This window comes from Lampris incognitus, chromosome 12 (genome assembly GCF_029633865.1).
Source record: "Lampris incognitus isolate fLamInc1 chromosome 12, fLamInc1.hap2, whole genome shotgun sequence".
Lineage (NCBI taxonomy): Eukaryota > Metazoa > Chordata > Actinopteri > Lampriformes > Lampridae > Lampris > Lampris incognitus.
Genome location: NC_079222.1, coordinates 11691103 through 11763191, shown reverse-complemented (window position 1 = coordinate 11763191; position 72089 = coordinate 11691103). Strand labels below are relative to the sequence as shown.

The window sequence follows — 72089 nt, the reverse complement described above, 5'->3', positions numbered from 1 at the left end:
ATGCCACACTGAGTGTTTTAAATGTGTGAATTTGTCGGCCCTGTGATGGTCTGGCGGCCTGTCCAGGGTGTCTCCCTGCCTGCCGCCCAATGACTGCTGAGACAGGCTCCAGCATCCCCGTGACCATGAGTAAGGATAAGCGGTATGGATAATGAATGAATGAATGTAAACAAAGTGAATGATTAACAATGACAATCGCAAAAAATCAACAAATAAAAACCCAAATTAAAAATGTTTACGAAACAAAGGACGGTTGTTTTTGGGTGGCAGCCAGAAACATACTCTGTTTTAATCCTTCCTTCTTTGATTTGCTTCATTTGTCCCTCACTTCATCTCTAAATTCTGCTGTAAAACTTCGTAGCTAATTAAGTGAAATGTAAATGCTGCACTAAGAAGGGAGATACCCTGCATCAGAGGTGAGCATCATATGTTACGGCCACACAACACATACACTTTTGGCAGCCTTGCGACCAGAAACATATAAAGAGGGGACGCCTCACCGAGTTGGGAAAATTAATTTATTTACAAAAAAGAAACAATACATTACCAAACTATGGGAGACTGGAGGCCCGGCTAAACAGAACAAAAGGGTGGGGAAGCCTGAGCCAACCACACACTGGGCCGCCGGACCCAGAGCTTCCCCCTAAACTACCAAAACCGGTATATAACTAAACTAACCAAATAAAGCCGCGAAAACTGGACTACCTGACCTCCAGCCCCAAAAGAAGTAACAAAAAATAAAAGGAAATGGATTTAAAGTAGCTAGGAGTGGCTGGGCGGCACGGTGGCCCAGTGATTAGCACTGTCGCCTCACAGCAAGAAGGTCCTGGGTTCGAACCTCGGGGTTGTCCAACCTTGGGGGTCATCCAGGGTCGTCCTCTGTGTGGAGTTTGCATGTTCTCCCCATGTCTGTGGTGGGTTTTCTCCGGGTGCTACGGTTTCCCCCACCGTCAGAAAGACATGCATGTTAGGGTTAGTACTCCTGTCTGTGCCCCTGACCCGAGGCATGGCAGGACGAACTGGAGTTGGTCCCCAGGCGCTGCACAGCGGCTGCCCACTGCTCCTAGCTACACAGCTAGGATGGGTTAAATGCAGAGAAAGAATTGCCCCACGGGGATTAATAGTGTAAAAAAAAAAAAAAAAAAAGGGGGGGAAGCTGCCTTGTTTGAGGAGAGCCACCATCACCCGCTCTTGCAGCCTCTATTATAAGCAGCGGAGCCACCCACTAATCAGCAGCAGATTCGGAACACCTGAGAGAGGAGAGAGAGGGGAGAGAGAAGAGAGAGAGAGAACACAACAGAGGGGAGGGTGTTAACAGTAATACAATATCAAAGCAAGACTAGTTTTCAAATCATACACTCTCAGATATTTCAGATTGCATTTTGTGAGAAATTGTACGTAACAGATTCTCTCCACCCGATATTAGAATTATGTCCTGGAACATTGTAAGGGAAAAACTGATGATTCTTAAGAAAGAATAATAATTTTCCCTTTGAGCTAGGGTCAAGCCTAGATCGGCTACACTGGCACATCTCCATAAGGTTTTGGTGTTTTTGGAATTACTAACTTTTCTCATACAAGTAATGATTCCAGCTAAATTGCTGATGCTTAACACTTCAGAGTTCACACATTTCCACTTATTCTTGAACTTGTTATTTCTTTGCTTTATCCAAATGATGTGAACTTTCTTTGGACACTGCTGTGAAACTTATTTATAACCTTTTTTTTAAATTAGTACTGGCACAACACCGTCTGTTTCAAGTGGCTGCAATGTCTTCCCAGAACAAGAAAAATAAACGTGAAATTAATACTTGTTCAAGAATAACATGTCAGAATAATGAACTTCAACAAAAATAAACTGCAGCTATTGCATGTAACAGCACAGTCATCTCATTTTATTTTTTTGCACAATTTTCAACTTCCCTGAAATCCCTGAAAGTATTTTGTCATAACTTAAACTGTGTGTGTTTAATTGGGATTGAGCTCCAGGTTTTACATTATTTTTTTGGTTTGTTTTCTCTTTGTAAATAGACAAATGAGGATGCTCATTTAAAAAACAATATTGCAGCTATTTACTTTAGCTAATTTATTTTTCAACTGAGGACATCGCCAGCAGCCATACCAACATACCTGGTTCTGCTGAATGACAGAAGCTAAGCAGGTGTGGGCTGGGCAGGAACTTGGATGGGAGACCTGCAAGGAATACCGAGTTGCGGCTGGAAGTGGTGAAGCTCAAAAAAGAAAACACTGCCCTCAAACAGGAACTGTTACAGTTAGGATCCCAGGTGAGTTGTCAAAAGAGAGACATAGAGCAGCTGAAGTTGAAACTTCCTGGAGTTGGAAGTGGTACTGGTGGGCCAGTAGGGGGCAGTCTCCCCTTGGGTCCTAATAAAACAACAAAGAAAAGACCTGCAGCAGTTTTCAAGACTGAAAAAGATTTTGTTTGTTTGTGATCAGGGAAGTCGCCGGTAGCAATAGTCAGCAGGAATAGGAGGATTTCATTAACAATTTGAAAAGTGCCCAGTGTAAATACAGTGTTTTAATGTGATAAGCTTACTTGAGTCCTTCCTTGTTTTCAATGCCTTCCTGTTAAGACTGATGTCACCAGTTGCGACATCGGGGGGCATCGTTATGTTGTTGTCGGTTCTGGCCATTGTGTAAATAAAAGAGCACTCCTTTGCAAGAATGAGATTTAGTGTTTTAATTCTGTTGTTATTGTTGTTTTTTTTCCCGTCTTGGTTGTGTTGACAGTGCAGTACTGATGCCATGTATGTGATACGCTTAACTGAGTCACTCCTTGTTTTCAATGCTTTCCTGTTTAGACTGATGTCACCAGTTGCGACATTGGGGGCAGATTTAGTGTTTAAGTGTATTGTGGTTGTTTTGTTTCTGTCTTGGTTGTGTTGACAGTGCAGAACTGATGCCATGTATATGTAACCCTGTTAGTATAGAGCAGGGGTCTCCAACACGTCGCTCGTGAGCTACCGGTAGCTCGTGGCCCCTTTTCAAGTAGCTCGCCAAAGGGTTAATGAATCTTTCATAAATTTGAAAACTTTTTTTTAAAATTTATTTATGATTTTCCTCTTTTTCTCCCAATTTAGTGGCCAATCGCTCCCTATTTTAGTTCCAACACCCACCCTCGTACTGCAGACGTTCGCCAACTGCATCTCTCCGGCCGGCAGTCTTGAAGGAGACGCCTCGCCACTTCCGTGACAGGGCGAATCCAGGCCGAACCACTGCTTTTTCCCACACACAGAGACGCTCTCATATGACGATCACAAGCCGACTCCGCCTCCCTCCCGAAGAGACCGCTGTCAATTATTGCTGCTTCATCGAGTCCGGCCATAGTCGGATCTGACGAGACCGAGGCGCGAACCCCGGTCCCCAGTGGGCAACTGCATCGACACAAAGCCGACGCTTAGACCGCTACACCACCGCGGACTATACATTTGAAAACTTGATGAGTCAAATTTGTTTGGTCACTTGGAAAACCTGCTTACATTTATATCCAATCAAATTCACACGAAATGATTATTTGCCAATTAGTTGTCAATCAAACAGTTGCGCTGCTGTCAAGCTTGATGAGTCAGTGGTGATGTGAGACGAACAGCAACCATGACCGCGACAGCTGCCCATACCAATAAGAGGCTAAAGACATACTATTTTCACGAAGAGCGGGAAACAGTTTTGCTAGCGTTTCAGTAGATAAAAGATGTAACATGGAGCGCCATTTCACCAAAGTCCACAGCAATTCTTCACGGGACTTTCCTGCAGGTAGCAGTGTACGAAAAGAGAAGATAAAGGAGCTGAAAACTACGCTTCAAAGACAACAGTCTCTGTTCACAAGACCAACGAAGAAGGCCAATGCAGCAACAGAGGCTTCGTTTAAAGTGGCGCACATCTTAACGAAGCACAAAAAGACCTTCACCGATGGCGAGATTGTAAAGGAGGCTATGACTGCGGTGGCTGAAACGTTATTCAGGGACCATAAAAGTAAGACAGAAATTTTGTCTTCTATTGCCGATGTACGACTTGGTGCTAATACTGTGGCAAGGAGAGTGTCTGCGCTGTCTGTGGATGCAGTTAAACAACTGGACTCGGACATGAACAGGTGCAAATGGTTTTCAATTCAGTATGATGAGTCTGGCGACTCCAGCGATACAGCCCAGCTAGCTGTTTTCATTCGGATGGTGTTTGATGACTTTTCCACCAAAGAAGAGTTTTTGACCTTACTTCCACTGAAAACCACAACCAGGGGAGTTCATATTTACAATGCAGTGAAGGACTACTTTGTAGAACAAAAGATCCCTATTGAAAAGCTGGAGTCTGTAACAACTGACGGAGCCCCTGCTATGACAGGTTGTCACTCAGGATTTATTGCGCACTGCAAAGCGGACCCGGACTTTCCGAAGTTACTGAACTATCACTGCATCATTCACCAACAGGCTATATGTGCAAAAGTTATGGAATTTGACCATGTAATGGCGCCTGTTGTTAAGATCATCAACTCCATTCGAGCAAAGGCTAAGCAACACCGGAGCTTCTAGCTGTTGCTGGAGGAATGCTCTGAGGAGTATGGGGATCTCCTCCTCTACACCAAAGTCAGGTGGCTAAGTCGGGTAAGATACTACAGCGCTTTCTTCCTTGCTGGGTGAAATCAAGGCATTTATGGAAATGAGGGAGGAGGATACCACCCTATATCTGATGCAGAGTGGCTACTTGATCTTGCTTTCCTGACAGATGTAACTGAGAAAATGAATGACCTGAACCTACATTTACAAGGCAAAGATAAAAACATATCTGATATGATCAGTGCTGTCAATGCGTTCAGTGCAAAACTGTCATTGTACATTCAGCAAGTGAAAAACAAAAGGTTTCAGCACTTCCCCTGTGTCTCAAAGATGTTGGAAAGTCACACAGGTGTAGCCAGCGTTTTAAAGGTTTCCAAGTATTGTGACCTCTTGTCAAGGCTTGGACAGGAGTTTGCAGACAGATTCAGTGAGAAACTTGAGCCCTGTGTGACATTTATGGCCAACCCTTTCATGGATGTGGACATAATTGAAATTTCAGGACAGATTGCTGAACTTTTCTGTGTTGATCCTGTAGAAATGGAAATTGAGGTAATAAACCTTCAAAATAATGTGCAGTTAAAGGCTCAACAGCATTCTCAGCATTTCTGGAGCTTAGTAGAGCCAGATAACTATAAGAATCTTCACCAAGCAGCTCTGAAAATGTCTGCTTTGTTTGGGTCTACATACCTCTGTGAGTCGGCCTTTTCTGACAGGAACGTCATGAAATCAAAATTCAGAACAAGACTGACAGATGAAAATTTAAATGACTCCATAAGAGTGAACCTGAGTGGATACACTCCAGCATACATACGCCCATAGGCCGCGGAACCGGTATGGCCAGTAGGGCCATGGCCATACCTACTTTGGCGTGCCTCAAACATAAACGTGTAAAAATTCAAATCGCAAATACGTTACATTCTTAATGTATTGCACTTTTGTGCGCTTCCCGGGCTAATTCCACTAGCTGTAAGCCTACGTACAGTACGTAGCCTATCACAAGCAACAAACTCTGTTTCCTAATGATTGATTGGTTATTTGAGTCACGTGAGCTTAGCGTCACACGGACGTGAATTTCACAGAACAAAATACCAGCGCTCTATGTAAGTAGACTAACTGCTAGTGTGTTCGCTAAACTTTAAGCAATAGTAACGTTAAAATGAACGATGAAGCGTCGAAAAATAACTGATTTCTTCGGGTCGAAGTTAGCCAAGGTAGCTGAGACAACCACCGTCACTCCAGCCCACAATGAGCCCTCTGAGGAACCAGAAGTAGAATTTCTAACTGCCGCTGCTCCAGCTAGCCCCTCTGCCGTTACCCTCAACGTTATGAGCCTACTGCCAGATGTACACAGGCTGTTGAAATTGTTTTATACAATTCCCGTGTCAACTGCCAGTGCTGAGAGGTCTTTCTCAACCCTTTGTCATATGAAGACTTATCCAAGGTCATCAATGACTCAAAGGAGACTCAATGAATTATGTGCAGCCACACACACAGGGATGCTTTGGCCAATGTGGATGGTCTCGCCATTGCCAGTGACTTCATCCAGCACAACGAGAGACGGAGGAACTTCTCTGGGAACGTTTAAGACGGGGTAGCGAGCGTTGACATTTTTTAATCCTATGCAACTGGACTTGACGTGTCAAATGACTTACGCTTTCTAATCATACTGATTATACTATTTGATTGTGACTCAAGTGTAGGCTATAATCAGGACAAATAAAAACGGCAATAATAAATAATAATAAATAAAGTTATGCGTTACGAGTGTGGCTTGGGGGGGGGGGCGTCACGTCATTCGTGGCCCTACCCATTCGAAATGCGTTCCGCGGCCCATGCATACGCCTCTCTTGTTGACTCCATGCAGTGCCAGTCATCTCACTAACTACAAAAGACTGAATACACATCACACATACAACTGTACATGTGAATACTCTTGTGAAGTGATACAGTGACATGTGGACAGATATAACAAAATGACAAATAAGTAAGTAATAATATCTGTGTATTTGTAATTGCATTTTGTTTTGACAGCATTCATATTCTAATTTAATAGTGTGAGACAGACTAGAAAGAAGTGCACGCAGAAATACAAAACGCACGTGCAGGTGAATTAAATACTTTTTGTGATTTTTTAATACAAAATGTGAGTTGTGGAAACCGAACATTTTGTGAATGTTCAGGCAAAACAAGCTTATTCATTTTGTTTGGGTTGAAATAAGCTATGAGAATAAATGTTACAAAACACGAGTAGCTCTCGGCCATTTTCATTTTGTAAAAGTAGCTCTCAGAGGAAAAACGGTTGGAGACCCCTGGTATAGAGGAATACTGAGGGTGCCTATCTATTCAGAATGCTGCAGAAAAGAAATCTATCTATTATTACGTGTCTGAAAGGAATTAATGTGATGTTGATAAAATTAACAGACGGGTGAATATTATTCTGAAAATCCCTGAAGTGAAAGACGCGTGAGCTCCGGCCCCTTGTGTCAGCTGTGAAGTGCGGAGATGAGATAGGAGAAAAGAAGGGGGGGGGGGACAAAACCTTTGACCCCCCAAGCCAGGAAGAGTGGATGCCTTCCTTCATTAGAATTCAGTTAAAAAAACAAACAAACAAACAAACAAACTTGCTAACAAGTCAAATGAACATTGTTCTGTTGAGATACTTTTGGATTTACTGGGACTCTTCTCGGTGAGTTGAACTGTTTCTGGAGAGAAATTGTTAAGCTAAGCTCACTACAGTGACATGCGCCTATGACTAAACAAGTGTTAAATGTTGCAGCTAGAAAAGTGCTGTAGAAATGCAATCCATCCATCGATCCATCAGACACGCTGACCATTGTAAACACATCCGCCAGGAAAACACAACAAGGTAAATCACTGGACAATGAAGATTTTGCTTCCTGAACACTTTTGGGTATATTTTATGGATTTTGTGCAGCTGATCACAAAAATCCCCTTGAAATGTTCCCATCACATTCCGTTTTGTAGCTATAACCTATCTTTTTGATTTTCCATCATATTTTAAGTCTACTAGTATATTGCCCACAAAGCAAGCTGTCTTGGTCAGTCCAGGCATGCTTGGGCATGCACTCAGTGTTCGGTGCTATGCAAATGTTGTCTTAGGCATGCCTGGGCATGCTTAGCCAGGTTAGATGCTGGCAGACAGGCTATAAAAGCTGCTCACATTTACAGATGCTGTTTGGATGCATGTTGATGCACATGTTCTTGAGGCAGTAGCATAGTGAGTATACTTAATAGGATTTATTGTCTTCAGGAAGATTTAATACAGCAGAAATGTCTCGTCAATGTTGCAACAGCTGTGATACATTCTGTTACATCTGTGGCGAGTATATGCTTAAGGCTCCAAGACGCACCATGACTGCACTTATTAAGAATGCCTATGAGCTCTACTTCGGATGTAACATTTTTGACCAAGAGAAACCCTGGGCTCCTCGCATTTGTTGTGCAACACGTGCAGTCAACCTGAGAGCTTGGCTCAGAGGTACTCGGGAGTCAACGCCATTTGTAGTCCCAATGATATGGCGAGAACAGAAGGATCACCTAACGGAATGTTACTTCTGTCTGACCAATGTATCTGTCTTTACTAAAACTAAGAAATCTACTGAATGCCCTAATCTGCCTTCAGCCATGAGACCAGTGCCACATGATGACAATTTGCCAGTACCGACGCCACCAGAGACATGGAGCCTAGATGAGGCAGAGGAAGATGCCACAGCGCACGAACCAGATGTGGAAAACGACACTGATCCAGATGTTGACCCCTTTATGCCTGGTTATCCTTGTCTGATAACACAGCCAGAATTAAATAACCTGGCCAGGGATATAGATTTGTCAAAAGCTAAAGCAGAACTACGTGGTTCAAGGTGCAAGGATGGGGTTTGCTGTCACCAGGTACAAAAATTTCTATCTTTCGGAACAGCTGGCTCTGAGCCTTCTGGAGGCTCTTGCTAGCTTGGTGACCCTTGACAGAAGATTTCATCTGCAGGCTCTTGGGTGTAATCCTGCTCTGTCTGCACTTGAGGCTGAATCTCAGGTGGTTCCTGTAGTCCAGGGATGGGCAACATCATCCTGAAAGGGCCGGTGTGGGTGCAGGTCTTTGTTCCAACCAAGCAGTTACACACCTGATTCAATTAGTCAACCAGTAGTCTTGTTGCAACCAAGCAGTTACACACCTGATTCTATTAGTCAACCAATAGTCTTTGCTAAAGACCTTGATTTGTAGACTCAGGTGTGTGTAACTGCATGGAACAAAGACCCATTGGTTATGCAGTACATATGAAAGAAACCTACAATAACATGGAACTGTTGTTGAAGCACATATAGTACAACAATTATGACAGGAACATCTGTGGTGATCTAAAAGTATTGGCACTGCTACTGGGAATGCAGCTCGGCTATACAGTACTGTTGTCTGCTTTGTGAATGGGACAGCTGTGCTAAAGAGTCACATTACATTAAACAGAGCTGGCCGCTCCGTAAGCATTTCGTGCCAGGGCAGAAAAGTGTGGCATATGAACCACTTGTCGACCCAACAACAATATGTCTGCCTCCTCTTCATATAAAACTCGGATTGCTGAAATATTTTGTGAAAGCAATGAACAAAGAATGTGATGGATTTCACTATTTGAGACAGATGTTTCCAAGAATAGCTGATGCCAAGATTAAGGGAGGGCTTTTTGTTGGTCCAAAAATCAATGACAGGGAGTTAGAAGATCTGCTAGTAGGGCTAGACAAAAAAGCATGGAAGGCATTTAAGAATGTTGTTGAGAATTTTCTTAGCAACGACAGAGCACCAAACTACATTGAGTTGCTTGACAACATGCTTTAAGCATACAAAACCATGAAGTGCAACATGTCATTGAAAATTTATTTTCTGCATTCACACTTGGATTTCTTCCCTGCTGATCTTGGTGCAGTCAGAGACGAACATGGTGAAAGGTTTTACCATGACACTGCAACCATGGAAAAGAGGTATCAGGGCACCTGGAATCAATCAATGCTCGCCAGCTATTGTTGGACACTGACAAGAGAGGCACCAAATGCTGAGTACAAACGAAAATCAGCTGTAAAACATTTAAGCTCAGATGAACTAACACAATGTGTCAGCATCATTATGTGATTAAACATGTTTAATTCAATAAGTTATTTTAATTTTTTTCCAAGTTCCTATGTGATACAGCAAATCTGAAATTATTTTTGCGTTCAGCTTGACATTGTTTGTCATAATCTCAAAAAAAATGTTCAGGCAGCAAAATGTATGAAAAAATGTGCTGTCCAGTGAATTATCACTGAATTATCAAGCTTGTGTCAGAAAGATTCAAACTAGATATTAAGTATAAGTGTGATTTTTGTGGACTAACCCAGCCACTGAGGATGCACAAGCCAGTGCATCCTTAGTGCCGGTCCCAAGCCCGGACAAATGGGGAGGGTTGCGTCAGGAAGGGCATCCGGCGTAAAATCTTTGCCAAATCAAATATGCGGATCATAAATAAGACTTACATACCGGATCGGTCGAGGCCCGGGTTACCAACGACCGCCACCGGTACTGTTAACCAGCAGGGTGTCGGTGGAAACTATGCTACTGTTGGGCGAAGGAGTCGGATGATCCGCTGTGGCGACCCCTAACGGGAGCAGCCGAAAGTAGTAGTAGTAGTGATTTTTGTGGACTAGAAAAACAGAATATTACAAATATATTCTTCCAGTGTATATATACAAGACTGTTCTGGATTGATGTAGCCAACTTTCTAAAAAAAGAACTTAACATGAATATTGAAATAGATTTCTGATGTAATGCTATATTTTAGTAAAGATAAGATTGGAAATAGTGAGACTTTCGGTATGGCGACTGAGTGAAGCAGGCGTACAGAGAGCAGCTCCCGAGCGATTTCGTAAATCCTTACTATTCACATCAACAGTAAATCTCGAATTTATTCAGTGTTGCAGGAACGGGCTACAAGACCAGCGCCCAGAGAGGAAAAACTACGACCACAGGCCCTAACATACCTCCAGAGCCTAAGCTAACAACAGCTACCGCAGAAGTAGCTACCTCCGACCTGATAGTTGAACTGGAGAAGAATAGAGCAGCGATGTCTGCCGAAATACAAGCCTCACTGTCTCCTATTCAAGCGACCTTAAATGCGGTTCGAATCAAGGTGGAAGATCTGGGCCCTCGTATGAGTACAATGGATACTGCCCTTTCCGACCATAGCGGCAGGCTAACCAGCATTGAAACACAGCTGAAACAACTCCAAACTGAAAACCTTCATCTTAAACACAAGACAGAAGACCTCGAAAATCGCTCTCGTTGGAACAACGTCAGAGTAGTTGGACTACCCAAAAGTTACGAGGGACGCTTGGCCACAGATTTTATGTCTACATTTTTCGTTGACATATTGCAAGACGAGTCGTTCACCTCACCACCAGAGCTTGGAATGGCACACCGCACGTTGAGAGCGAAACCAGGGGAAGGAGAACGGCCCCAACCCATGATCATTCGCTTTCTACGCTACAAACAGAGGGACCAGGTACTCGCCCTAGCGAGAAAACGAGGGCAACTTGTATATTAGGGTCAAAGGGTCTTTATTTTTCCAGACATGAGCAGCGAGCTGGCCAAGAAGTGCGCCACATTGGACTCATTTGGTTAAATGACAGCGATACAGCCACCCTGCACACATTACGGTATTTTTGTGGAGGATGCAGAACTGACTGTTTTTTTTACACCAGCTTAACCGAGGGTCATTCCTATCCATCCCTCATCGAGGTTCTTGACAGCTGTCCTAAAGACATATTTCCCAACATGAACAGTCTCCTTCGAGCCATCATCACTCTGCCCATTACGAGCTGCACAGTAGAACATCTTTTCTCGACTGTCAATCGGATCAAAACAAGCAACAGGGCGTCAATGCTCACAGGCTGCCTGAACAATCTGTCACTGCTCTCATTCGAAAGACAACTGACCAAATCATTGTTGTTATTATTGTTATCAATCATTGTTATCTTTTTGTCCTACACTACTATATATATGCCTATTAGAGAAACTTAATTTGCCCACCTAGTTTCATGTACGCCCACCCACCAGCAAATTTCTGCCTATGCTACTGCCTAAGATGTATAATTTTCTTGTCAGTCCAAAGGATTATGCTGTTGTGTTTGATGCAATCCCTTCTGGAGCCAAAATGTTATCTGCGCCCAAAGGAGAAGTTTGTGTGATTCCTTCCTTAGACCCTGTTAACATTTATATTGATGCTGAATGTCCTTTACCAAGTGTCAAAGCTACTAACCAGCGCGTAAGGAACATTATTCTTAGGGAAAGTTACTACTCCCTCTGGTGTTTTCTTTTGGAATAACATATTTGACAACATTCAGTTGAAATGGTCACAGCTTCTCTCAAAAAAATACTTGTTAACTACCAAAGTTAAGGAAGTGTCATTCAAAATAATGCAATGTTGCTACCCGGTTAAGACCGCCTTTCTAGATATAGGATTGATAACTGATGTTAGCTGTAGCTTTTGTAGAAATGAGGATGAATCCTTTTTCTGGGAATGTACATATAGCGGTGCCTTCTGGACTGATGTTAATAACTTTATACATAGGAAAATCAGTAACTTCAATGTGAAAATGGAGCATGTATTATTCGGAGTAACTAAAGGTGACCTTGATAATGTCCAATTTTTACGTATGATTAATCTTTTAATTTTTGGTAAAAATAATTTTTGACCAATATTTAGATACTCTGAAATTAAGTAAACACAGTAAAGCCATCAAACTAGAAACATTTGTGAAACTATTTTGTCTTCCTGAAATTACTGTACTACTATTCCACTTTATACAACCTTTGCTTTTTTCTTTTGGAGTATGCTTTGTTTTCTTTGTATCCTGCTGTTCATTGTATTATTGTACATCTGTTCATTGTACATTGTATTATTTGAATTGTACTTATTTTGATTAATAAAAAGTGGGGGAAAAAAGCCACCCATTGCGTTCTCTGCGTGCGGAGGCGGAGCATATAAAAACATCTAGAAGTATCTAGAAAGCTAGATCAGTTGTCATATTTTTTATTACACTGTACTGAAGATAATTTTATAAGAGAGGTCTTTTAAATTAGAAGTATAACCCTGAACCACATGACTTGGTTGGCCAAGGAGCTGCTACTTCGTACTTAGGACTTTGAACATTTGATATTTCGGTAAGTAAAAGTAAGTTGCCACTTGCAAGTAGTTTAAAAAAAAAAAAGGAAGAAAAAATGACGAGAAAAAAACCCCTTTAACGCTGAACCATGGGGTATAGTACTGTGACTACTTCTATCTGGGTAGAGCTAATAGTGTGTCTGGGTTCTTATCTGGTGTTTTCATGAATGAAGGGAGCTAGTCAGGCGCCTTCTGTGGACAGATCCTACGATAGGCCACACCGCTTCCACGACCACTCGTCTCACTGGGCTGGGCTCGCCGTCACTGAATCCTCCTGATTCTATCTGGTAGTTCAAAAAAAACAAAACAACAAACAACCGACACAGACAGTGCAGAGTAATAAATCTTTCTATTCTCTCTCTGTTTCGAATATGAGACATCACCGACTTTACTTCATTTAAAATATAATGTACAACCAAAACGGAAGCCACCAAGAGCAATGGCGGACTGCTTTTTTTTATTGAACAAAACATATAAGAAAATATTACATCACAATAGGACAAAAAGTAGTTACAAAAATATAAATTATTTCAAAATTAAAATTTACATATCCATAAAAAAAGAAAAGAAAAGACAAAATAAAAAAGCTCGAGATACAGGATTTAAGTTAAATTATATTCTTCACATAGTCTTCTGGTTTTGCTGGCTTTAGGATTCATACATTCTTTTAAAGATTCTAAATAGGATGAAAGAAGTGCTTTGAATACACTAATGTTTGGACGCTGGTGTGCAAATTTGGTACAATGAATATGAAATTTAGCAAATATTAATAGAAGGTTGATAATATACATTTTTTCTGAACTTATTTCCTCATTTTGTGACAGACCAAATGAGATTATTTAGATCAATCCAAAAAACATGAGAGTAGGTACAATCCCAAAATAAATGACATATGGTTTCATCCACATTGCCACAAAAGGAACAGAGTGTGTCAATATTAATCTTGTATTTTACAAGAAGGGACTTGACTGGATAACATCTGTGAAGCAGTTTAAATGTAACTTCTCGTACCGTATATAACCATTTTAAACATCTTTTTAAATATGTTCCACCTTTATGCATCATTTTTAATATGTTACACCTTAACATGAATTGAATTATTACTACTTACGCCGTGATGGCTTGGCGGCCTGTCCAGGGTGTCTCCCCGCCTGCCGCCCAATGACGGCATCCCGCGACCCTGAGAGCAGGATGATGGAATGGATATTACTAATTACATGAAACTTTAATTACCAGCATTAGACAACATTCTCATAACCCCGATTGGTTTTTATAGTATCTAGACTTGAACGACAATTGAGAGTATATTCTCTCCTCCAAATGGCTAACATTAGCTAACAGCACTAGCTAAGTAACATGCGCTTTCACTCACCGGAGTTTCAGAAACAAACAGCTCGACAGAAACCGTCCCCTTCACATTTGCGGGTCCCGTTCACGGCTGGGACCCCGATAAAAGAACAGCTTACTGGCGTCGATACGTGGGGAAACTCCGGACTGTTCTGTGGCGTTTCATGCCAGACATCTCTCGTCGGTTTTCAACACGTCTGGGGGCGAGCCAAGATGGCGACGTGAACGCACACGTTTCGTTTCCTACAGGAAGGGGCTTCCGGTGAAAGGAAGCGACGACACGTAACGCTCTCCGTTCTATGCACCGCATATGTGCGCCCTCTCCTGGCAATAATATGCAATTACATCACTGAACGACAGACTGGTAGTAGCACTATCGGGCAACCGATTTGCGTGCTCCGCAAGTCGTAGTGAGTCGGTATCTGCTGCTGCCTGCTGACAGTGACAACAGCGGCAGCATGGGTAGTTGGGTTAACGACGTCAGGCAGTGGCCCCCAGTTACTGAAGGTACCTTATATTGATAGCGATCTTAACATTATTCAAATTTTACATTAATTAGATGTTGGTTTCAACAATAGGCAGAAATAGAGAATAGAGAGAGAACTAATGGACCACTTGACCCTCCGCCACATTTCAACTACATTATACATTTATGACTGCATTTATAATTATACATTTATAATACATTTAAAATGTATAATTATACATATATAATTTATTATACATTTATTATACATTTATAATGTATAACTACATTATACATTTCATAAACACATTTCAACTACATCATACATTAATAACTACATTTCAGCTCCAGTATATATACATACTGTAGAGACAGGGGAAGATGGTCGATGGACCAATGACGGCTATGCGCTGGGGAAGCGCATGTCACTACTGAACCACAGGCTTGGACTCAAAACGCTGACTCAGTCTCAGGTCACAAAAATCAGTGGTTTTAATAAAAATCAGGTCGGTACACAGGTGATCAGATAACAAGGCAACAGTGTCCAAATCGGGAACACTAAGACTATATACTCTGGAGGAGGGGAGACAATGAGACACAGGTGCAACACATTAGGGCAGGGCAGGTAATCACACAGGAGGGAGACACGTGAGGGCAGGAAGTAAAGGACCTGAAACGAGACAAGAGGTGAGTAACAAAATAAAACAGGAAGTACAAGACAAAGAACACTGGGAGAAACAAAAGATAACTTAACTATCCAGACGGGGCGTGACAGCACAAGGGATTGTGGGACTGTTACGTTCATGTTCAGGTCATTGTTTTCTCAGGATATGTTAAAATAGTCATGTTTATTAATATGCCTGTGTCTCCTAATCAAGTTCCTCAGCAAAGACTCTCTCTGCTTGTTGATTAGTGGGATCAGGTGTGTAACAGCCTTAGCGATAGGGTGAGGAGCTCGGACATCTGGAGGGAGCTTGGAAGTAGAGCCGCTGCTCCTTCACGTTGAAAGGAGCCAGTTGAGGTGGTTTGGGCATCTGATTAGGATGCCTCATGGGTGCCTTTCTTTGGAGGTTTACCGGGCACGGCCAACTGGGAGGAGACCCCGGGGTAGACCCAGAACTCGCTGGAGGGACTACATGTCCAATCTGGCCTGGGAAGGCCTTGGGATCCCCCAGGAGGAGCTGGAGGGCGTTGCTGGGGAGAGGGACGTCTGGAGTGCCCTACTTGGCTTGCTGCCAGTGCGACCCGACCACAGAGAAGGGGCTGGTGAATGAATGAAGGTGTGTAACTGCTTTTGGGACAAAAACCTTCACCCACACTGGCCCTTTCTGGATAAGACTGCCCACCCCTGTTCTAAAGTTTCGATAACAGAATCACAAAACATACATTTGTTTTTATCGATGTTAAATCTTTGTCTGAGAAACTCATTACAAGGATACATACCATTTAGCATTTTAAAATGAGTTACGAGGGAACCAGAAGTGCAAAAATGCTAACTCATTTCTGGGTTTTAGGACTCTATTCCTGCAGCACTCTACGTATATATCTCTCACACAGAACTCCCCCCCCACACACACACACACTTGCTTTGCTTGATCAAGTCCGATGATGACATCCCTCCTTTAACGGTGTGTTCTTTGATGACTGTAGAGTCCATTTCTTGGTTCACAAGTTTTATTGCACGTTGGGCATATGAAGTCTGAGTTAGTGGGGGCAGACATGCTTGTGTATCTCTTCAGTTTTTTCTGTTGTTGTGTTTTTTTTTCACATTTCTGTCCATTTCCAGCTGTTTGTTCTATACCTCTGGGGCAGATCTCCCGCCAGTTTATTAATGCCAGGCCATGGTTGACGGCAGCTTGCTCCGGTCTCAAGTGGTCGATACAACACCGCTTCAGCGACGTTTTTAGCTGGTCTTTGTATCGCTTCTTCTGACCATCTGCGGCCCGGCGGCCCAGATGAAGTTGTCCATACAGGACTTGATGTGGCAGGCGTTCTTGAGGCATCCTGATTACATGCCCAAGCCAGCGCAGTTGGTGTCCAGTGACTGTGGCTTCTGTGCTCTTGCAGTTTGTCCTAGCAAGAATCTCAGCATGGGGAACATGGTCACGCTACGTGATCCCCGTGATTCGCTGCAGACACCCTGTGTGGAGCCGCTGCAGTAACCTTAGGTGGCGGCTGTATGTGACCCAGGCTTCGCAGCTGTGTAGGAGAGTTGTGATGCCGACGGCTTTGTAAATGGCAATTTTGGTGTGCAGGTGGAGGTGTTTGTTTTGGAAGACCTTACGTCGGGATTTTGTCGAAGGCTACAGAGGCTTGTTTGATTCTATTGTGAGTTTCGTGTTGTGTTGCAGTCCTCAGAAAGGATGCTGCCCAGGTATTTGAAAGATGGACAAACTGAGAGTGGTTGGTGTTCTATAGTGAAGACAGACATAGTGGGTGGGGGGCTGGACCTCCATGGGCATAACACCTCAGTCTTGGTGGTGTTGACTGATAGACCCAGCCTGCTGTAGGCATTCACACCTGCGGCAAGGATGGTTTGCAGGTCTGTTTTATTTACTGTGCAACAACACAGCTTACCTGTATCCTAATGTCTCTCTAGCCTGAGACAACAGTTTGTGAACGACCCTGAATCCATCCATCCATTATCCAAACTGCTTATCCTGCTGTCAGGGTCGCGGGGATGCTGGAGCCTCCAGGAGTCATTGGGCAGCAGGTGGGGGTCACCCTAGACAGGCCGCCAGTCCATCACAGGGCAGGACCCTGAATGTTAGTTATAATTCAAAATACAGACATGTTCAATATATCATCTCATCATCAGCCGCTTCTCCGGGGTCGGGTCGCACTGGCAGCAAGCTAACCAGGGCACTCCAGACGTCCCTCTCCCCAGCAACGCCCTCCAGCTCCTCCTGGGGGATCCCAAGGTGTTCCCAGGCCAGATTGAAAATGTAGTCCCTCCATCGAGTTCTGGGTCTACCACGGGGTCTCCTCCCAGTTGGCCGTGCCTGGAAAACCTCCAAAAGAAGGAGTGCAGGAGGCATCCTAATCAGATGCCCGAACCACCTCAACTGGCTCCTTTCGATGTGAAGGAGCAGCAGCTCTACTCCGAACTCCCTCCGGATGTCCAAGCTCCTCACCCTATCTCTAAGGCTGAGCCCAGACACCCTATGGAGGAAATCCACTTCAACCACTTCATAAGCGAGTTTCCTCATTATTCATGTTATAAAATCATATCAATATATCCTGTTGTAGGAAACATCTATATATTCTCCACTTTTAGTCTTCCAACAGAGTCCGCTTGAACCATTTCAGAGGTAATGAATTTGGTAAATGTGTAATATGTTGACAAATTCAATCTAGTCTGTTTACAGTTTAGCACACTGAACTATCCTTGCTGGTCCAAATTATACTTGAGATTGTCATAATGAAAATTATTACCAAATCAGATAATATATTTTGGGTACTGCCAATGTGCAATACAAAATGCAAGAGGAAGCAAAGCGTAAGTTGAAGACTGTACTTATAATGCTATTGTGGAGATAGCCAGTAAATACAATGTCAGAGCTGCCATCTAGTGGACAAAGTTATACTGGCCTTGCAGTTATAACTTGGAGGTTATGTTATACCCTCATTTGTGTGTTTGCCTTTCTGTTCGCAAGATATCTCAAAAACAGATAGATGGAGTCTCATGAAAGCAGGAGGGCCTTGGGTAGAGGGAGAATTGGGGGGCGGATTCGGTATACTTTTTAACTTTTGGGTGAAAAAAAATGAATGGGGTCATGAAAGGACTAGTAATATCACAAATCAGTTCACAATTTAAACCACTCTATTCCCAACAGTATATTCCTATCTGTCCATGTACATATGTATATGCATGTATGCATTTAGCTGAAAAAAAAATCTGAACATACAATTTCATCTAAAATTCAGAAAATCCATGTCCACAGACCATTATTGGCCAGATCTGATCTTGAGAAAATGTCATCAATTCAGATTCAAGGGTATTACGTAAATCTCCATCCATCCATTATCTGAACCGCTTATCCTGCTCTCAGGATCGCGGGGATGCTGGAGCCTATTCCAGCAGTGATTGAGCGGCAGTCAGGGAGACACCCTGGACAAGCCGCCAGGCCATCACAGGCCCCCCCCCCCAAGGACAATTTAGTATGGCCAATTCACCTGACCTTTCTAAAGGGTGGATAATGGAAACCAAAATGGAGATCAACAACACATCATGCTATAATTTTAGTATCCTGTAAAAAGTATTAATATTTCTTCTTATAAATATGTGCTGTCACTATTTAGAAATAATGCTATTTTCATTGAGACAACATTCATGCTCATGTACACTACCGTTCAAAAGTTTGGGATCACCCAAACAATTTCGTGTTTTCCATGAAAAGTCACACTTATTCACCACCATATGTTGTGAAATGAATAGAAAATAGAGTCAAGACATTGACAAGGTTAGAAATAATGATTTGTATTTGAAATAAGATTTTTTTTACATCAAACTTTGCTTTCGTCAAAGAATCCTCCATTTGCAGCAATTACAGCATTGCAGACCTTTGGCATTCTAGCTGTTAATTTGTTGAGGTAATCTGGAGAAATTGCACCCCACGCTTCCAGAAGCAGCTCCCACAAGTTGGATTGGTTGGATGGGCACTTCTTTGAGCAGATTGAGTTTCTGGAGCATCACATTTGTGGGGTCAATTAAACGCTCAAAATGGCCAGAAAAAGAGAACTTTCATCTGAAACTCGACAGTCTATTCTTGTTCTTAGAAATGAAGGCTATTCCATGCGAGAAATTGCTAAGAAATTGAAGATTTCCTTCACCGGTGTGTACTACTCCCTTCAGAGGACAGCACAAACAGGCTCTAACAGGTACTATTTAATGAAGATGCCAGTTGGGGACCTGTGAGGCGTCTGTTTCTCAAACTAGAGACTCTAATGTACTTATCTTCTTGCTCAGTTGTGCAACGCGGCCTCCCACTTCTTTTTCTACTCTGGTTAGAGCCTGTTTGTGCTGTCCTCTGAAAGGAGTAGTACACACCGGTGTAGGAAATCTTCAATTTCTTAGCAATTTCTCGCATGGAATAGCCTTCATTTCTAAGAACAAGAATAGACTGTCGAGTTTCAGATGAAAGTTCTCTTTTTCTGGCCATTTTGAGCGTTTAATTGACCCCACAAATGTGATGCTCCAGAAACTCAATCTGCTCAAAGAAGTGCCCATCCAACCAATCCAACTTGTGGGAGCTGCTTCTGGAAGCGTGGGGTGCAATTTCTCCACATTACCTCAACAAATTAACAGCTAGAATGCCAAAGGTCTGCAATGCTGTAATTGCTGCAAATGGAGGATTCTTTGACGAAAGCAAAGTTTGATGTAAAAAAAATCTTATTTCAAATACAAATCATTATTTCTAACCTTGTCAATGTCTTGACTCTATTTTCTATTCATTTCACAACATATGGTGGTGAATAAGTGTGACTTTTCATGGAAAACACAAAATTGTTTGGGTGATCCCAAACTTTTGAACGGTAGTGTATGTTTTCCACATTTTCCTGGATTCAAGTGTCCACGGACTTCACAGAAAGCTTCTTATATCTGCAATAAATGCTATCATTAACACAACATGTAACACACAAAAAAAAGAGACAAAGATTTTTCTCTCTCTTTTTAATTCTTTTAATTCCATGTTTTTTGCTTTTTTTTCTTCCTTTTTTTTTTGAACATCACCATCCATGGGATTTGACACTTTCCATGGAGAGCAAGCATCCCGGGAACCCCACAGCCACCAAGACAAATACCATCACAGTTTCACTTTCACAATTGGAGAGGCTTACAGAGGGAGCAATACGTTCAGGGGCGAAATGTTCCTCAGCATTAAGCGGCCTAGGAACTGGAGCTCCTCATCACTTTGCGTACACATCACACATTAGCATGGCATAGAAAAAAACTTCCGAACTGAAGGGGTGAGAAGGACTGGGGGCTTGTCTGTGTAAATAGAGGAGACATGGAAGAAATGGCTGCAATGCAAGTACTGACAACTGGTTTACAATATCCAAGTCAAAGCTTTAGGTACGGCTGCTTCACTACAACAAGGACTGTATGGTAGAACTGTGGTGTGTGTGTGTGTGTGTGTGTACTCACAATGTTTTATCTACCAGCACCAGGGTCAGGCGGGGTTGCTAATGATAACTTCCCATCTGGCAACGTGGTTGCCATGACAAACAAAAGGCAGAACTCGGTTGTGAGTGTAAGGCTCTGTAGTCATGGCAACCTCCAGAAACAACACAAGCACGACTGAGAGAGTGATACACAGATACCGAGTTAAGTAAATAGGAAGGAATGACATGGAAAATACAAGGTGCATACTTTTAACTCTCCGGAGAGCTCTCCTTGCTGCCAAATCGTATTTGTGCTTGAGGGGCACCCTTCCTTGCCTAAAGTTGGGATATACTTAAGTTTTGTCAATGAGAATAGATAGATGAAACTTTAAAACCCGACATCCCCTTCTGTTCCAGAAGTATGCATTCAAATATTGAGCAAGCAAACAGGGGACTCATGCTGAAGAGATGCTTCACGGACAAAAGGCTTTTCCCTTTTCTGAATAACTTCTATGTCAAAGAGGCTAACATCATTAACAGTATACTCATGATGATAGTCAAAAGTTATGATGGAATCAGTGTCTCTGGAGAAGAAATGGTGTACAAAACAAGGGGGGAAGGTAGACCAAAATGAGTCTGTGGTATGGTGTGACTTTTTAAGGTGAACTATTATTTCCAGTCCTGACTTAAGCATAGCCTGACCCCTTGTGGTGTGAATGTTCCCTTGGAGATATTTCCATTTCCCACAACTATCATCATCTGATCTTTGAACACCGCAGAGACGTGCATTAGTTCACTCCCCTGCTTTGAATTCCTTAAATACATATACCATTAGTAACGGTGACAAAGACTTTTTAACTTCTATAGACCACCAAAGAGAACAGAATGAAGTCTGGCAATCATGGGATGCAAACCACAATTATGGAGTTGAAGGCACATTCAGACTCCACGTCGCACGTGTTAATAACAGGAAGAAAAGGCAAAGACTGCCCAAGAACGGTGACCTGTGGCCAAGAAATCGTTGACATAAGAGTGAGGAAAGGAAACCAGTTGGAGGACCGCTTGAATTAATAAAAACCAGACCATGCAGAGAGGAACGGGAGTGAACAACCATTCGGCATCGCTGGAAGCCATTTCTGAGACAGAACGAGTGCTGCACGAGAACCTGCCGTGTCTCCCATCGTCCACGCATCAACACCTCACACTAGTCAGAAGTACATTAGTTCATGTCTACTTTCAAGCATAAATTAAAAGTGCACAGCCCTTAGGCACCTAGTTACAGAATGACACTAAAAAGCAGATTGACCACAGTTATAAACTCTAAACCATAACATTTCAAGATAAAACTTTTTTTTTTGTCTTTACAGGGGCACTACCGACAGAATAGGCCCTACAAAAGCACAAAATCTGGCACCTTTGAATCGGTTAATCATGGCTATTGTACATTTTTTATCTTACATCCCTCTTACCTCAATAATAAAGCAAAATCAAACTATTATTACATCTTCTGTGGGTTCAGGCACGTAAAGAGTGGGAAGGAAGGAAAGATTTGATGAGTATAAAAGAATCGCCTTGAATATGATAAACATTCACTACTCTATTTGTAAATGCACTGGGTGGTGATGGACAGCATGTGGCATTTTAGGGCAACAGAAGAGCCATCGACCGAATACATGGACTCTCACACTAAGACACATCCGTTATTATCCAAACCGCTTATCCGAATTCAGGTCGCGGGATGCTGCAGCCTATCCCAGCCTAGGGACAATCTAGCATGGCCGATTCACCTGACCTACATGTCCGCGGACCGCGGGAGGAAACCGGAGCACTCGGAGGAAACCCTCCGGAAAGGCGGGTAAGGCGGGAAAAGGCAGGTGGGGAGACACCCTGGACAGGCCGCCAGTCCATCACAGGGCTGACACTAAGAGACAGAGGAATGCAAATGAAATGACAAGTAGCCGCTTAGTGGATGGGGAGTTGCAAAATATGGCAACATCCCAATGCCATAAATGACTTGTAAGATGTCTACTAGGACAATGTTACGGCAAGGAGAGGCTGTGCGAGACATGATGACTAAACTTCTCTCTCCTACCCAGATCCTTTCTTTTAGTCACCTTTTGTCCACTGAACGTTGGCCTGGCCCTCAGGGATGGATCACAGAGCTCCGTTTAGCACCTGCCAAGGTTTCTCCCACTGTCCCTGACTTTCCTGCTAACGCTCAAGCTCCACAGCATCTGCCTAATATTGAGCATGGTTTTTCACTTAGGTGCTTTAAAAAGTCACACGTAGGGAGATAACATAAGAAGGCAGGGGCAAGAAAAGTACAACCTCAAACTTTAATGTCTTTGCGTATGCTCAACAATCCAGTTAGGGAATGAACAGAGTCAACATTCTGTGAATTGCAATACTGTTTTAATAGCCATGCTTCACCCTACATCCTAAATAAAAAAAGGGCGGGTAGAAAAATGTGTGGTTCTATACTGGATTTTCCGCTCAGTTTAACCTCACTTGACTCCTCTAACAAAACATGAAAATAAATCAACAGAAGATACATGGTATAAAGTACAGTAGAAAACACTATACAAAAATACAATCAAAGTGCTCAAATAAAGAGTGTTGACGGTTTTTTTTTCTACATACAAGGCAGATTATTTTTGTTTTTAATCTTTTGGGTGTCTCCTCTTGGGTTTGGGTGCTACGGATAGGGACAGAGTGGGAATGAGACATAGTAAAGGAGGAGGTGAGAGGTTGAGGCCGAGGGGTGGCGTGGTTAGGCACTGTGGAGGGTTTGGATGTCGGTGTGGTTTATTGGCTCCTCAGGTCCTGATGGCCCTCCCTCCCCTGAAGCCCTCAGTTCCCCCATTGACCAGTAGTAGAGATCTAACCCAGTTTGATGTTGGAGCTGCCACCTGGTGGTGCGGCAATGCGCTGGACGCTTCGGCGAGGAATGTCGTCATCAATCTGAGCCCCTGGTTGTTGAAGACAGAGTTGGGATTTTATACATGTTATTCAAACTATGGTATAACTGGACTATGATGCTCGCGGATGACATTGTGATCTGTAGCGAGAGTAGGGTGCAGGTTAAGGAGAGCCTGGAAAACTGGAGGTATGCACTGGAGAGAAGGGGAATGAAAGTCAGTAGGATCAAGACGGATTACATATGCGTGAATGAGAGGGAGGACAGAAGAATGGTGAGAATGCAAGGAGTAGAGGTGACGAAGGCGTATGAGTTTAAATACTTGGGGTCAACTGCCCAAAGTGGACCAATGAGTCAAAACTGGAGCTCCAGGCCTGCCTTGACTACACTGACTGGAGTGTTTTTGAGGCTGCATCCACAGACCTGGACGAACTTACTGACACTGTGACATCTTACATCAGCTTTTGTGAGGACATGTGTGTGCCCACCAAAACTTTCTGTACCTTTAACAACAGTAAGCCCTGGTTCTCAGCTAAACTCAGGCAGCATTGTCAGGCCAAAGAGGAAGCCTACAGGAGTGATGCTAGGATCCGGTACAACAAAGTCAGAAATACACTCACAAAAGAGATCAGAGTGGCAAAAAGGTGCTACTCTGGAGTGGTTTGAAAGACATTACCAACTACAGGAGACCACCCCCCACACTGCAGGGAACCATCAACTGGCTGACGACCTAAATGGGTTTTACTGCAGGTTTGAAAAGCAAACTTTCACACCCCTCACCCTCTCCAACCACAATACACAACCAACTGCACTCCCTGCCAGCCACTCTCCCCTCCCCACCGAACCCCCATCTGCACTCAGGATCTGTGCTGAGGGCATGCGCCAGCTCTTTCAGAGACAGAGGACCAGGAAGGCACTGTGCCCGGATGATGTATCACCCTTCTGTCTTAAAATGTGTGCTGACCAGCTGGCCCCCATTTTCGCACTGATCTTCAACAGATCACTGGAGCTGTGTGAAGTTCCCTCCTGCTTCAAGAGCTCTACTATCATCCCGGGCCCCAAGAAACCCCGCATCACAGGATTAAATGACTACAGGCCCATTGCCCTAACGTCTGTGGTCATGAAATCATTCGAGAGACTGGTGTTCGCCCACCTGAAGGAAATCACAGGCCCCCTGCTCGACCCCCTGCAGGTTGCCTACCGAGCAAACAGCTCAGTGGATGAAGCAGTCAACATGGGATTGCATTACATCTTCCAACACCTCGACTCCCCAGGGACATACGCAAGGGTCCTGTTTGTGGAATTCAGCTCAGCATTCAACACCATCATCCCAGACATCCTTCACTCTAAACTCACTTGGCTCACTGTACCAGCCCCTATCTGCCAGTGGATTAAAATCTTTCCGACAGACAGGAGGCAGCTGGTGAGGCTGGGGAAAATCACATCCAGCACCCGGACAATCAGCACTGGCGCCCCCCAGGGTTGCGCTCTCCCCGCCACTCTTCTTCCTCTACACAAATGATTGCACCTCAGGTGATCCATCGGTTAAACTCCTGAAGTTTGCAGACAACACAACAATCACTGGCCTTATTTGGGATGGTGACAAGTCTGCATAGAGATGGGAGGTTGATCAGCTGGATCACTGGTGTGACCATAACAACCTGAAGCTGAACACACTGAAAAAGGTGGAGATAACAGTGGACTTCAAGAGGAGCCCCCCCAATACTGCCCCCGCCCCACCATACTCAACAACATGGTGTCTATGGTGAAAACCTACAGATTTCTGGGTTCCACAATCTCCCAGCACCTAGGGTGGGCAACAAACATAGACACAATCATCAAAAAGGCCAAGCAGAGAATGTACTTTCTCCACCAGCTCAAGAAATTCAACCTGCCTCAGGAACTGCTGATTCAGTTCTACACTGCAATAATCCAATATGTCCTCTGCACATCCATCACGGTTTGGTTTGGTTGGGCCACCACACAGGACAGGGACAGACTACAATGGACAGTTAGGACTGCAGAGAAAATCATTGGTGCCAATCTGCCTCCATTCAGGATTTATACACCTCCAGACACAGGAAACGGGCAGGCAATATCACTACAGACAAATCACACCTTGGTCATAACCTGTTCCAACCACAGAATAGAGATCCTACAGAAGTACCAATGAGCTGTTCTACGTCACAAAAGACGTAAAGACGCAAGCGCGCCCGCCATTGTTGTTTACCTGGAGCGGCTCGGTGATCATGCGCTGTCAGTAATCTAATGGCGCCATGACGAAGATTGTCTCGTTTCAATCAATTGATTCAAATCTGTGTTCATTTATCACAAATGTAAAGCTTCGGAGAGTTAATCCGGCCTAATCAACAATAAAGAGTATTAAATATCACACATTATTAGTGGCGAAATAGGCACTGTTGTTCCCGAAACATCAGCACAGAAGCAATCTCAGCGGGATCTTACCATTTCTTCTTAGCCCCTTTGTTTACAAATATTATTATGGGCAAACTGTAGAAATATCACGAAAATCAAGAGAATATTTTGTACTGTGATGCAATAAAAAGACACAAAATTCCCTGTCTGAACGCCATCGGACCTCACTCAGAGTGAGACTTGAACTGAACTGTTGACATTGAACTGAACTGAAAAGAAAGGGATACCCTGTTAAGTGTAATATTGCATTTATTAATGTTAAATTGTTAATGTTACTGACTGTATATTGATGTTTTGAGTTGAATGGTGAATTTGAAAGGTTTTTCCTGCAAGGTTTAATCTCAAAGGGTCAACTTACCTGAAAGAGGGATTTTAGAGTGTAGACTTACCTGATTTACCTGAAACTCAAAAGGAGTAAACTCAGAGGATAAAATTACTGACACAAAATAGGTCTAGCTTGATAAAATGGACTATTATCCTAGGAAAAATATAGACCGGTCTCATCTTAATTTGAAAACATAAAATAGATAATTGACTAAACTAATTAGAAACCTGAACCTAAAACAACCTAATTGCAATTAAAAAGGGATTCAAACCAGGGATTTCAGTATATCTAAATGTATGAATGTGTGACACATAGCTGTGAATAGTTTTTACGTTCAAGTGAATTTACACTATTTTGTCATTAAATTGACAGCTTTTTCATTTTGTTACCCCAGTCTCTGGTCTGCTATTTTGTTGCCCAACCACTCCTTAAAAGCCTAGATCTGGTCCAGTGTGAGATAGTGATACAAGTGTTACATAAATTTCGAGAGAATATTTTGTACTGTGATGCAATAAAAAAAAGAATTATGTAACACTGGTGTCACTATCTCACACTGGACCAGATCTAGGCTTTTAAGGAGTGGTTGGGCAACAAAATAGCAGACCAGAGACTGGGGTAACAAAATGAAAAAGCTATCAATTTAATGACAAAATAGTGTAAATTCACTTGAAACATGAAAACTATTCTCAGCTATGTGTCACACATTCATACATTTAGATATACTGAAATCCCTGGTTTGAATCCCTTTTTAATTGCAATTAGGTTGTTTTAGGTTCAGGTTTCTAATTAGTTTAGTCAATTATCTATTTTATGTTTTCAAATTAAGATGAGACCGGTCTATATTTTTCCTAGGATAATAGTCCATTTTATCAAGCTAGACCTATTTTGTGTCATTAATTTTATCCTTTGAGTTTACTCCTTTTGAGTTTCAGGTAAATCAGGTAAGTCTACACTCTAAAATCCCTCTTTCAGGTAAGTTGACCCTTTGAGATTAAACCTTGCAAGAAAAACCATTCAAATTCACCATTCAACTCAAAACATCAATATACAGTCAGTAACATTAACATCGACAGAATATTTTGTACTGTGACGCAATAAAAAGACGCAAAATTCACCGATGGAATCGGACGATTCTACCTGTCCTCGGCTCGATGGTGTCTTTGCTGTTACTACTGCAGTGGATGCCATGGCAGTAATTAGCCCCTTTACGAACGACAACAGCATTTTTGCAACTCACTATGACCAACAATCCATGAAAACACGCAAAATTCGCAATATTTTGATTTTAGCTCCAGTCGAACAGTAATGTTGGCGGTCCAGTGACGTCACATTACGTCTTACACGTCGTGAACGTCATTGGTACTTCTGTAAGATCTCTATTCTGTCGTTCCAACTCCTCCCCTCTGGCAGGCGCTACAGAGCATTGTACCCCAAAACAACCAGATATAAAAAGTTTCTGGCCGCTCTGATGGCCGAGCGGAATACACCGCCATTCTTGCAATCCGCTCATCATGTGGATGGGAGGTTCATATTCCAGACTCGCCGTAACCGGTCACGGCCAGAGCGTCCACAGGGTAAGGCGTTCATTAGGCCACCCTTACCCGAGGGATAGTGGATGTAGATCAGTGTAGTGTTCGGGGACTCGTCGTTCTCCAGCGACCCCTCTGGCCCATCCTGGTGCCTGCAGCCAAGCAACCGAAAGCATTCTCCCTACGTCTCCTTCACGGCCTGAAGGTAATGCAAGCCATGCGAGGCTTCAGGGTGTAAAATAGTGAGAGCAGTGACACGAGTTTGAAGGAAGCTGGTGTTACGACTATCTCCTTCCTGTGGAAACGTGAGCCAGGGGAGTTATTCGACAAGAGTTTCGGCCATATGCCATTGGGTTAATCGGGTGGGATAAGGGGAAAAACTAGAAATAAATGTATTTAAACAAAAAAACAAACAAACAAACAAACCCCCCCCCCAAAAAAAACAACAACACAGTTTCTTTCCACAGGCTCTCATTCAAATTAACGCTTAACACTGTCAATAAATCCAACCATTTTGTATATTCTGTACTTTACATTGTAGGTATACTGGTACTCTCTGTCATGTCCATCTGCCTCAGGCATGTATGTAAGAAACCATCTAACACCTATTTCAGCATCTCTGATATATTCTCTCCACCACTGCACCTTATCACCTCTTATTTCACCTGTATATAGCCAAGCCTTGTGTATACACTACCGTTCAAAAGTTTGGGATCACCCAAGCAATTTTGTGTTTTCCATGAAAAGTCACACTTATTCACCACCATATGTTGTGAAATGAATAGAAAATAGAGTCAAGACATTGACAAGGTTAGAAATAATGATTTGTATTTGAAATAAGATTTTTTTACATCAAACTTTGCTTTCGTCAAAGAATCCTCCATTTGCAGCAATTACAGCATTGCAGACCTTTGGCATTCTAGCTGTTAATTTGTTGAGGTAATCTGGAGAAATTGCACCCCACGCTTCCAGAAGCAGCTCCCACAAGTTGGATTGGTTGGATGGGCATTTCTTTGAGCAGATTGAGTTTCTGGAGCATCACATTTGTGGGGTCAATTAAACGCTCAAAATGGCCAGAAAAAGAGAACTTTCATCTGAAACTCGACAGTCTATTCTTGTTCTTAGAAATGAAGGCTATTCCATGCGAGAAATTGCTAAGAAATTGAAGATTTCCTACACCGGTGTGTACTACTCCCTTCAGAGGACAGCACAAACAGGCTCTAACCAGAGTAGAAAAAGAAGTGGGAGGCCGCGTTGCACAACTGAGCAAGAAGATAAGTACATTAGAGTCTCTAGTTTGAGAAACAGACGCCTCACAGGTCCCCAACTGGCATCTTCATTAAATAGTACCTGTTAGAGCCTGTTTGTGCTGTCCTCTGAAGGGAGTAGTACACACCGGTGTAGGAAATCTTCAATTTCTTAGCAATTTCTCGCATGGAATAGCCTTCATTTCTAAGAACAAGAATAGACTGTCGAGTTTCAGATGAAAGTTCTCTTTTTCTGGCCATTTTGAGCGTTTAATTGACCCCACAAATGTGATGCTCCAGAAACTCAATCTGCTCAAAGAAATGCCCATCCAACCAATCCAACTTGTGGGAGCTGCTTCTGGAAGCGTGGGGTGCAATTTCTCCAGATTACCTCAACAAATTAACAGCTAGAATGCCAAAGGTCTGCAATGCTGTAATTGCTGCAAATGGAGGATTCTTTGACGAAAGCAAAGTTTGATGTAAAAAAAATCTTATTTCAAATACAAATCATTATTTCTAACCTTGTCAATGTCTTGACTCTATTTTCTATTCATTTCACAACATATGGTGGTGAATAAGTATGACTTTTCATGGAAAACACGAAATTGTTTGGGTGATCCCAAACTTTTGAACGGTAGTGTATATCTGAAGATTGTTGTGTTGTGTTGTAGTGTTGTTATTCTATGTTAAGTACACTGAGAGAGCCACGAAACTGGAGACAAATTCCATGTTTGTGCAAACCTAAACGGCTGATAAACATGATTCTGATTCTGAAGTAACGGGGAGTGCGGAAGAGAGGTGAAGAAGAGAGTGCAGGTAGGGTGGAGTGGGTGGAGAAGAGTGTCAGGAGTGATTTGCGACAGAAGGGTACCAGCAAGAGTTAAAGGGAAGGTTTACAAGATGGTTGTGAGACCAGCTATGTTATATGGTTTGGAGACGGTGGCACTGACAAAAAGACAGGAGGCGGAGCTGGAGGTGGCAGAGCTGAAGATGCTAAGATTTTCACTGGGAGTGACAAAGAAGGACAGGATTAGGAACGAGTATATTAGAAGGACAGTTCAGGTTTGACGGTTTGGAGACAAAGCAAGAGAGGCAAGACTGAGATGGTCTGGACATGTGTAGAGGAGAGATGCTGGGTATATTGGGGGAAGGATGCTGAATATGGAGCTGCCAGGGAAGAGAAAAAGAGGAAGGCCAAAGAGGAGGTTTATGGATGTGGTGAGGGAGGACATGCAGGTTGGTGTGACAGAGGAAGATGCAGAAGACAGGAAGAGATGGAAATGGATGCTCCGCTGTGGCAACCCCTAATGGGAGCAGCCGAAAGTAGCAGTAGTATTCGAACGTTACTACAATGAATTTAATCAACTGGTCAAAAGGCACTGGGCCCCCTTCATACATACATACTATGTAAAGATGATCTTACTTTGTGCCAAGAACAACCATGAACATGAAATTACCACCGGATTTCAAGTAAACTAGTCAGTTGTGATTTTATCCCACGTGCGTATGTTGTTGAATCCAGATTGTTCTTACTTGATAGGTGCATGCCCACAATTTTCAATTAGCATAATACCACACCCCAATTTCTCCTTACACAAGGAGTCCTTGTCAAGTCAAGTAGACTCAAGTTTATTTGTATTTTATTTGTATAGTCCAAAAATCACAAAAAGGTCCCAATGGGCTTTTTTTAAGGCCTAGCTTTACAATCAGACCCTCAACTCGAATGAGGAAAAACCTCATTGCATGCTCAGAGCACGGCACAGGAATAGGAGCAAGCAGGAGGTGACTTTCGATGAAAAAGTGAAGCATGGCCCCTAAAGGTAATTTTTTATTTTTTACATGTGCTCAGACAGAAGTGATTGTTTCAGAAGTTGTAGCTAGGAACGATTTGCTTTTTAGCAGCATTTTCGCTGAAGTAATGGTGAAGAAGCCCTACATGAAAATAAATAAATACAATAAATAAATAAAACATGACAGCCGAAAGCCATTATTTTTGGGGTTGCTTCACTGCGGCTAGATAAACAATAAGGAATAATAAAATGTCACATTCTGATCTAGAAATATAATATAAAATATAATATATATAAACATATAAAATACACGAATATATAAAAAAAATATATAAAACATTCTGATATAGAAAGGAGTAAATAATTGTTGGCTTTGGGTGGGAGTAAGCCAGATATTAGCTTATAACATCACAAAAATACAAACCTATTGATTAATTATTTAGTAAACTATGTATAACGTGTAATTTAAAGACTGTTTGCAATTTTAGATAATGATTATTTACCCATTTTTAACAATTGTTGTTCTAACTTGTCAGATAAAGTTTGGAAGTATCATTCTGTAAGACTGGGGCTTTTAGGATTAATGCATAGGCGTGGTCTGGGTAAGATCAAGTAAAGTAAGAACAAATTCAAGTGAAAACATATTGATGAACTTTGGATTTAAGCACAGACTTGTGCATATGTGCTGTTAGTGAATGAGGCCCACTGAGATTGAATGTTATGGACTCATTTTCTTACTGACCAGACAGGCTGAATCCAGACTGGTGCAGGTTGCGGATAGGCCGGCGGGTTTGAATGACAGGGGAGGCAGCAGTCACGGTTTCAGAGGTGACAGGCACCTCGCACACCGGTCCATCGTACTGTACCCTGGGGACTCCCTTCAGCTCAGCCAGCTGCAAAACAGGAAAAGAGGCATGGTGATCATTCATTCATTCATTAGCCAAACTGCTTATCCTGCTCTCACGGTCGCAGGGATGCTGTAGCCTATCCCAGCAGTCATTGGGCAGCAGGCAGGGAGACACCCTGGACAGGCCGCCAGGCCATCACAGGGCTGACATACAAACACACCTAGGGACAATTTAGTACAGCTGATTCATCTGACCTACATGTCTGGACTGTGGCAGGAAACCGGAGCCCCCAGAGGAAGCCCACACAGACATGGGGAGAACATGCAAACTCCACACAGAGGATGACCTGGGATGACCCCCAAGGTTGGATGACCCCGGGGCTCGAACCCAGCACCTTCTTGCTGTGAGGTGCAGCGGCGCAGTGGTTAGCACGGTCACCTCACAGCAAGGTGGCATAGTGATCATCTTCCAGTAAATTAACATCATTACAAAATGACTAAACAAAACCTTTGTGAAACTGAGATGGAGTAAGGTAACAAGTCACATGTAAAGATCTCACAGCACATTAATTAAAGTACTCAGGGTGGCAAGGGAGGTTTTGTGTGTGTGTGTGTGTGAGAGAGAGAGAGAGAGAGAGAGAGAGAGAGAGAGAGAGAGAGAGAGAGAGACAGAGAGAGAGAGTGAGAGCGAGAGAGACTCAATGTCCATGTTAGCCATAAGATGACAAACACATATCCACATAAGGAAAGCAACACTTTACCCTGCTGCGGGTCTTTAGCTTCTTGTAGATGAAGGTAGGGAAAGGTTTGCGAACAACATAGCGGCCTGAACCCTCGGTGGTGCGGAGGTTACCTTCGTCCAGGACGATCTTACCCTGGCTGATCACCACCAGGGGCCCACCGCGCACCTCCATGCCCTCAAAGATGTTGTAATCCGCTTTCTGGGGGGGGGGCGCATTGGTACAGGGTTAAATGTAAAGGTAGACCCATAAGGGACCATCATCCAAAGGTTATTAACCATAAATTCATGAATCAACACAATAAAAACTTGTTTTCACAATAATTCAACATGACTCTAAACTCCGTTCAGCAATTCAATTTTCTAATCAGGCAGATACAATTATGATCATTAGGTTTGTATCATAGCTATTAAGATCTGGTTAAAGGGGATGAACCTGTTTCACCCATCTCCTTCATTAGGTGGGCTCAAACTGGATTTAGTTCAAGAAAATGTATGAGTGGGCAAACTGCTATACCAGTGGCATCTTTAAAAACGTCTTAGTGTTTATTTTCCTGTCTCCACTGATTTGATCTCACTAGTAAATTATGGTATGCCTCAATTTTTTCATACATTGTTGTATCTGAAAATCTGGTGGACTAACAAAGTGATTCAACCAAGTCACACCAATATCACAAGACTACTGTATAAATTCAACAATGAGAACGGACAACCGATCACTGGCAGTAAGTTTTCAATTTCCCAAACCAAAGGCACAAAGGTTGTAACATAGGGTGTGTGTGTGTGTGTGTTTCTATGTGGCAGGAAGTTATGTGGCTACAACTCTAAAGCTACTGTAACTAAGGCCAAGGTCATGGTGGCAATTTTGGTGGGCTCTGCAAGCCTGCAAATGAGGTCCCATTACTGTACCATTCTGACACACACACACACACATACACACACACACACTCAAAATGAGTAATATTTCCTGTGAACATTACTCCATTTCCTGACCAGGCGGAATCAAAGAAACTGTAGGCCATGGTGGGTTAAAGCAATTAAAATCCCATAAAGATGATAATAATAATAATAAATAATAATAATAATAAACTTTATTTATATCGCACCTTTCTGAGCAGTGTTACAAGGTGCCTTACACAACAGGACAGTGTTGTAGTCGAGTCACTAAACCTCGAGTCTGAGCTGAGTCTTGAGTCCCCAGTGTTCGAGTCTGAGTCCAAGTCCGAGTCCCAAAAGAAGAGTCCGAGTCCAGTCTGAGTCAAGTCCCCATTACCTGAGTCCGAGTCGGAGTCATCAAGGTTAAGTCTGAGTCGAGTTCCAAGATGGGCTCCAGTGCTCCACTCTGGCACCGTAAAAAACCTATTGATCACCACAATGTTACGGTATTAATATAGCTATCAATATCTTATGCCAAATTGTTAGGGCCCATTACAAAAAAAACTTAAGAAAAACAAAAAACTGTCTTTATCAATTAACAAGCCCGAGACCTCATCTCCAACTTCCGAGTCTGAATGCAGTCAATGCTCGAGTCCAAGTCCGAGTCCGAGTCATCAGTGCTCAAGTCCAAGTCGAGTCACGAAAATCAGGACTTGAGTCGGACTCGAGTCCAAGTCCTGGACTCGAGTACTACAACACTGCAACAGGATAAAATAACACACATAGTCAAGTTAAACAAGAAAATAAAATAAAAATATAGGGTATAATGCCAGATCCGCTCCATAAAACAAGGTAAAACACGGTCAGGATAAAATCACAAGAGCATAATTAAAACGAAGAGAATCAGAGCCAGTAAAACAAGGATTGTGATAAAAACTATTAAAATAAGGTGAGGAAAGAAAAATATAAAAATATGAAGAATTAAAAATGTAAAATTACAAAAATACAAGATATAAACCATAAAACAATCAAACAAACAAACAAATAAATATTGGGCAACAGTGGATTTACTAAAAAAAAAAAGAAGAAGAAGCCTTTCTTAAGTTTGAAGAAGTGATCTAAAAGAAGGCAGTGAGTTTGCAGCCTAATTTCCTCAGGTAGGGATTTTCAGAGCTGTGGGTCTCTTACAGAGAACACCCAGTCACCTTTAGTAAGGAGGCTGGCTGAGGGAACAGTTAAAACGACCTGCCTGAGGAGCGCAGGCAGTGAGTGACCAGGCCTATGGGGTGTGAGGAAATCAGTGATATATGCAGGAGCGAGGCCATGTAGGGCTTTAAAAGTAATTAGTAAAAGTTTAAAATCAATCCTGTACCTAACAGGTAGCCAGTGAAGCATTGCAAGAACAGGAGTGATGTGTTCATGTCTCTGGAATTTGTTAACAGTCTGGCAGCTGAGTTTTGGACGAGCTGGAGGCGGGAGATGGACTGTTGACTGATGACACTATCTTCCCCCTCCTATCTTCGTCTCCCTCTCTCACACAAAGACACACACAGACCCCCCCCCCCACACACACATACACACACAGATTTGCCTGCTAACTATGTGTTCCAGTTGTTTGGCAGATTTTAAGGATGACATCACTCCCCTGAGTCGATTTGAGGCCCACACCCTGATACTGTAGTTTTGGAGCCATCGGACATGCTCACCAGTTTAATGGCTATGAAAAAGAGACATCTAACGTATCTGGATAATCATTGTGCTATCTGCCATCATTCAACTGAACTAAATCATTTTCTACACCTTTCAAATGCAGCCAATACCATTTAGTTGCATGCATGCACTTCCACGTACAGTAAACAACAACAAATGTAACTCAACAACTTTAGCTTCAAATCGCACGGAAAAAAATATTTATAAAACAAGTTAAAATTGTGATTGAGATGAGCTAGTGCCAGATTTTATAGGAATACCAGTTTAAGAAATTTCTGGCAACAAATGCCTATGACATTGAGCAGAGTTGCATAACAAGATGACGTCAGATCAGGTTCCTGGAGAAAGTGACTCAGTGCAGCAGCAGATAACTGGATGCAGCGGTAATAATAATGCTGACTGTGTCAAAGAAACACATTTAACAAGCTACTGTTAAACAAATGAAAAAAAAATTGTTACTCCACTGGCAGATCATTTTATATTTGTTTCGATAAAATCTCAAAAGAAAAATAAGTGTTACATGAAATAGTTTAGAATGGATTTTTTTTTTTGCAGTCAGTGCACTTTTGTTAATTTTTGCCCATGACACTGGCTGCATTTGCTGCCTTATAATATGTTTATGTTTAAAAAGAGAAGCGCCATAAGTGATTAACCATTAATCATTTTATCACTGATGAACATACTGAGTTATGGCTCTTAGCGGAGATAATCTTGGTAATGTTTGGATCCCACAGCACCAGGTCAGCATCAGAGCCCACAGCAATACGGCCCTTTCGGGGGTACAGGTTGAAGATCTTGGCTGCGTTGGTGCTGGTCACTGCCACAAACTGGTTTTCATCCATCTTACCCGTCCCCTAAGGAGGAACAAAGATGGGGAGGTGAAGAGTAAAGAGTGAATATGAGGAGTTAATTTCCAAAACACATAAGAAAACATTACTCTTAAGTTATTCACTTATCTCCTCTGTATTACAGAGAACTGGGGGTGTGTAAAGCTGACATTTTATCAACTACATTAAGTTGCCTGAAAACCGGTTTCAAAGTCAACTGTTATATCAGAAAAAAGTAAACTTGTTTTTAGTTTGCAGGAAAACTCAGTATCTACTGAGAGGGATAATAAATAATTGGTATGCATAACATTCACATATGGGGACAGAGCTGAAACTTAAATGATGAGCAAGTTCAGAGTTTTGTTTCAGGGTAAGAGTCATGACTGTCAATAGTCATTCAATGTCTTTCACGGGACTCAAACCTATATTTCTAATAGTGTTGCATTACTCGAGTATGGACTTGGTCTTGATCCACATTTTGAAGGTTTCAATTTTATGTTGTACATCCCAGTATAATGAGTCAACCTTGACTTGGTCTCTGACAGTGCGGACTTTTGATAATTTTTCAAGACTGATCAAATGCAAGACTTTAAGTTGCAATTAACAAAGGGATCTCTACCTCTCATCTTTTCATGGTGGCTCGCCACACTGGTTTAAGAAGTGGGATCTCACTAAAAAATGGCAAGGGAGATCCAGAGACTGGAGTGGGACATCAAACAGACCCGTTGGTGCTTGGAAAACCTGGTGTGGCAAAAGATTGAGCCTGCCAGAGATGGAAATCTTCCAGCCCAACCTGATGGTTCCAGTGCACCACAGCTGCTCTGCCCCCTTGAGGTTAGGAGGACCAGCGCCAGGGAGTGAACACTACCCGCCGCCATTGATTGCCCCTAGAGGTCAGCAGGACCAGTGCACGTGCTGCCCGCCGCTACCAATCATCCCCTAGAGGCCAGGAAGGCCAGCGCAGGGGGCGCACGCAACCCGATGTAATCAGTCACCCTGTAGAAGCCAGGAGGACCAACACCGGGGAGCGCATGCTGCCCACCACCACCGATCGCTCCCTAGTGAGCAGCAGATACAGCGCATAGAACACCGGCCAAGCTGCCAAAGTACAATGGAACGACATCGCTAGAGCCATATCTTTCGCAAGTGCAATTAGCGGCATGGAAAAGCAGATGGAGCAATGAGGAGGCTGCCATCCATCTGGCTCTGGCATTGCAGGGAAAGGCCTTGCAGGTGCTCCTCGACCTAGCCCCAGCAGAGCAGCGGTACCTCCAAGCCCTGACCATGGTGCTGGAGAGGCAATTCGGGTGACGACCCTTTGCTGACAAGAGCAGGGAGCAGCTAGCCAGCCGCCGCCACCAAGAGGGGGAGAGCCTGGGTGCCTTTGCAGGTACACGTGCAGGTACACATGCAGCTACATGCCCAACACGGTTACCCCCAGCTCGACGCAGTCACCCAAGAGGAATTGGCCCTGCACGCTTTTCTGTGGGGGCTCACGCCAGAACGTTTGCACCAACATGTTCACCTTGCTATGCCCCGGTCACTCAGCAACGCTGTCTGTGAAGCTGAACAGGCCGAGGTAGTACTCTACACGCGACCTCCCCAGCAGAAGACCCCGGTCGCACATCAAGGGGGCTGATTATGAGGAGAAGGAGAAGGAAGCAGATGAGGTCCAGCTTGTGGTGAAAGCCAAGTCTGGCTTCCACCACAGCAGTCTCGTCAATGGCCCTCAACATCCAGGCGATGACAAGCCCGGCCCACTGACAGTTGCTACAGATGTGACGAGCCTGGTCACATAATCCATGACTGCCCAGCACCAGCACCGATGGTCAGAGCCACCCAGCTGACAGGAAAACAATGGCGGAGTGGTCTAGTAAAGGGGCCACCACTCCAGTCTCCAGCCCCCCTTAAAAGCCGATGCACGCTGGAGTGCCACCTAGGTCACAGCAAAGGACTATATTTGGACTGTCAACTTGACGGTCAATCCTGCAGGGCTCTGGTAGACACGGGGTCTACCATTTCCCTGGGGCAACCTGGCATCCTCCCGGGCACCACCGGACCACTCTCAGTGGTATGGTCTCCGAACAACACCCAGCTGATGACGATGACAGGGGAAAAGTCTGGGATGAGAGGGAAGAAGTCACTGCGAGTCAAGGCTGGAGACCAGGAGCTGGCATACGAATTTAGCTCGCCAACATCCAGGACCCGTGCATCATCGGCCTGGACCTGCTGGGGAGCCTGTGTCAATGTGTCAGGGGCAACCATCACCCTCGGCATGAAGACTGTGGCGCTCCAGTCCAGTCAAGAGAGGGACAGACCCAAAGACCAACAAGCCAGTCGCCAAGCAGCCGCCGCCCAATAGGCACAGAGCCCATGTGTTTCTTCGCCCCAGCAGCCCAGACCACCGTCCAAGCCACGTGCCAGCACACCCACCACCAGTGGCCCTGCACCCGCCCCAACCTGCCTCAGTCTTGACTGCTGAGCCTGCTGTCCTACGCTCCGCTGAGAAGAATGAGGCCATACACGATTTGTGGCGGTGTAGAAGTAACGTCCTTGACCCACAGCAGCGCCACCAGTTAAAACACCTGCTTGATGACAACACGGACATCTTCGCTGCTAGAGACAAAGACTGCAGGCAGACTGGGCTGGTTCAGCATACCATCGAGACCGGCCCTGCCCAGCTCATCCATCTGCGGCCCTATCGGCCCTCACTAAGCGACAGGTGGTGGGGGACAAAATCCAAGAGATTGCTAATGCCAGGGTGATTAAGCCCTCTGACAGTCTGTGGGCAGCTCCAGTCAGCTTGGCGAGGAAGAAGGATGGTGTTCAATAGTGACCTCGTTAGGGGGAGCCATTGGTCAGCAACTATTGGGGAGGGGCAAAACAAAGGAGCATGCCTGGAGCACGGGAGTTGTGATTAAAAAATCTCTGTGTCTCATCCTTCCATGCTTGCTCGCCACAATATAAATAAACACTGATACACACAAACTTTTCAAAATGACTCAAACATAATTGTCAACTAAATCCTTACTAATACAAATTTTTTAACTTGTCTAATGTAACATAAATCTACTCCCAGCATTGCATCTATGATGCTTGACAGTGGACACGAGTGGATTATTTTTAGAGCATGCATATGTCTGTTTCATTCTCTGCTGAACCAGGAAGATGCTAACTAGAAGTGCCTACACTGGAAGTGATGTTACAGAATACCGCAAATAGAAAAATATTACATACAAATACCTTCATGGTAACAAAGGTATTGAACTCGCCACCTTATAGACACCTTACAGACATCTGGACTTCTTAACTACAAGACTAACTTCTAATATGACCTTGCTCATCAACCATACAGCCCTCGATGTAAATTCTTCATGCTCTGTGCAATGAACATATAAAAGTAACGTACCACGCAGTTATTCCATATAATTGACATCCTCTCCTCAGTGCCATTGACCCCCTCAGGGATCTTTGTAAAGTCATCCTTGCCCACAGCCCGCTGGGGGGTGTCGAAGGGGCAATGGGCACTGCCAGTGACCTGCAGGTAACCACTTCCGAGGAAATGCAGGAAAAAAGGGTTAGGATACAAAGCTGCCTCATAAAATACATACCTTTATAAACCCCCATGTTATGTTTATTTTACCCTCATGTTCTGTTCACTAATTACCAATGGATGTAGTGTTCACCAGTCACATTGCCCCAGGTCACCTCTGGATTTTACAGCACTGCAATTGTAGAATTTTAGAATATGTAATATAGCCTATCTTCATCTCCATCCATCTATTATCCAAACTGCTGATCCTGCTCTCAGGGTTGTGGGGATGCTGGAGCCTATCCCAGCAGTCAATGGACGGCAGGCGGGGAGACACCCTGGACAGGCCGCCAGGCCATCATAGGGCCTGGCAGCCTGTGATGGCGGCCATCATCTCAGTTATTATTAACATCAAAGCAGCACTAGGTACCTTTATGGCTTTACCACATTAAATGTATTTCTTGCCACGTCATATGGGAGAATGACACAATCCCGTTCAGGTCATTTCCCGATAAGCCTTGTTTCACTTTGCATTTTGTTCACCACCAGGCAAGAGATCTCCCAGGAAATACAGGGATTGCTTTAAGGCATACATAAAGAAACTTTACCTCATATGTGACAATAGCTCATCTTCTTCCATGATAGTCTTTTGAGCTACGGCTTGTAAATAAATGTGCTACGCTATGAGGGGGAAAGAAGCCCCTTAGTTGTCTTTGTAAGAGTTGATGTAAGACACATTGCTGGCATCCAAAATGTGACCTGGTGCCACTTTAACGGGTCTCACTATATCCCAGGTCCCAGGTTGATTTACTCAGAATGGGTCAGTTTGACCTGAACAGAGTACAAGGATAAACACCTGAGAGAGAAGGTCGCACTTTAGAGACGACTGAAAAAACTGCATAATGAACTGCTAGGTAATGAGGAGTAAAACAAATGGATCTTATTACGCTATGATTATATCTGAGTGTTGTCCATGTCTTACCTGGAGACCAGAGTGTTAAGAAAGTCAGGCGTGGTTGGGTCGGGGCTCAGGGGGGGAGACATGACATAGGAAGCCGCCTTGGCCCAGTTCTTGTTCCAGTAGTTGCAGCCATCTGTTCCCAGACTAGCAGTGATCGCCTCCCCATAGACCAAAGTGCCTGAAAGTCAAATTAAATTAAATTAACACTACACACTTTTGAACATGCATATCATCCAAGGAGAAAGAATTAAGCCTCTATTGTGGGCAATAAACGGGCGAATCAATTTGTGGACAAGATTATACTTTGTAAACTACTAATTTTTCAGTGTTTCCAAGATTTTGTGATTTACATCTCTTTCGTTCCACCTTATTTCCCAAGAGGCAGTTATCTACTTCCCTGCTTGTTAAAAGTGGTCTTTGAATAAACTTAACTTAGAGCATCTAAGGTCATTTTAGGTAAAAATATGGTACACGTTCCAAGTTGAAAATTGTGAGCTCTTGAACAAAGGAAAGGTCATTTATGCCCAAATACCTCAACATACATTACAGGAGTCCACAAATGTGGTCTCTACGGTATGTCATTGTCATGATGCAGATTCAGGATTCAGATTCCTCACATGATAAAAACTAATAATGAAGTCTCGATTCTCCTGTTTCTAGCTTTGGAAGAGCGTTGTTCAAACTTTGACGACAATGTGCAAGAAATGTACGTTGAATTGTACAAGGTCATGGGAACATTCTGTTTTTAGGGTGGATGTTTTGTTTTTTCTTTCTTTTAGCAGCTTCTCACCCTTCTTCAAGGCCTTGGTGATGACGTTGGCGGCACTCTTGCTCATCACCTTGGTGACATACAGAGGGCAATGGGTCCGATTGGCCATGATCACGCAGCGGTTGACAGCCTCTGCCTCCAACTGGGGGAAGGGAGAAGTTTTGATTGGGCGACTATGATGGGACATTTGAAAGACAGGACTAGCAGTAGCTTGAGCCTCTGACTCTTTCCACACACACAGGGGAAACCCTACTTCTCTCTTCCTCTCACCATTGTTGGTGTCCATCCTTCCACTCCTCTTCCTACTGTACCATCAAACAGTCAGTCCTATTTGAAAAAGGAGCTTTTTCCTATTCTCACGTCGTCAGTGAGGATTTTGCCAAGATTAAAACTTACTTTCTGAAGGATTCCAATGGTGATCAAAACAAAGCAGTTACTGTAAAACTAGGTTAAATTATTATACAAAGTGCAATTTATCATTGCAACAATCGGTTGTTTTCGGTTGGTTCGGTCGTTTATACCACCGTCATGAAACGTTTTTCTCTCAATAAATGTTGTGTCCAGATGAACTGATTCAACTTTCTGTGATTTTCTTACCTGGAGTATTGAGTATGCATAAAGACAGTAGAAGCAGTTGTTTCAGCAATAGCACTAGTACTGGTAGTCATAATGGTGGTGGTGGTAATAGTAGACATATGGGTAGTAATAAAAGTATTACTTGTAGCAGAAGTGAAAAATTATGAGGGGAAAAAAAACTCTCCAAACTCTTTCCATTATCCGTTAAAATGTCTGAGGAAAGTAAAAGAAACTGAAAACACTAGTGTATGAATACTATTATTGGAGGGAAATGCCCGTCTTACCTCTTCAGGATGACTTAAAACATGTCCCTCAGGCCCAGTGATACCCTTTTCCAACATCATGCGTTGCTCCTGAATACACAAACACACATTTTGTCAGGTTATACGTAGGGTTAACCAATATCTCATATCACGACCAGTCTTGGCAGTGAAAACGTGCCATGGCCATGACCTTGATGTGTATTCATTTGCATCTGTAGGCTATTAAGAGCCCAGTATTGAACATGTACCGCTGATCAATACTGAATGTCATAACTTGTGTGTTGCTGCAACAGCATAACAGTAACAGAGTCCCTTTGTATTGGACACACTGTCAATAAATGATGTGTTGGATTGTTTGAATGTAAGGAAAGTGTTTTCAATTTGAAGTCTTTTTTAAAGGAGGGCGGTGAGCCATGTGATTACACACAACGTGATGTGTGTATTCATCGCCAGCAAGTTTCAATACAATCCTTCTGTCATGGTTGTGTTTGGGTTTCCTGTTTTATTTTGACGGCTCACTGGTCTTGCCATTTCTGTTCCTGCCCCTCCTTTGCTCACCTGTTCCAAATTCCCCGATTGGCTTGCCCTTTCAGTTCCTGCCCCTGCTTTGCTCACCTGTTCCCCATTCCCACTGTTACATTCCCCTGGTTGCCCTGTCTCATTGTTGGTTTGTGAAATGTTAACCTATGTTAGCTTTTGTTAGCCGGGTGCTTAATGCCTTGCCCATGAGCCTTCCTTGCTGTCTGTACCTGCTGCTCCAGTTTTTCTAAGTTTATTTCCTTCATTAAAGCATTGCTCTAACCCAGCCTGTCTCCGCTGTCTGCATTTGGGTCCTCAGCTCCTGCTCCCAGCGTGATACCTCCCCAATGCTGTTTATTATGTAAAGAGGTAGTCATACCAGAGCGATTATGTCCCCGTTCTCAGCATGAACCTGGGCAATGGCTCCAAGATCACGGATCACACTGAATGCCTCATACACCTGCAGCAAGGAGAATGACATGGTTATTATCCATGGATGCAACTTTTATTTACTGCTGAGACCAAGTCTGACAACTAAATATTATGTATGGGCCAATAGTATGTATGCATGTATCTGATCCAAAATGATAAAATGTTAAAATTAACCTTTATTCAAACTAGATGGGAAATCAAGGGTTACACTTTATTTTAGGGGGTCGGAAATTACCCAGTAATTTCTTAGTAATAAGGTGGTAATTATCACGTAATTTCTTAGAAATAAGGTTGAAATCACCTTGTAATTTGGGTTAGGGTTAGCTGTAAAAGTACCTGTAAAAACTACCACCTTATTACAAGGCAATTTCAACCTTATTTCTAAGAAATTACGTGATAATTACCATCTTATTAGACCCCCTAAAATAAAGTGTTACCAAATCAAGTTGTCTTTAGTTTCTGGCTTTAATACACATAATACTTCTAATCTGATTTTACTATTTTATCAGAGGCGATACCTAATTTTTGTATATTAAAAGCCACATGCATTCCAGTATCAGTACCACTGTATCCTTGCTTTTACCAGTATTTGAACAGTTTATCTAATTATGGGCTGTTGAACCATATTGGACATAAGGCAAACTGCAAGAGCAGAGGATAGATATTTACATATTACCAGTCAATAGATTTTCATAGTTTAAGAGTTGGCAAATCATTATGACTGTGCTTACTTTCAAGTGAAATGCAAAGGCAATTACTATCAACGGCCTTCCTTAACCCCCCTTTTCGCCCAGAGCTGGCCAAAAGAAACTGACTAACACACTGTGCTAGCGCTAATGTCAAGGACATTAGCATTAGCAAGGAAATTAGCACTAAAGAAATCTCAGACATAACATGGATGTTAAGTCTGAGATGTCATAAAATATACATCTTGGTTGACGCAGTTTTGAATCAGTATACTTATATTGCACCAGTCTCTATCTGCCTCTAGGCAGTAGAATTATCAATGCTTTAAATGTTTGTCTGTTTCCAGCAGAGACAGACAAGTATGACTGACATCATGCCAAGATTACAAAAAACAAGACATTTATATTTATTATTATTACATTTATTATATTTATCATTATATAATTACAAATTATAAATTATATTATAATTCTATATATAATAATTATATATATTATATAATACATAATTACAAGAAGAAATGGAAACGGATGATCCGCTGTGGCTACCCCTAACGGGAGCAGCTGAAAGTAGTAGTAGATATAATAACCTCTATAATTATAAATTATATTTTATATAATTATATTTTATATAATTATTATGTTTATTGTTTAGATATTATAAAATCAGCAAATAACTGATTTGATTTATCATCTTAGGGAGCATCCAACTTGCAAGTCTTCCTTCCTGTTCCTTTATCAGTTTGTATCAGCATAAAAATTCAGTTGTATGACGCCATTACAGAAGTCCTACCTGATAGTCAGTAAGCTGGAAAACATCCTTGTAGGCCAGATAGACCAGGAAAGAGTTGACACCTGAGGAACAGAAGACATCATGGTCAAAGCATGCCCAAAAATAAGGATTTTTTTTTTAATTGACTGAAAAAAGACCCAAAGTTAAAAAGAACACAAAAAGAGACCGGTGATGGATTCCTGATGATAGTGGTTTAAAATAATCTGAGAAAATTAGTAATAATGGGAACATGGTTACCCCTGAGAAAACAAATCAACTGCTCTAAATATCTACATTATTAGATGGTGAATTATGTGTAGCCAAATAATGGTTTAAGGAAAATATGATGTCAAATATGTATGGCTATGCCTGGTACTTACTGTTTCTTTAGAATGGGTGATATCTGTATTTTTTTCCCCCTCAGGTACCAACAAGATGGGATGACTGACGGCACCCAAATGGTTCAGATAGGAGGACTCTAACTGCTGCCCTCTGTTTCTTTTTCTGTCTCTGTCTATTAATTTCTATTTCTTACACTACCTGATCAAAACAGAGACAGGATCTGTTTATTTTTCTTTCATTCTGCTGTTGTAACTAAATGTTCTTCTGTTGCACATTTGCACAGATTTATTAAAGGTTTGTGGTGGCACTAACACCATTGTGTGTGTGTGTGTGTGTGTGTGTGTGTAAACCACAAATTTTTTTTTTACGAAGACAGCGCATTAAGGTTTTGCGTATATAAACCGTGGCGGATACAGGGCTGCAAATATCTCAAGTTATTGACCCGATTAATTTGTATTTTTAGGAGTTCTAAAATGCACAAAATTGACAGAGGGGATTATTTAAAGAATCATGGCTGTAACCTCTGTCTGGCTATTTAAGGAAAACCTGTTAATTTCACCCTGAATTATGTACAGTGTCTAACACCCAGCAGGAGTATGTTTTATTTTGGACGGAACCCTACTTGGGATGTCTGAAGATGGGGTGAGGAGCAGTTATAGGTTGCCAAGACCTGCAATTCTTTCTCTTCTGGAAGAAATAAAACATGAATTGGAACCACACACCCAAGTAGCCATGCACTGGAGGCCCCACATCTTGTGGCCTCGTGGTCTTTTCACAGGGATGTCATTTTTCCAGACAGAGTTCAGGCACAATCCCTCGGTTTAAATAGCGCCGCTGGTATATTTATTGGCTAATTGTGGTGGAGCTCATTTAAATGCAGGCGATAGTAAAATTGCTAACAAAACTTGCAATAGTTACACCGATAATTTTTAGAGAGCACTATCTGTTTGTCTTAGTAATTCTGGGGGTAAATTTCTTGTGTTGTAAGTAATGTCTCCAAGTCTAAGTGTGTGAAATATGATCAACCTGATAAAAATCCAATTTCTCTTTGATAGATGGTGCTGGGTGTGGCCATACCGTGGTACTTAACAAGGGTTTCCATCTCCTCCTGGACTCCCTTGTGCCACTGGATAATATCCACATGCAGGGAGAAGTCACAGCAGCTTTTGGCGTTGGCACACTCATACCATTCATTAAAGGCAGCGATCAGACTGGTACCGGGCCCAGGTACCACATGGTTCACTGGATACAGCATTGGCACATAAAACACACACACACACACACACACACACACACACACACACACACACACACACACACACACGCATACACACACATCATCATTATCAAGTTGCTATTTTGAATGACCCAACACTGTGGATGCCACAGTGTAGTCGGCACAAGTCAGCATTCTGCCTTAAGTAAGAGCAACACCTGACTGAGTCTTACTGTTGTGTCTGTTGTGAAGGGGAGTATGTGTGATGACATAGTGGTAAGCGAGTTAGCTAGCTAGATATATAGAGGACAGCTAGCAATCTATCTAAAGGCAAACATTATGAAGGACAATAAAAGCTCAGTCTGCACAAAAGTCAGCACCTTTCAACACTAACGTGTATTGTATTATCCCATTGAAAGAACAAGCCGATGTAGGTCTTTCTTTTAGGGTTAACTTTCTGGGTGGTGAACTTATTACACCACCCCACTGCCCTTTTCAGTGACATGTAGCTTACTGATCATGGTGGTGCCCCCTGCCAAGGCAGCACAGGTGCCCTGGTAAAAGTCATCAGCTGCTGTCATGCCTTGATCAGGCATCTGGAAACGTGTGTGCACATCGATGCCCCCTGGAAACAACATCCGCCCATTGGCATCAATGGTTTTCACCCCACCAGGCACAACAAAGTTTTCCCCAATTTGCCTAGAAAATGTGAGAGACAGAGAGGGGGGGTAAGATTATAGACTAAATCAGAGGTCGGCAACCTCTCGATTAGCAGACTTATCTTTGAAGTTTTTATCCTGCCTTGTTTCAAAATGACATTTTACACTTGAAGTTCTACACACAACATTTTCGCAGCAGAGTGCACACGGCTCGGTCCATTTGTGAAATAAATTCGAATTCGTTTGCCCAAGACAGCTGAGAGAGGCAAATATTAGACCTCCTTTTTTTTTCTCTTCTGCCATTGTCAGTTGTTCTCTGCCCCCCCCCACCCCATTTTTCTTCCCAATTTTATCCGGCCAATTACCCCACTCTTCTGAGCCATCCCCGTCACTGCTCCACCCCCTCTGCCGATCCGGGGAGGGCTGCAGACTACCACATGCCTCCTCTGATACACGTGGAGTTGCCAGCTGCTTCTTTTCACCTGACAGTGAGGAGTTTCACCAGGGGGACGTACCGCATGGGAGGATCACACTATTCCCCCCAGTTCCCCCCCCCTCCCCGAACAGGCGCCCGACCGACCAGAGGAGGCGCTAGTGCGGCGACCAGGACAAATATCCACATCCGGCTTCCGACCCACAGACACGGCCAATTTTGTCTGTAGAGACGTCCGACTAAGCCAGAGATAACACAGGGATTCCGAACGGCGATCCCCGTGTTGGTAGGCAACGGAATAGACCGCCATGCTACCTGGACGCCTGTTAGTTGTTCTTGACATAATGCGTAAAAAGCTAGCTGGCTATCCTGCGTTTTCACTACGGCTGTAAAGCTGCGCTCATTGGCAGATCAGAGGGAGGGGGCGGAGGGGCCTGACAGATCACGTCACTTGTGTGCGCTCTCTTGCTGTCATGATTGATGACCAACTAACCTTTAAGGTTCACGTGGCCTCGACTGCTCGGTCGTGCTGATTTGCCCTGTACAACATCAAGAAAATTAGACCCTACCTGTCTGAGCATGCAGCACAACTCCTGGTACAGTCTCTTGTAATATCACGCATTGACTACTGCAACTCCTTACTGGCGGGTCTCCCTGCATCCCCTTTCAAACCTCTGCAAATGATCCAGAATGCAGTGGCACATCTGGTCTTCAACCAACCCAAAACAGCATCCCTCCATTGGCTCCCAGTTGCTGACAAAACAGCAACTAAAACGGCTCCCGCCTACCTGAACTCCCTCATTCAGGTCTACACTCAGTCCCGCTCACTACGCTCTGCCAATGAAAGGCACCTGGCACTTCCGCCACAACGTGGCCCTAAGTCACTAGCCAGACTCTTCTCTTCTGTAGTTCCCCAGTGGCGGAACGAGTTACTAAACTCCATTCAATCCACTGAGTCCTTCTCCATCTTTAAGAAGCTAAAGACTCAGCTCTTTCTCGAACACCTCCACACCTGATGGTATTAATATACATATTTTAAAAAAATTGCTTCTATGCACCCTATGCATTGCCTTTGTGCACTGCCTGTTGACACTTATGTCCTATCAGACTTGAACCTAGTTTTCTGGCACTTATTTGCACTGTTGCCTCCTGACTAGATCCTTGCTTGTATTGTATTAACTCTCAGATGTACATCACTTTGGATAAAAGCGTCCGCTAAATGAAATTGTAACATTGCAAAATAATGGCGTGTTTTGAGTCTAATTAATTATTTCAGCATTATTTTAAATCGAATTGTTTGTTTAACGCACAACTAGGCTATATTTTATATAAAACATTTTTATCAAAAAAATATGTAATTTTTTTTTTAAACTCAATTGCTCCACATGCCCATGTAAATGGCCTCACGTGCCACCATGGGCACATGTGCCATAGGTTGCCGACCCCTGGACAGATTATACTATAACTCTGTAGATGTAATAAACCCATAACATAATCATAACAAAAATATATTTATACTTAATATCCACATGAATAATAAACTTCTTTAAAACAAGCCAACAAACTCACTTGATGACGCCACCCTCTATATAGATGTTAGCAAAGAAGGACTGGTCATCATTCACGATGTTTGCTCCTCTGATCAGGAGGCTGTCACACTGAAGAAAGACCACAAAAATCATTAGGTCGCTGCACAAAAGTTCCACCACATTTAAATGAGTTGAATATCCCCATCAACGAACGCATGTGGGAACCAGACACCACAGTTTTTTTCTGTGGGGCTATCTCAACAATGACAAGTGTCTATACCGTGTGTGTGTGTGTATCAGAGTGTGTTTATGTATGTATTTCCAGAGAGAGATTTAAAAGAGCTGAGCGCTAAGAGGGAGGAGAGGGATTAGGCAGATGGGAGTTCAACAGAAAAAAAGAAAGGAGACAGCATTGATACAGAATTTGTCTACAAAAAATGCACATGACAAGATGTGCAACAAAATATCTTAGAAACTACTCATTTCTATATAACAGTATATTGTTATATAGAAATGGATGTTATATAGAAACCTTTCTTCTCAAGATAACGTCGCCTCCATCTTGGAGTCAAAAGAGTCAAGCTCATATTTCTCTTTTTCACTTCCTCCTCCATTGACGCCCCTTCTTTCTCCAAAATTCTGTAAGTTTGAGCATGGAACTCAAAGTACAAATATTACGCAGTTCAAGAAGTACAAAGGACTGATTTTCAAGAGTTGTGTTAACCGTTAAAGTTTTATTTATCTCCAAACATTCCTAATTACATTTTTTTGTTCATTTTCCTTCATAGGACACCGAGTGATACCTGGGTTGTTACATATATTTTTTTTGTTATACATACATATATATTTTTTTGTAATGTATAGTAGCTGAATTAACCTAAGTGTAGATGATAAGGGGTAGGAAAAAATAAGTGTATACTTCCTCCTACTCCTTTTCGAACATGTAACAAATAATTTGATGTATATGGAAATTTGTTCGCCGAGTTTGATGTGTGGAGTTGATCACTTCAGGTTATTGGCAATGGATTATCTGTATGTTATATCCTGCTTATTTACATGTTCAAAATAAATCATCATTCATTCATTCAAAGCTTCTTCATCCAAACCAACAGGATGGTCAGGAAGAAAGTTTAGTTCAGCTCTTCGGGGTCTCTTTAGAGATCCTCTAGACGAACTTTGTCTTGAATTGAGTATTCACAGTCATCTCACTGCATCTACCATTTTGGAGTTTCTGACAACAATTCACCATTTTAGACTTCAAACTAATTTTCCATACTTCCCATCCAGTGCCAGATCCTGGGGCTTTAAGAACATGGGTGTTTTTCTACCAAAGCAGATGCAACCTTCTGTTTCAGAGTCCTTGGGGTAGGCTTTGTAGGAGTACACTGCTTCAGCTAATTTATCCAAGATATCCATTTTCATGTCTCTTGGAATAATCAGGGTCGTACCATTTTTTTTAAAGATCCTCTTTGGCTTTCTGAAGCCTTAACTTCACACCATATGAGAATAAAGGTACTGGAAACTTGTTTGGCCACTGATCTGAACTAGACAGAGTTGGAGAAAGAGAAAAACCTGAATGGGATGACGACTGAGTGAACGTCATGTTTGCTCTATCCAGAGTGAGCAACCTCTGACAGTGCTTAAAACTAGTTCCCAATGGAGCTTCAAAGTCGCTTTGTCTGCTGGAGGCTCAGCGATGTCATGTAAAGTATAAAGTTCATTGTTGAAATCGGGGTCTTCATATTGGATGACAAAGCCTTTCTCTAGCTGTAGTTTTTCACAGAGAATGGTGGCGAGTTCCTCAACTGACTATGGCGTGGGAATAGATTGCCTTCTGATGTTTCCAGGTGAGAGAATGACTCGAAGCAACATTGTTTTCTGGGGAAAACCGAAGAGAAAATTTAAAATTAAAAAGGAATTCAATTTCAACAAAGTAAAAATCTCTTAGCTGACACCATAAGTTTTCCATCAACTTTGTATGATGGCAAAGGATAGAAATCACTGAGATCCTGTGGGCTCACAACAGCTACATCAATAGCTACTTTCAACAATCTCATATGCCTGAAAATGTTCAAAGTACCATGAGGAAAGTTTCTCCACTATGAATGAGACCTCTGTGCCAACAACCAGAATGCTATAATTTTGACCAAACTCTGGAAACCCACCACAGACTCCAACAGACAGAATCATTCCTCTTCTACAACCCCGATTCCAATGAAGTTGGGACGTTGTGTAAAACGTGTATAAAAACAGAATACAATGATTTGCGAATCCTTTTTGACCTATATTCAATTGAATACACTACAAAGACAAGATATTTAATGTTCAAACTGATAAACTTTATTGTTTTTTACAAATATCCACTCATTTTGAATTTGATGCCTGCAACACGTTCCAAAAAAGCTGGGACAGGGGCAACAAAAGACTGGGAAAGTTGAGGAATGCTCAAAAAACACTTGTTCGGAACATTCCACAGGTGAACAGGTTAATTGGAAACAGGCGAGTGTCATGATTGGGTATAAAAGGAGCATCCCTGAAAGGCTCAGTCGTTCACAAGCAAGGATGGGGCGAGGTTCACCACTTTGTGAACAACTGCGGGAGCAAATAGTCCAACAGTTTAAGAACAACCTTTCTCAACGTACAATTGAAAGGAATTTGGGGATTTCATCATCTACAGTCCATAATATTATCAGAAGATTCAGAGAATCCGAAGAAATCTCTGCACGTAAGCGGCAAGGTCGAAAACCAACATTGAATGCCCGTGACCTTCGACCCCTCAGGCAGCACCGCATTAAAAACCGACATCATTCTGTAAAGGATATTACCACGTGGGCTCAGGAACACTTCGGAAAACCATCGTCAGTTAACACAGTTTGTCGCTACATCTACAAGTGCAAGTTAAAACTCTACCATGCAAAGCGAAAGCCATATATCAACAACACCCAGAAACGCTGCTGGCTTCTCTGGGCCCAAGCTCATCTGAGATGGACTGACGCAAAGTGGAAAAGTGTGCTGTGGTCTGACGACTCCACATTTCAAATTGTTTTTAGAAATCATGGATGATGTGTCCTCCGGGCTAAAGAGGAAAGGGACCATCCAGATTGTTAACAGCGCAAAGTTCAAAGGCCAGCATCTGTGATGGTATGGGGGTGTGTTAGTGCCCATGGCATGGGTAGCTTGCACATCTGTGAAGGCACCATTAATGCTGAAAGGTACATAAAGGTTTTGGAGCAACATATGCTGCCATCCAAGCGGCGTCTATTTCAGGAACGTCCCTGCTTATTTCAGCAAGACAATGCCAAGCCACATTCTGCACGTGTTACAACAGCGTGGCTTCATAGTAATAGAGTGCCGGTACTAGACTGGCCTGCCTGCAGTCCAGACCTGTCTCCCATTGAAAATGTGTGGCGCATTATGAAGCGCAAAATACGACAACGGAGACCCCGGACTGTTAAGCAACTGAAGTCGTACATCAAGCAAGAATGGGAAAGAATTCCACCTACAAAGCTTCAACAATTAGTGTCCTCACTTCCCAAACGCTTATTGAGTGTTGTTAAAAGGAAAGGTGATGTAACACAGTGGTGAACATGCCCCTGTCCCAGCTTTTTTGGAACATGTTGCAGGCATCAAATTCAAAATGAGTGAATATTTGCAAAAAAAACAATAACGTTTATCAGTTTGAACATTAAATATCTTGTCTTTGTAGTGTATTCAATTGAATATAGGTCGAAAATTATTTGCAAATCATTGGATTCTGTTTTTATTTACGTTTTACACAATGTCCCAACTTCATTGGAATGGGGGTTGTATATAAAGTCCCATGCAATGTTGCATTTGAAGCAAGAGAGAAGGCACTCAGATTTGAATATTTGTTCTCAACTGTTATCCTCAGCTGTGTTTCAACAGCCAACATTTTGACCATCTTCATTTTTTTAACATGCAGTGGTGCTTTGAAAAAATTCCGTGAGTCCAAAGCATAAGCAATAATGTTTACTTGCCAACATTTTGAGGGGATTTTTGAAATTAGCCACAGATAGGCCAGAGGACCAAAACAGCAGATCAGGTGTGGATAGTGCTCAAGGTAATGATGTTTTGGTTGCAACCTCTCATCGGGAAAGACATCAGTGAACAGTTTACGATGATCAGAAATCTTACTCTCAAGATAACAGAGAGATTCCTTTGATTATTTGGAACTAACCACTAACTCCACAGTGTATTTTAAGTCCATTAACAGTTCCCATGCTTTTTCATCCTCAGGCACCATACCACCTATCATGAGAGGGATCAGCTTTAGTAGGGTCCAATTTTCATGACCATTTCCTCCAATTGTTTTCTTTAAGTAAAATGTCTTAAGGAATTCTTTGAGCTTGGATAACGTTATCTGAATAGGAGTATGGAAATGAGTGGATAATGCTGTTGAGCTTCTCAAAGGTAAAGCACTTGGCATCAATCAACTTCTGCAGACACAGAGCCAAATCCCTTCAAACAGATCATGCAGAACATCTTGAGGAAAGCCAGTAATGGTGTGAACGACGTATAGGTGTTTCTGTAGCACACATTCAGATTTAACACCATCCACTTTTGTCAATAACGCATTGCTTTTCAACTCAGCAACGCCAGGTCATGTTGCTCAGGACTTCTAAGTGGAAAGAGTCCCTGTCTCACCTCTGTAGTTTGAATGTCATTCAAAGATGCTAAGCAATATGTGCAAAATTTTTCCACATGAAAACCTTACTGAAATCCTCAAAGTCCATGAGCTCCAAGATTGTCTGCAGATAGTGAGCACTATTCCCCTGATATTCTCACCAATCTGTTCAAGAAACACACCATCCTCCTCCAAGTTCCTTAAGCCACGTAAAAGTGGTTCAAATAATGATTCATAGCCGTATTCAGAACATTTCCCAAGCAGTGCCAACTGTATTGAGTTGAGACTTGATCGGTGCCGATTCCCAATTCAAAATGACCCAATAGACTACTGTAATTTTATGTTGCTGTTTTTTCGAGAAGTTCCCAGAGGGTTGGCTATTTCAAAAATCATCAATATAAAACCCAAGTGAAAGTCTGAAACCTTAGCCCCAAAAAACTTGTTGTCTTTAAAATATTTACCATCAAAAGATGAACTGTAATATCCTTGTGTACTCTCCTTGACAGGACACATCTTAAGTATTTCAGGTTGATCCAACAGTCTTCAAAGCCTTCAGAAGAGGAACATAAAAAAACGTATGCTTTGTGCCCTACTAAACGCATAATCTACAGGTTCAGTTATGCTGAAATTGTTTTTAAAGTAGATTTTTTGCTTATGGTTGGTTGAAAGAGGACCTTTTCCAGTGGTGGCACTCAGAAATGGGTTAGTTATTTGTAACGTATATGCAATATCAGCAACAATGGACTTATTAACATTAGTTATGCTTTAGCAGAATTTCTTCAATTGCACAAAGTGTGTTTGATTTTGCGATTGGCAGAATGTCATTTATATTGTCGATGATCTGCTGAGAGGCACTTTGGGACACATGCAACTGTGACTGCATACACAGAAACAAGGCTGCAAGTTTATGTTCAATTATCGGCTCACTGTCTTCAGGGTTTAAGTCTGAAATTTGACCTGCCTGTATTTCTTCAGCTTGAACTGGTACACGTTGTGAAAATGAAGCTGTATCAAACTCATTATCTGTACTATTTACAGCACCAACGGATGTCTGGAAGTCATCCAATGTTTGTTTTTTTGTGTTTCTTGGTCTTGTGAGCTCTAAAAGTGGTGTGGTTGTTGCTGCTAAAATTACAGTTTGAAAATGGACAATGAACCCTCCCATGGTTTTTCAAATGTCTTCCTAAATCTTGGAGAAATGTCTGAGAGCAAATGTCTTTAAACTCACATAATTCACACTGAAAAGTGGCATTTTCAGTGCATTTGACTGCTTTAGGATGTGCTCTCCATAAATGGGGTTTTAAAGCCCCTGTTGTTTTAAAAGTACAAACGCACTCTGGATGTAAACAGGGAAAAGAATCTCTAGCAGCTTGCCAGTGATGAAATCTGTAGTGCTTGAGCAGAATGTCCTGCTGCTCCGTGGAAAATGTACCATAACGGCACTGCACTCAGTTTTCTGCTTATGTTAGCGACGAAGCCCCTGAAATATAAAAACAAAGTAAAATGTATTAATTACTAATGATGCTTTCATTTATTCAGTTTACATACAAAATGCTTCTACAGTAGGCCTACTTGAATTAAACTAATGACGAAGAATGTTGAAATTTTGTTGAATTAAGTTTTTGTTTGTGTGGGAATGTTTACTGCTTTAACATTTTAACAGAAAATTCAAAACGGTAAGAAAAAAACACCCAAGCAGCTAATGTGTACCTAACTAGCTAGCATTGCCAGAACCAACTTTTTATCATTACCTATTCAGAGTGCAAAATATACTGAATTGCAAAATCACGGGTACTGTGTCATGTACTTCAAATGGAGATCTACAATACTACATTCGCCAACTTGCTAGCTACGGGCTAACCATTAAAGTGTTTGTTACAACAGATAGCATTCTAGCAACGTTCTCTATTTTGTTGACTACTGAAATAGCTAACTACTTCCTAGTTACCCAAAACAGCCCTTCAATAATGTTCATTATCATTTTGGTCAACCAAGCTAATTGTCAAAGCATACACACTAATTTGGTAAAAAAGCCAACTAGTACTAGCTGACTATTAGTCATTGTATTTGTGAACCAGTTTGATTTTTAATCTGACTTTTATGCCGTATCCACCCCTGGAAACCAGTGGATCTGTGCTTCGGAAGGGGTGCGCCATTAAAAAATGGCACCGCAGGTGCTGTATCTAATCACTAGAATGCTATCTGCTCCAGTTCACACTGTGATAGCAGGGGAATTAAGCATGTTACTACGTTTGTAATAGCAGATGACTGAGTAATCGCCCATTTCACAATTCAGTACATCATGCAGCCCTAAAAGCATATGAATGCGAACAGCATTTGACAATATAAGCAATTAAGAAAATTAAAATGCATGTACAACTCGTAATATAGAAATTGCAAACTGTTGCAGCTTGGCAGTTCAATTATTTCTAAGCAATCCTGATACAAGTGTGTTAAATAAACTCACTGTAACGTTATATGCGAGTTGCAAGTGAGTGGACTGCCAGAGAACTAATAAGTACTACAAATCGTTATGGATACTGAAATTTTTTTTTCTAAACTTTAAATTTGCTGACTAAGTTGTAGCCTAAGTGTATTTTAAGGGACTCACCATTCATGTCACGTAATGCCGGATGACTCCAGACTAGGACAGGTAAAAGATCATGTGGGAACGTCCAGAAGCCTGGAAGTGTCCTGTTGCGCATGCTCCGAAGATTAATCGTGTCCCCTGTTTTGCTTGGCCAACATAATTATTGTTGCGCAAATTTAAAAGTTGCCTGAGCACAGTTATACTCGTTCTCTTGATGTAACTTTTAAAGTAGAATGATCAATATTATGCAACAATTGATAAAGCTCATTTCTTTTTTGACACAACCATTATGTTGAGCCAACATATATTTAATTTCCACAACCTTTCTCAACATACAATTTTTTTATATTGTACTTTTAATTTTAAAAGGCTAAATGAGATTAACCCTCTAGTGCTATCATCAAAAACTGTAATATTTGCTTCATACTCGTGCAGTTTACATGGAACTCTAATAGTGATGAAATACTTAATATAATAATCATTTCATTTATATAGCACTTTCCTAGACACAAAAAGTGCCTCACATTGAAGGGGGTAACTCACTTCAACCACCACCATTGTGTGGCACCCACCTAGATGATGCCCAGCAGCCATTTTGCACCGGAACGATCGCCACACATCAGCTTGAGGTGGAGAGGGAGGAATCACTGAGCCAATTACATGGGGGGATGATTAGGTGGCCAGATGGAGACAGCCAGGTTGGGAATTTTGCCAGGACACCGGGGAACCCCCTACTCTTTGCAATAAGTGCCATGGGATCTTTAATGACCACAGTGAGTCAGGGCCTTGGTTTAATGTCTCATCCGAAGGACGGCATCTTCTACAGCAGTGTCCCCATCACTGCACTGGGACATTGGGATTTGATATTTGTTTTTTATTAGGACCAGAGGGAAGACTGACCCCTACTGGCCCACTAACACCACTTCCGGCAGCAACTTGGTTTTCCTGGGTGGTCTCCCATCCAAGTACTAGCCAAACCCATACCTGCTTAGCTTCTGTCATTTGGCAGAGCCAGGGTACATGTTGGTATGGCTGCCGGCAAATATGGAAATTTGTAGTTTCCAAGATATTTTGTTATGCATATGCAGCATTCCTAATCAAGGCAAAGCAATTGATTGCATTATAGTCGGCCAGCTTGTTTCAATGGGGTAGGGCGGGGCGCCGCACATGTGCCTTAGGTGTCATGGAGGATAGGCCACTCCTCCCTCTCCTCGGGTTTCAATTTGATTGGAAAGCATTGGTGTGTCGGCTGACACAATGTTTAATAGTAGATATAACTCATAAAATTATGTCAGACTAAATTAATTTTTTGCCCTAAAAAAACCCCCCAAAAACTGGTAGGCAGATAGCATTCTCCAAAATCAGCATCCTGAATATATTGTTGCCCAGATTTGCAGCTGGGAAAGTTTAAGTCTGGGTTGGTATGATGTTACACAAAGCTTAACATCGGTGTAATTAATTGACCTCGAAATTACCACAATGATATTCCTTATCTTTTAAAATGCATATCTAAATGAAAACGTTAAATGAGAGCGATTAACTGTGAACTGTGAATAGTACACATGGCGATTGAAACTCTAGTTAATGGTCACAGTAATAAAGGAATGAACTGCAAACCGCCCTCAAACTTTCATCAGTCTTTCATTCCTCTTGGAGATTTTAAAGCTTTTATTATCTGATGTTTTTTTTAGAATTCTTGTAACTTTTCATGATTTGTTGATCATATAGTTGTGTTGTTTCTGTTTGCTGATTGTGTTCTTGTCTTATGAATGGTCTCAGGTCTCAGAGATCTTAATCTCAGTGAGACTGCCTGTTAAATAAAGATTAAATAAAGAGTAGCCTATACATACATTTAACATTATAGCCCATCCATTTGCTTGGCTGTATATTGCGCACATATAGCCTACCTTAGCCTCTTGATCAGCCATCCCTCCAACAGAGGAGACGGGCACCGAAAATCTGTATACTGCAGCAGCGGATTGCAGTGCCCGTGTTTTGTTCTGGTGGCCCTTGCCTTTGATGTGCCGCACAACATCTGCTACACCCTGGTGACAACATGTGTTTTCGACCCGGCATACAGAGCACCAGTAATATGTATTGAGGGTTCCTTTGGTAATGAATGGCCATTTTGTGGTCCACTCATTCTTAAAGCTGCATCTGTATGTGGCAGCTCCATTCAATTTTCTACTCGGTCTCTGTTCTGGCTGTTGGTGTTGGTGTTTTGGCTGTTGGCGTTGCTGTTCTGGCTGTTGTTGCTGTTCTGGCTGTTGTTGTTGCTGTTCTGGCTGCTGTTTCTGTTCTGGCTGCTGTTTCTGTTCTGGCTGTTGTTGCTGTTCTGGCTGCTGTTTCTGTTCTGGCTGTTGTTGCTGTTCTGGCTGTTGTTGCTGTTCTGGCTGTTGTTGCTGTTCTGCCTGAGGGGCTCTTTTCTTGGGTGGCTGATCTTTTGTCAAGTAAAACAATAGGTACCTCTTTTTTCCTGCTGCTCGCCCTGCCTTATCTGTAGAGGACATCCTTAAAACTTATAAGGATTAAAACAGCCCTGTTAGTATAGTTAATCTACACAAGTAACTGTACCAATTACAACATGATACGACTTAGTTGGAATATAATTCTTACCATTTCTCTGTTGTCTGTTCTCAGTCACTGTCAACAACTGCAAATCAGGCTTGAGTCACACACACACACACACAAACACACACACTTCCTTGATGTTGGCTGGCAATAACAATAAGAAATAATTCATTATTATCATTATAGGGTATTATTCAGATATTTATTTAAAAGCAAATTTAAATTGTGATTTGGACTAGTAGGCTACATGTCGTTTGATGCAGCCTACAGTAGACCAAACAGTTGTTCTAATTGTAGCAGGTAACGTTAAGTTGCCTCACTGAGCAAAGCTTTCCATCAGTAGATAACAGGGATGTGCAGAGAGCCCAGTACTTGTATTTGTTGAGCCAGCAAAATTATTTGTATCTGAACAAATGTGGAAATAAGCATAACAATCCTGTTTTTGTTTTTATTGTACTTCCAATTTTAGGATATTAAAGTGTTAAAATAAATGTTCTTCAATAAACTATTGTTGTAGCAAGGGAGGGTTGCCATCCCCCAGACCACAGACAACTGTGCTGACGACTCAGCCAAAGCTTAGCTCCTCCAGACACGCAAAACTGCAGCTATGTACATTGAAACTTTCTGCTTCTGGTGTGGGAAGATGGCGGCGCGAATTCACATTTGCGGCGGCCTCACCCAGTACCGTCTATACAGTGTCTTTGTCCATGTCTGCGTCTAAGTTTGTCTTCATTTGATGGCTGGGAGAGCTGGTGCTGGATCGGCCGGGAGAGCTCGGTCTGCTGCGTACCGTGGGGCCAGGGACCACAGCCCTGCCTGGAGCTGTACCCGAAGAGGTAACACGGTAACAAGGGCGGTCTGACAGGAAGCGGAAGCGGGGCAGACTACGCTAACTGCTAGCATGCAGACCGGCAGTTCCAATAACACCGAGGGCAGTCTGGCGGCGGCACGTGGAAGTTCTGGGCAAAGTGGGGTTTCTTTGGGCTTAGCTCCTCCTCCGTCTCATCAGGTGCTGTATCAGGCACTTGCTCTGTGTGTGTTGCACCACTTGCTCACAGCCCATCTTGGTCTGGTGGATCTTTAGACCTCTTGGGTTTTTGCAGACCTTGCCGCATCTGCAGAAAGGCTCTTCGTAGAATATTTGTTGGTGCTCCATCTTAACAGCTGCAGCTTGGGGTGCTAACCCTCCCTGCCCCAGTTGCCGTCTCTCTGAGCTGTCCACCGTCTCTCCAGTTGTCACCGCACTACTCGTGGTTGTCATTGGGCCTTTCCCAGGAAGCCACTGGCATCGCCATACTAAGTTCATTCTTAAATACACCACGTGGTGCAACCTGGACACATCGACAGTAATGAACCCGGGGTTCATTCCTCCTTCTGCTGATGTGATTCACTGCTTGCATGTACTGCTGGCAGAGACAGGAGAGGCTGGTTTGTCTCTGCCAACAGCTAAATTTACAAGAATTTGCCAAATTTAAATATATGCGGCAAACTAACATAAACAGTTAGACTACGTACAGAGAGCTTTTGTTTTAGCTTGTTTGTAACAATTCGCTGTTAGATGAGCTAGCACACTGTGCTTGCGTAAAACATAGCAGCAGAGGACGAGAGACTGCGGACAGAGCAGATTGAAATACCGCTTTTGAGCAGGTGTATTGATAAAGTATTGGCTTTTTACTCGCGAAGGTTTGACTCCACTTACAGTAACGAGCGCAGTTGTCGTCAACGTGAGTTATATTCACTTCTGGTTCACTGTCTCACAGCGGCCTAACTGCTCTGCTGTCCACTGACGTCGCTCGGTGTGTGTGTGTGTTTGTGTGTGGAGGAGTCCCGACACAGGAAGCAGAGGATAGGCTGCAGCATGATAATAAATTACATCAAAACATTAAAATGTACCAATAAAGAACCAGTAATGTCAGAGCCTATCAATATGACAGTCTTTAATAATTTAGCCTCGGAGCCTGTTTAATACCTGGTTTCGGTACCCATCGCTAGTTAGGGGCTCCACCCCTAAATGGATAACCGCTGCATGTATTTGCGTGGTAATCTTCCATAGGCGAACCAGGCAGGTTACCGAACATTACCTACTCTAAACTACATCATGTAGTAGTAGTAATATAGTAGTAGTAATAGTGTTAGTAGGCTAATACTCACCACCTGTCAGATTGTTTTTCGTATTGAAGCCTCCGATGTAGAGCACTAGTGAAGTCTGTCCGAAATGTCTTCAAAGCAGTTGTAAATTCACGCAAAATAGCGCGTCATTTGACAGCTTGAGAAATAGGTGTGGCGTGAGAGCGCGCGAAGACTACCGTTTGCGTGAGTCTCAGGCTTGATGTGAGTTGGCAGATCTACGATTGAGTCTTCTGCTTGTTAGCGATGAAGCACCTGAAATATAAAAACGAAGTAAAATGTATTAATTAATAACGAAGTTATCATTTATTCAGTTTATATGCAAAACGATTTTACATTAGGCCTACTTGAGTTAAAACAATGACAAAGAATGTTGAAATTTAGTTGAATTAAGTTATTTTGTGCAGGAAGGTCTTGATGCATGCTCAATAATCCAATCAAAGCAGTTTGAATCAGTTCATCTGGATGTAACGTTTATTGACAGATACGTTTCATCACTCAACTACGCCATTTAGTTGAGTGATGAAACGTATCTGTCAATAAACGTATCCGGATGAACTGATTTAACCCTAATTGATTTGTGCAGCAACGTTCACTGTTTTAACCTTTTAACAGAAAATTCAAAACGGCAAGAAAAAAAAACCCTAACATCTAATATGTACCTAACTAGCTAGCATTGCCACAGCCAAAGTGTTATCATTACCTATTCAGAGTGCACAATATACTGAATCGCGAAATGGCGGGTACTGGGTCATGTACTTTTTCAAATGGAGATCTACAATGCTACATTCGCTAACTTGCTAGCTACGGGCTAACCATCAAAGTGCTAGTTACAACAGATAGCATTCTAGCAACGTTCTCTATTTTGTCGGCTACTGAAATAGTTAACTACTTCCTAGGTAACAGCCCGTTGATAATGTTCGTTGTCATTTTCGTCAACCAAGCTAATTATCAAACCATACACGTTAATTTAGTAAAACGGCATACTTCGTACTACCTGTATTAACCATTGTGCAGCCGGTTATTTTCCTGCCCGGTACGGGATTCGATACGGGGTGTACTGCACCAGAAGGCGACATCACTAACCGCTCGACTAAAGGGTCAGACCCGTTAGCTAGGGGCTAACGTGTCTTATTAGTAGTTTACAATTGTATTAGCGAACCGGTTTGATGTTTAATCTGACTCACGCCGTAGCCACCCCTGCAAACCGGTGGATCCGTGCTTCGGAAGGCGTGCGTCACTAAAAAATGGCACCACATGGGCTGCATCTAATCACTGGAATCTGCTCCGATGCACACGTGTTAACACGGGAATCTAGCATGTTACAACGTCCGTAGTAGGAGATGCCCGTTTCACGATTCAGTACACCATGCAGCCCTAAAAACATCTGAACGCGAGCAGCATTTGAAAATATCAACTATTAATAAAATTAAAATGCATGTACAACTCGTAATATAGAAATGTCAACCTGTTGCAGTTTGGCAGTTCAATGGGCGAGTTAGTGCTAGCGATCCTGGTACAAGCGTGTGAAATAAACGAAATGTAACGTTATATGCGAGTTGCAAGTCAGTGGATTGCCAGAGAACTAATAAGCACCGCAAATCGTTATGGATACTGAAAAAAAACCTATTCTAAACGTTAAATTTGCTGACTAAGATGTAGCGTAAGTGTATTTAGGGACTCACCATTCATTTCACGTAATGTCCGACAACTCCAGAGATCGCGCGGGAACGTCCAGCAACCAGGAAGTGTTCTTTTGCGCATGCTCGGAAAATTAATCTCACACACACCCCCCGGCTCGGCCAAAATAGTTATTTTTGTGAGAACTAAAGCAGTTATACTCCAGTGAAGTTATACTGTTCACTTGATACAACTTTTAAAGTAAAATGCCCAAAATGATGCAATCATTTATAAAGCTCATTTTCTTCCTTAAGCGACTTTGAGTATTAGAAAAGCGCTGTATAAGTTTAATTTTATTATTATTATTATTATTATTATTAGATTATTTCTTTTTTGACACAACCATTATATTGAGCCTACATATTTTACTTCATCTACACGACTTTTCTAAACATTTATGTTTTACAGTAGTCTGGCGGCTTGTCCAGGGTGTCTCCCCGCCTGCCGCCCAATGACTGCTGGGATAGGCTACAGCATCCCGTGACCCCAATGAGGATAAGCGGCTTGGATAATGGATGGATGGATGATTTTAAAAGGCTAAATGAGAGAGATTAACCCTCTAGTGCTATCATCAAAAAACTATGTAATGTTTGCTTTTAATTCAATATGCATTTAATTTATGAAGCAGTTTCCATGCAAGAAGTTATTCCCTGGTTATTATACAGTGCATCAGGAAAGTCACACCCCTTCACTTTCCCCACATTTTGTTATGTTACAGCCTTCTTCCAAAATGGATTAAATTCTTTTTTTCCCTCATCAATCTGCACACAATAACCGATAATGAAAAAGTGAAAAAGGTTTTGTAGAAATTTTTGCAAATTTATTAAAAATAAAGAACTGAATATTGCATGTACATAAGTATTCACACCCTTTGCTATGACACTAAAATTGAGCTCAGGTTCATCCTGTTTCCACTGATCATCCTTGAGATGTTTCTACATCTTGATTGGAGTCCACCTGTAGTAAATTCAATTGACTGGACATGATTTGGAAAGGCACACACCTGTCTATATAAGTTCCCACTGTTGGCAGTGCATTCCTAGAGCTGGCCGTTCAGACAAACTGAGCAATCGGGGGAGAAGGGCCTTGGTTAGGGAGATGACCAAGAACCCGATGGTCACTCTGACAGAGCTCCAGCGTTCCTCTGTGGAGACGGGGGAACCTTCCAGAAGGACAACCATCTCTGTAGCACTCCACCAATCAGGCCTTTATGGTAGAGTGGCCAGACGGAAGCCTCTGCTCAGTAAAAGGCACATGACAGCCCGCTTGGAGTTTGCCAGAAAGCACCTAAAGGACTCTCAGACCATGAGAAATAAGATTCTCTGGTCTGATGAAACCAAGATTGAACTCTTTGGCCTAAATGCCAAACGTCACGTCTGGAGGAAACCAGGCACCTCTCATCACCTTGCTAATACCATCCCTACAGTGAAACATGGTGGTGGCAGCATCATGCTGTGGGGATGTTCTTCAGCGGCAGGAACTGGGAGACTAGTCAGGATCGAGGGAAAGATGAATGGAGCAAAGTACAGAGAGATCCTTGATGAAAACCTGCTCCAGAGTGCTCAGGATCTCAGACTGGGGCGAAGGTTTACCTTTCAACACTATAACGACCCTAAGCACACAGCCAAGACAACGAAGGAGTGGCTTCGGGACAAGTCTGTGAATGTCCTTGAGTGGCCCAGCCAGAGCCCAGACTTGAACCCCATTGAACATCTCTGGAAAGACCTGAAAATAGCTGTGCAGTGACGCTCCCCATCTAACCTTACAGAGCTCGAGAGGATCTGCAAAGAAGAATGGGAGAAATACCCCAAATATAGGTGTGCCAAGCTTGTAACTTCATACCCAAGAAGACTTGAGGCTGTAATCTCTGCCAAGGGTGCCTCAACCAAGTACTGAGTGAAGGGTGTGAATACTTATGTACATGCAATATTTCAGTTTTTCATTTTTAATAAATTTGCAAAAAATTCTACAAAACCTTCTTCGCTTTGCCATTATGAGGTATAGTATGTAGATTGATGAGAAAAAAACGGAATTTAATCCATTTTGGAATAAGGCTGTAACATAACAAAATGTGGGGAAAGTGAAGGGGTGCGAATACTTTCCGGATGCACTGTTTGTAGCCAAATGGACACGTTTGTGGTTGCCATGCATCACCCAGGTGGGTGCTACACTTTGGTGGAGGTGGAAGTGAGTTGCCTCCTTCAGCTTGGAGGGGAATTGTTGTCAAGTGGTGGAAAGAACACTTTGAGGAGCTCCTGAACCCGGTTAACACGTCCTCAGTGGATGAGGTAGAATCTGAAGACTCAGGGGAAAGCCCACCCATATCCCTGGCAGAGGTCTCTGAGGTAGTTAAGAAGCTCCTCGCCCTGAGATGCTGAAGGCTCTGGACATTGTAGGGCTGTCTTGGTTAACACACTTCTTCAGTGTCGTGTGGAGGTTGGGGACAGTACCTGTGGAGTGGCAGACTGGGGTGGTGGTTCCCATATTTAAAAGAGGGGACCGGAGGGTGTGCTCCAATTATCAGGGCATCACATTGCTCAGTCTCCCTGGGAAAGTCTACTCTAGGGTGCTGGAAAGGAGGCTCCAACCAATTGTTGAACCTTGGATACAGAAGGAACAGTGCGGATTCTGTCCTGGCCATGGAACAACGGACCAACTTTTTACCCTTGCAAAAGTGCTGCGGGGGGGGGCATGGGAGTTTGACCAGCCAGTTTAAATGTGTTTTGTGGACTTGGAGAAGGGTTACGACCGTGTTCCCCGGGGCATTCTGTGGGGGGTACTGCAGGAGTATGGGGTACCGGGACAGTTGCTACAAGCCATCCGGTCCTTGTATAACCAAAGTGAGAGCTGTGTCCACATTCTCGACGCAAAGTCAAACATATTTCTGTTGGGTGTTGGACTCCGCCAAGGTTGTCCCTTGTCTCTGATTCTGTTTGGGATTTTCATCGACTGGATCTCAAGGTGCAGCTAAGTTGAGGAGTGTATTTTTTCGGGGAATTTCAGAATTGCATCTCTGCTCTTTACAGATGATGTGATTTTGTTGGTTTCATCAGAATGCGCCCTCCAGTGCGCAGTGGGGCGATTTGCAGCTGAGTGTGAAATGGCTGGGATGAAAGTCAGCACCTCCAATTCTGAGGCCATGGTTCTCTACCGGAAAATGATGGATTGCTCACTCGGGGTTGGGGATGAGTTGCTGCCTCAAGTGAAGTAGTTCAAGTATCTCGGGGTCTTGTACACGAGTGAGGGTAGGATGGAGCGGCAGATTGACAGGCGGATTGGTGCAGCATCAGCAGTAATGCAGATGGTGTACCGGGCTGTTGTGGTGAAGAGAGATCGGAGCCGGAAGGCAAAACTCTCAATTTACCAGTCAATCTTCGTTCCAACCCTCACCAATGGTCATGAGCTTTGGGTAATGACCCAAAGTGTGAGATTGCAGATACAAGCAGCTGAAATGAGTTTCCTCCGTAGGGTGTCTGGGCTCACCCTTAGAGATAGGGTGAGGAGCTCAGAGTAGAGCCACTGCTCCTTTGTGCCAAAAGGAGCCAGTTGAGGTGGTTCGGGCATCTGATTAGGACGCCTCCTGGGCGCCTTCCTTTGGAGTTTTTCCGAGCACGGCCAACTAGGAGTAGACCCCGAGGTAGACCCAGAACCAGAGGGGAGACTGCTCCCTCCTGGCCCACCAACACCACTTCCGGCAGGAACTCAGTTTTACCCAGAGGTCTGTTATCGAAATACTAGCCAAGCCCATACCTGCTTAGCTTCCGTCATTTGCCACAGCCAGGGTATATGATGGTATGGCTGCCAGCAAATATAGAAATGTGTAGTTTCCAATATATTTTGTTATATATATAAGATATATATTATACCTAGCATCTCTAATCAAGGCAAAGCAATTGATTGCATTGTAGTGGCCAGCTTGTTTCAATGGGGCAGGGCGGGGCGCCGTGCATGGGCCTTAGGTGTCATGGAGGATAGGCCATGCCTCCCTCCCCTCATGTTTAGTAGTAGATATAAGACCCATCATTATAAAATTATGTCAGACTAAATAAATTCTTGCCCTCAAGAAGATGAAGGGAAAAAAAGAACTGGTAGACAGATAGCAATTTCCAAAATCAGCCTACTGAATATGATGTTGCCCAGATTTGCAGCTGGGAAAGTTTAAGCCTGTGTTGGCATGATGTTACACAAAGCTGAACACCAGTGTAATTAATTGACCTGGAAATTACCACATTAATATTCTTTGTCTTTTAAAATGTATCTCTAATAAGAGAGATTGACTGTGAACTGCGAATAGCACACATAGCCATTGAAACTCTAGTTAATGGTCATGGCAATTTGCATATGAAACCATCATTAGTTTTTGTAGTTATGCCACTGCATGGTTTATAAGGGTGGGGATACCTGCAGGCAGTTGAGACTGAAGAGGTCACTTAGATGAGTGATGAAACGTTTCTCCCAATAAACGTTGTGTCCAGATGAACTGATTCAACCCACTGTGGTTACATAAGCCATGTGTCTGAGTCATTTAGTTCAAGCACTCTATGCCACCAACATCCATATTAGCATGTTTCCTACGGTAGGAATGAAACATCTCACCCTAACATTCTTATAAAGCTACGTAAGATAGCAATGTCTGGGTAGCAGGCTAATACTATGCACCACCAATAGTAAAGTTTGCCTTTCTGGCTATCGAATGGTTTTCCTGCAAGTCACTGCATCGATCTTTTATTGATCAGCTGCATCTGCCCCTGTGGCTATGGAGGATTGAGCCTAATGCTAAACTGCATGCATTACACATGTGTATGTCATATGGGTGTTCCTGTGTGTGTGCTTGTACTTGTGTGTGTGTGTGTGTGTGTGTGTGTGTGCGCGCGCGTGCTCCAAACAGCAAATACTTCAGAGCAGACAATGATATGTTCCATGCACAGTTCAGCCATTGTGCTTATAGAATATGCAGGCTGGGGTTGATCGTCCCGATTCAGGATGAGGGCCACTTCAGCAGGACGTGTTGTTTGCTGATGGAGGCACACACCCTGACAACCCGGTACGTTACTGTGGACTATACAGTAGCAGAGAAATAAAATGTGAAGTCAGCCCTAGAATACCAGGAGCCGCTCCCTCTGGCAGTGCTGCATGATTGGGGTCTCCATGGTGCGTCGCGGTAATGGCCCATTACATTACAGTGCTTGCTGGGAAATGTAGGCAAACGATGCTGTCCGGGATACATGCATGAGCTACAACAAACTTAAGAAAGACCCACTGAGTGACATGTAGTGTTTTTTTTCCTAAGTGGTGGTATTACAACTCAAAGCCATTTTAATGCATTGAATTGACTGGTGGTGGGGGGGGCGGGAGTGTTTGAATGAGGGAGAACATGTAAACGTGGGAAAGACAGCAAGGAATAATCAGAGAAAGAAAGAAAGAAAGACAGAAAAAGAAAGAAAGAAAGAAAGAAACGAGGTAGAGAGAGAGAGAGAGAGAGAGAGAGAGAGAGAGAGAGAGAGAGAGAGAGAGAGAGAGAGAGAGAGAGAGAGAGAGAGGGAGAGATGACTATGCGCAAAAAAAAAAAAATTACCCTATCATCCAGATTCTGTAAGGCTTCTTTCCCCGTGCTCCCCCTTATCTCCACCTTCCTCGGTTGGGAAATGTCCGTCTGTCTGTCAATGACTCGTCCGTCACGCTTCCCTTTGCCCCCGGAGAGCGAATCAAAGTCCAGCGTCTTGTTATCCGCCGAGCCCTCCACCGGACAAAACATGCCGCAGAATTTCTGCCGCGGCTTCGGGCTATCGGCGCCCATTTTCTTGAAGAAAGCGGGGACTTCTCCCGTGGTCGACATGCTTGCGTGTAGGCTGGGGTGGGTGGGTGGGTGGGTGCTTGGGTGGGTTTCGGGTTGTGAGATGTAGCGTGCAGATGCGCCACGATCCGCACGGCTTGGACAGCCACCGCCTTGCCGGCTCTCACGCGCAGGTGGTCGGTCACACTACGAATAAACGGCAATCCGTTAGGCTAGTGACTCGCGAGCGCGTCTCAAATCTGCAAGGCAAGGCGGAGAAAAGGGGGCATTTCACGCCGTATTGAGATGCCCCCCCTTCTTCTTTTCTTTTTTTTTTCTTACACAGAGTAGCAAGTATTTTCAATGGCACAAAATTGCTTACTCATGAATCCCACACGCTTATAACCAAGAGGCTCACCATAAACAATAGACGGACAATAATTACCCTACCCGGAAATGGCACGCGGCGTTGCTACCAAATAACACCACAAAGGCAAGGAACGTAGAGGCTGTAGCCTTATATATATATTACCTGTGGCCCAAATGTAAACCCTCCCAGTGTCTTGGTGCTGCCAGTAGCGCATCCGAGCCGACCGTCCGGAAATGATTCACCCTCTTTTGTCCAGAGACTCCTTCTGGCGCCACAGCTCTAATCCATTAGGTATGGCAATCAGCATTAGCTGGACAACAGATAGATGTATGTAGGTTGCACCGAGCGTATTCTTAAGAGGCAGGACACGTCACAGGACCGAGGACAACCAATTCCGAGCACCAAAGTTTGGGGGGGGGGGGGGGTTCAAAAGGCAAAAGGTACCGAGGGGGAGTTTCACAAAGTCACCCCCGCTCAACAATAAGGGGCGCTGTCCGTTCAGCACCACGCCTTGACAGACAGACAGACAGACAGACAGACAGACAGACAGACAGACAGACAGACAGACAGACAGACAGGCACCAAGCGTCAGTGTTAGCCCCCGACGATGAACAACTGGAAAATAAGTCCCATCTTGGATACCACTGACCAAGGGAGACGCGCAGAAAGCAATAGCCTGCAAACTTCTGGTTTTATGTCTGCGCTGGATTTGCTTGAATATGGAGACACGGTGTGTCAGAGATGTGAAGCACAACTGTTGTGTGACTTACACGGGATGGTTAATGTTGTAGTTGGAAGTATGCCTGGCACTGACTACACATTCCTCGGATGAGTCCCTGGCGTTACATGATATTTACAGGCTGTCCTGACCGGATGTTTGCTTCTGTGCAGCGGTTAATAAATAGAGCTAAAGCTGGCTTGTCTGAATGATGCTTTTAGCCCACCAACAGCCCACAAAAGCAAGCTGACACCAGAGACACGTCAAAGCTTTACAGAATCAACCAATCAATCAATCAACCAATCAACCAATCAATAAATAAATCAATCAATCAATCAATCAATCAAATCAAAATATGGATTAATTTTGAGCTCGTTGTATGTGGCAGAACGCGTCTTAACTTCCGTTTCTGTTACTTCCGTTCTGTTTCTGTTCCGGTGAGATCCCGCCTGAATGATACCGCATAGACAATACCAAGCGAGAGAACATGAGGGAGGGGATGAGAGGGGATGGTGGAGAAAAACTGAGCCCGTTTCCCCACTTTTCTTACCCACGAGGATTATGATTTTGATTAACAAAAAAAAAAAAAAAAAGAAAAAAGAAAAAAATCTAAGGTCTTTTAACAGCATATATTTTTAGATGCACTCACTCACAAACATTTTTTGGAGGGGCCACAACATCCCCCCCCCCCCCCACACACGCACACAGTCTACCCAGATGCCTACAGTTTGTGTGTGAGTGGGTGTGGCCAGGTAAGATTATTCATTCAGACAAGCTGTTTGCAATCAGTGCCCAATTTCTTCTCTTCTTGAATTTGGAATAGCTGAGGTATATTTTATTCATTATAGTGGTGAGTATCCCCGCCTGTCACATGGGAGACCGGGGTTCGACTCCCCGACGGGGAGAACTTTGTTTGGGGGAAGCACGGTGGCCCAGTGGTTAGCACTGCTGCGTCACAGCAAGAAGGTTCGAACCCCAGGCCGTCTCAGGTCCTTCTCTGCGGAGTTTGCATGTTCTCGTGTCTGCGTAGGTTTCCTCCCACCATAAGAAAAAGACATGCATGGGCGTCCGGGTGCACGCGGAGGTCTATTCCGTTGCCTACCAACACGGGGATCGTTGGTTCGAATCCCCGTGTTACCTCGGGCTTGGTCGGGTGTCCCTACAGACACAATTGGCCGTGTCGGCGGGTTGCAGTAGCGCCTCCTCTGGTCGGTCGAGGCGCTTGTTCGGAGGGGGGAATAGCGTGACTCTCCCACGCGCTACGTTCCCCTGGTGAAACTCCTCGCTCTCAGGTGAAAAGAAGCGGCTGGCGACTCCACGTGTACCGGAGGAGGCATGTGGTAGTCTGCAGCCCTCTCCGGATCGGCAGAGGGGGTGGAGCAGTGACCTGGACGGCTTGGAAGAGTGGTGTAATTGGCCAGATACAATTGGGGGGGGGTGTTTTCATTTATTCCTTAGTATTAACAGTCTGAAGAACAAACTACACGATTATATCAAGTAGAAACAAAAAGTATATAGCGTTCATAAGACACTCATTGTCTGTCTTATTAGTATTCAATGACGTCAAAAGAAAGGCTTCCCCAACTGACAGCATTTGATGAAGGGCATGACTGCCTTTCAGCAACAGCTTTAGTGACAGCTGACATGCCATGAAGTATTTATAGGTGTCTGGTTTTGCTGACGCCATGACAGCTATAGAAAAGTTAAAAATATATATCAAAAGGGCGTCCATGTGGCGTGGCGGTGTATTCCGCTGCCTACCAACCCGGGGATCACCGGTTCGAATCCCCGTGTTACCTTCTAATGGAAAGAAATACTTCCTGGACAAAAGACAGCTAAGAGTGAGGATCAAAGCTGCCAATTCCCTATACAGGGCTTGTTACGTCCCTCGGTCTGGAGAGGGTGCAACAATTAGTGTACTGGGTAACAGTGAGGTGAGGGTGCAACACAGTGAGACATAAACGTATAAATATAATAAAATACGTATTTACTGACGCCATGACAGGACAAGGGAACCGAACGGTTGCCAGAACAACAAACTATTAACAAAAGTACCCCCCCCCCGCCCCTTGACAATGCTAGAAGAGCACCAAACCTAACGACAGAGGGTGGCAACCACTCCTAACCTAGTGTGTCTAACAGAGGTAAGCCACGTGATGGGGTGTTTGCCCATGGGCATCTTACCTTGATCCCCTTACCCAAAAGAACTAAACAAATTAAAGGCTAAACATAACTCAAAATAGTCAAAATGCAAACTTAACCGAAAACGGGCCAGACATTACAAACACAAAGTAGCTACAGAGACAAAGACATCAACACAAAGTAGCTACATCACACAAACTAGCTAGCTGGCCCGGGGTACTGAAGACATGTGGGGGTTTAAATGGGAGACTGCACAGCTGATGGAAATTGGAGGATTCGTTGACCGGTTGATTAGGTGATGAGGAGCACCTGGCGGATACCTGAATGTAGAGTGAGAGTGAGGGTGAGGGTTAAATACAGAAGGGAACAAAACAGCCGTAACAGGGCTGGACTGGTGGGGTCAGTAAACTGACCCACCAATAGCGTCAATTTATTCAGTTCTCTATTCATCATCGGGTTCAGCCCCAGGCTCAGTCTCAGTGAATTAGCTAACACCTCAGTCCCTGTTTCAACAGTCCATGCAGCAGTAACCTGAACAAAGACCCCAGTTGCATGCTTCACTTTTACAGCAAATATCAAGAAAACTGCCGGTTGGAGCCCTCATACACAGCACAGGTTGGCAGGTCTTCATATAAACCACCGCTTTCCCAAAAGGTTCTCCTTAAATCTACTACTACTACTACTACTACCACTACTTTGATTTTTTAAAAATTGTAATATACTATATTAATCCCCATGGGGAAATTCTTCTCTGCATTTAACCCATCCTAGCTGTGTAGCTAGAAGGAGTGGGCAGCCTCCGGGCAGCACCCGGGGACCAACTCCAGTTCGTCTTGCCATGCCTCGGT

At 43.1% G+C, this 72089-nt stretch overlaps 1 protein-coding gene across 1 annotated transcript; it reads right to left on the bottom strand.

Moving 5' to 3' along the window:
* Nucleotides 1-23243: 23243 nt before the first annotated feature.
* On the bottom strand, nucleotides 23244-68074 carry LOC130121545 (dihydropyrimidinase-related protein 2-like). Its single transcript, XM_056290383.1, has 14 exons — nucleotides 67814-68074; nucleotides 48666-48754; nucleotides 46519-46703; nucleotides 45866-46030; nucleotides 44468-44529; nucleotides 42936-43016; nucleotides 42059-42127; nucleotides 41220-41340; nucleotides 40451-40607; nucleotides 39346-39487; nucleotides 35793-35963; nucleotides 32546-32725; nucleotides 31680-31830; nucleotides 23244-23662 (listed from the first exon to the last, which is right to left on the bottom strand). Exons 1-14 carry the CDS (start codon nucleotides 68072-68074, stop codon nucleotides 23574-23576), a joined length of 1923 nt encoding a protein of 640 aa, XP_056146358.1. The 3' UTR covers nucleotides 23244-23573.
* Between the last annotated feature and the right edge of the window lie 4015 nt (nucleotides 68075-72089).

Excerpts from the sequence above, each read along its gene's own strand:
- LOC130121545 (XM_056290383.1), bottom strand. The coding sequence starts at position 68,074 with ATGTCGACCACGGGAGAAGTCCCCGCTTTCTTCAAGAAAATGGGCGCC. Across the intron at positions 46,704-48,665 it reads ATAGAGGGTGGCGTCATCAA|GCAAATTGGGGAAAACTTTG; the intron begins GTGAGTTTGTTG and ends CACATTTTCTAG. Across the intron at positions 31,831-32,545 it reads AGCTAAAGACCCGCAGCAGG|CTGGCTGAGCTGAAGGGAGT; the intron begins GTAAAGTGTTGC and ends CCTGTTTTGCAG.